The 72089-nt window shown below is 40.7% G+C and overlaps 3 protein-coding genes across 8 annotated transcripts; all 3 read right to left on the bottom strand.

Moving 5' to 3' along the window:
* Positions 1-39554: 39554 nt before the first annotated feature.
* On the bottom strand, positions 39555-46927 carry LOC110683251. Of its 2 annotated transcripts, none has more exons than XR_002503583.1 (7): positions 46511-46926; positions 42574-43197; positions 41405-41607; positions 41240-41332; positions 41039-41149; positions 40437-40950; positions 39555-39811 (listed from the first exon to the last, which is right to left on the bottom strand). XR_002503583.1 is itself a non-coding variant. In XM_021859595.1 (7 exons), the coding sequence occupies exons 5-7, from the start codon at positions 41255-41257 to the stop codon at positions 40516-40518; spliced, it is 564 nt and encodes a 187-aa protein (XP_021715287.1). In that variant the 5' UTR covers positions 41258-41332; positions 41405-41607; positions 42574-42799; positions 42894-43197; positions 46511-46927; the 3' UTR covers positions 39868-40515. The 2 variants fall into 2 exon arrangements, 1 of the variants encoding a protein (XP_021715287.1); XM_021859595.1 differs by lacking the exon at positions 39555-39811 and having other exon boundaries at positions 39868-40950; positions 42574-42799; positions 42894-43197; positions 46511-46927.
* Positions 46928-56501: 9574 nt separating this feature from the next.
* Positions 56502-65314, bottom strand: LOC110683250. Its single transcript, XM_021859594.1, has 4 exons — positions 65274-65314; positions 57887-58023; positions 57698-57803; positions 56502-56830 (listed from the first exon to the last, which is right to left on the bottom strand). The coding sequence occupies exons 2-4, from the start codon at positions 57975-57977 to the stop codon at positions 56683-56685; spliced, it is 345 nt and encodes a 114-aa protein (XP_021715286.1). The 5' UTR covers positions 57978-58023; positions 65274-65314; the 3' UTR covers positions 56502-56682.
* A 958-nt stretch (positions 65315-66272) lies between these two features.
* On the bottom strand, positions 66273-70662 carry LOC110683248. Of its 5 annotated transcripts, XM_021859593.1 has the most exons (3): positions 68294-70662; positions 68159-68212; positions 66273-68059 (listed from the first exon to the last, which is right to left on the bottom strand). In XM_021859593.1, exon 1 carries the CDS (start codon positions 70181-70183, stop codon positions 69026-69028), a length of 1158 nt encoding a protein of 385 aa, XP_021715285.1. In that variant the 5' UTR covers positions 70184-70662; the 3' UTR covers positions 66273-68059; positions 68159-68212; positions 68294-69025. The 5 variants fall into 5 exon arrangements, with proteins under 5 accessions (XP_021715285.1, XP_021715283.1, XP_021715280.1 ...); XM_021859591.1 differs by having other exon boundaries at positions 68159-70662; XM_021859588.1 differs by having other exon boundaries at positions 66273-68212.
* Between the last annotated feature and the right edge of the window lie 1427 nt (positions 70663-72089).

Here is a 72089-nt window from a genome sequence, read left to right as displayed (position 1 = left end):
ACAAGCAACACTTAAAGTTTCTGCCTCTGAGTGCATTCGAAGCTGTATACAATATTGGAATCAATATCGAAGATGAACTGATGAAGACTGTTGGTAGCAACAATAATAACAACAACACTTGGAAAAACAAGAAGAATGACACTCCTTCATCTTCATCTTCCAAGCCCAATAATGCTACCAACAATATCAATATCAATGATGTGTTGACCCTTAATGCTCCTCCTAAAAGATTCCAAAGGCAAAGGAGGGTTTACATGCCTTTAGGAATGACTTATGATGTTGCTTTTGATCGCTTGCAAAGTCAAGGACTGATTATGCCAATTGGACCGTTTCCAGAGCCTTGAACAGAGAACAGAATCGCTAGATATGACCCCAATGCTCATTGCAAGTTTCATCAAGGCAAGCGTCATTATACTGAGAAGTGTTGGAGGTTGAAGGAGGCGATCCAAGACCTGATTGATGCTAATCAACTTCCTGTCCCTCCAGGGGGAAAGAAGCCTAACATTCAAACAGGTCCTCTTTCTAATGCTTTGGCTATCACGGGAGATGAAGTATCCTTTGATCCGTCAATACTCATTCAACCTGTGAATGAACCTTTGCTAGAAGTTGTATTTGTCTTGAGCTATGAAGAAGTGAATGGAATTTTGGATAGTGATGATGAAGACGTCTATCTCAAGGATATAGCATGTTCGTCTCTTGGCACAACTGAAGATGTTTGGGGAGACCTTGAGGTCAAGGTTCTCACCAGAAGTGGAGGGTTGCAACAGCCTAGTCCACCTCCACCTCCATCTCCATCGCAATCACAACGAACAGTTGATCCCATCGACCTTGTGAACAACAATGTGGTCAAACAATTACAAAAGACTAAGGTAGAAATGAATGTATGGAAGATTTTGGCCACCTCTCAAGAGCATCGAAAGGCTGTGATGAATGCTCTGTTGAAAATAGGAGTTGATGATAATATGACTCCTCAAGGACTGGTCAACTTTCTCACTACTGAACTGCCGAGTACTAGCGATTTGATTTCCTTTTCTGATAAGGATCTACCCCCAAAAGGGGACCAACATAACAAGGCCTTACACCTCACTATGGTGTGTAGGAAGATGAATGTTCCTATAAGCCTGGTTGATAATGGCTCTGTAATCAATATATGCCTACTCTGCACTGCAAAGAATTTGGGCATAAAAAATGAAGAACTGACTCCCTCTACTCAAGGGATTCGCGCTTATGATAATACTCGCAGTCAAGACGTGGGTACTATCATGCTAAACATAACTAATTGAGCCATTGAACGTCGCACCAAGTTTCTGGTGGTGGACATTAAGGCTTCTTTCAATCTGTTGTTAGGACGTCCTTGGCTTCATCAGCTAAAGGCGATCCCATCGTTGTTGCACCAGAAAGTGAAAGCCATAGTTGGAGGGGTTCTAATTACCATTGATGCCTCCCCTATGCGCATTCAAGTTATCAACACTCCCATCGTCCATGTCGAACATGTCGAAGTAGATTAAGATCTATAGGGGTTTTCGCTCGATGATGTTCTCATGATCGAAGAAAAGGAGGAGTGTCATCTCGACTTCGATCCTTATTCAAATACAAGTGTTAATGCAATTATGAAGAAGCAAGGGCATTTCCTTGGAATGACCCTCGGACTTAAAAAGAAATTGGCTGAACTTTGGGGCCATCCTGGTGCATTTAAGAAAGATACCTTTGGCTTGGGATTCAAGCCAACAAAAGAAGATATGAAACAAGCTCTCTTGAAAATGAAGGCTCGCAATAATGCTCGAATCATGAAGACGGAAATGGCCATGGATCCATATCCATTCACACTCAATGGCAAATATACCAAAGAAGGGGAAAACTTCCCATGTTATGAATTCCCTAAGCATTTTGTCCACGGTGGGAGGCGCGAGCCAGGGTTCGAGATGTTCCTTGATTGTGACTTCGTCAATGAAAGAGAAGAACTCTTCACAATTGAGAAACCAACTAGTCCAAGCTCTTACGATCTGAACATTAACCTTCTTTTTGGACTAGAGAAGAATGAATCCAAGCATGTCTGCAATGATGATTCCGAGCTCATTCAAGATGCTAACCCCTCCGAGTTAATCGTCCACGCTGATAATATTTCAAAAGGATGGCGCAAGACAGTGAAGATCACTACGCCAAGTGGAGAGAAGTTAGAAATAACCACTGGCGAAGGTCCTATGTTTGATGAGTCTGAGTCGTCTGGGTTCGAGTCCGATTCTGAGTCTAAGTCTGTAGATGTGTCCTTAGGGTCTGAGGCCGACCCTCTTTCTGCTATAGAGTCCAATCCTGTGTCTCTTGTTGAGTCTTCTCTTCTTATCCCAAATTATTCCATCAAGGTCGTAGCTGACCTTGCCCCTCTTGATGTATCGACTAATGAATTCAATAAAATGAACACCATTGCTTACGATGCGTGTCCTTCCCCTAACCCTGATCAATATTGCTTTGCTAATGATAAAAATGACAAAAAAAAAATAATAAAAGCAATGGAAGAACACAAAAATAAAATAGCAGTTATTGAAGATATAGAAACAGTTAATATTTCCAATGATACGACTATCAAAGAAGTAAAAATTGGATTAACACTAAGTCAAGATGAACGCAAAGAGCTAATTAACTCGCTTAGTGAATTTGTTGATGTATTTTCTTGGTCATACCAAGATATGCCAGGAATTGACAGGGATATAGCTCAGCATACAATACCACTCATTCCAGGAATGAAGCCTGTCAAACAAAAGCTGCACCGAATGAAACCGGATGTCGTTTTCAAAATCAAAGAAGAAATCAGAAAGCAATTGGCTGCAGGTTTCATCAAAGTATCCAAGTATCCAGAGTGGATAGCAAATGTGGTTCCAGTTCCAAAGAAGGATGGAAGGGTCAGAATGTGTGTTGATTACAGGGACCTAAATAAGGCAAGCCCGAAAGATGGGTTCCCTCTACCTCACATTGACATTCTTGTCGATAACATAGCAAACCATGCACTCCTATCGTTCATGGACGGCTAGGCCGGATATAATCAAGTATTAATGGCCGAAAAAGATATGGAGAAAACCACATTCATCAGACAATGGGGTACATATTGATATATGGTTATGCCATTCGGGTTGAAAAACGCGGGTGCCACCTACCAAAGAGCAGCCACGACATTGTTACATGATATGATACACAAAGAGATGGAGGTCTATGTTGACGATATGATCGTCAAGTCAAAAGATCGCCCAAGCCACATCATTGCACTTCGCAAGTTCTTTGAAAGACTCCGCAAATACAACATGAGATTAAATCCGGCAAATTGTGCATTTGGGGTCACGTTAGATAAACTACTTGGTTATGTGATCATTTCTAGAGGAATTAAAATTGATCCAACAAAAGTCAAAGCAATCATGGCCATGCCACCGCCCAAGAATGAGAAAGAAATTCGAGGCTTCATTGGAAGGCTGCAATATATAAGTAGGTTCATATCAAAACTCACGGCGATATATGAACCGATATTCAAGAAGCTTAAGAAAAATGTCCCAGTCACATGGGATGACGATTTCTAAAAAGCTTTCGATAAAATCAAAGAGTACCTGGCAAACCCACCCGTGCTAGTGCCAGCAATACGTGACTTTCCTCTCCGATTCTACCTTACGGTCACAAGAGAAACGATGGGGGCAATGCTAGCACAAGATATCGAAAGCAAGGAGAATGAAATTTACTATTTAAGAAAGAAGCTTCAAGGATATGAGACACGATACACACCGCTTGAAAAGTTGTGTCTCGCACTTGTGTTGGCCGCACAGAAACTAAGACATTACATGCTCACTCATGTAGTGCATGTCGTGTCTAAGATGGATCCTCTCAAATACCTGTTCAAAAAAGCAACACTCAATGGTAGATTATCAAGGTGGATAGTCAACCTTGCTCAGTTTGACTTGAAATTTGGACCACAAAAAGCCATCAAAGGTTCTGCGGTTTCTGACTTCTTAGCAGATTTTCCGCTAGAAGAAGTTGAGGAGGAAGAAGATGAATACGATTTCCCTGACAGAGATCTACTCATGACCAAGGATGATAGTTGGACGCTCTACTTTGACGGATCTTCAAACCAAAAAGGTTGTGGTGTAGGAGTCTTGCTCGTGTCACCCAATGAAGAGCATATCCCAATTTCCATGAAGCTCGACTTTGATGTCACCAACAATGCCACAGAGTATGAGGCATGCATTTTGGGATTAGAAACAGCTGTGGCCTTGGGAAATAAGAAGCTCAGAATCTACGGTGATTCATCACTAATCATTAACCAAATCTCCAAGAGATGGAAGGTGAGAAGTGAAAGTCTTGCTACGTATCAAGCTCATCTGGAAACTCTCACGGAGCAACTAGATGAAGTTGAATATACGTACTTGCCTAGAGAAGAAAACCAGTTTACCGACGCACTAGCTAAATTAGCATCAATGGTTCGAATACCAACAGATACAATCAGAATGCCATTGACCATAGAAAGAAGATATGAGCCGGCTTATGTTCACGCACTTAATGATGAACAAGAATCACAAGAAGAAGATGAAGAGCCATGGTATACAGATACCCTTAACTACATGACAAAAGGAGAATACCCTCCTAATACTGATAAAAGGGCACGCCGTGCTTTGTGGCTCCTGGCCTCACAGTATGTGCTCATCAGGGGAGAACTCCGCAAAAGGACTGCACTAGGGAGAAATCTCTTATGCATAGCTAAAAAATAAGCACACAAGACCATGGAAAATCTTCATGCCGGCATATGTGGAACGCATATGAATGCTAAGATGTTAGTCTAGAAGATTCAACGACAAGGTTACTATTGGACTACCACGGAGAGAGATTGTCACGAATATGTCAAGAAATGTATGAAATGTCAAGTCTATGCAAATTTACAATAAACCCCTGATATGAAACAATTCCAACTCTCTTTTGTCAGCATTGGTCAAAGAATAAGACCAGCCGCGCAATGTGTTATCAAAATTCTGAGACATTATTATTAAAATATAAAATTCTAATTACTTTATGTTTCGTAATTATGCATATCACGAATATACTGGTCCTATTTTATAGTAAAAACGATCGAAATACTCATAATCTATCTTTCTATACGCGTACACCACACCGTTGTAGAATATGCGCACCTTGACACGAGATTTTCCACCGTGTCACGGGAATTTATGTCACGACACGACAGATTTTGCTGTGACATGGTATACAGTGCCGTGTCGCGGTGCCCACGCGTTTTCATTTTTTATCCTTTTCTTATATCTATCCGGATTTTTATTGTTTTATCTTCACCGTTTATTTTTTAATTATGTTTTTCGAGAGTTTCATTCCTAATAAAATTCTCAACTTTTTTTTAATTAACATTTTTATTTTTATCATTTTATTTTATTATTTTATTATTACTTTATTATTATTTCTATTCATCTTTATTAATTATTATTTTATTTTATTATTTACTCTTATTTCTATTATTATTATTTTATTTTTTCTTTCTTTGGGGAAGTTGTAAACCTTGTCCCATTTCCATACTTATTTATTTGGAGGAGTTGTAAAACTTATCCATTTTTTCTTTTCTTTTTATTTATTTTATCTTTAGGGGAAGGTCAGTACCCTCCACTTACGTTTCTTTTTCGCGTCATATGCAATCACACACAATGAGTCTCAAGCACACACTAATAAATACATAAACTGTAAATAATGACAAAATGATCATAAAAAATAAGTAGCGTCAAGTGTCATTACAGTATGTACAAATAAAGACCCTCGGTCAAAAATATGTAGAACTAGAAGAGTGAGGATCAGTGTCATCTCCAGCCTGTGAATATGGGAGCGGTGAGCCAAAGAGCCCCACCATCATCCGGGTATGAGGAGTAGTATCCCTACTAGTCCCTGTAACCCCAGTACCAGTCAAACTCAAAGCAGGATCCGTCCAACTGGAAAACGGTGTAGAATGACTCCAAGAGGTGGGAAGCGTCGGTTGAGGCATCGTCCCATACACTGGAACTGAAAACAAGCCTGGCATCGGTGGAGGAAGCCCCTAGACGATGGGGCTGAGTATAAGCCATGATCCACAGGATTGATAACTAACATGAACTCAAGCTGTGAAGACTGTGAAAACGACTGTCGCTGCCACTGACCCTGACCCTGAACGGCTGCTGCCACTGAGCCTCCTGAAACGACTGAGAAAGCGGAGGCTCCCGCTAAGACTGAGAATGCCGATGAACTTCAAAAGATTGTCTACCACAACTAGGCTCTCCCTCGTCCGAGCCTCTATGCCTCGAGCGAGAGCGAGACCTCCGTTGCTCCTGAAGGACACAAAATCGAAAGATGTTAAGAGTGCAAAATAGAACAAATGGTAAAAATGAGAAAAAGTGAACATACCTCAAGAACATCGCCAGAACCGCCCCGACAACTCGCACCACGCCGAAGCTTTATGATGTAGTACTTCAAAGCGTCAATCAGCTTCATGAATCCCATCATCTCTGGGAGGGTAGGCTAAGAGCAAAGCAAAGAAAAAAATCAGTAACAAGCGGCATTAAAAGGGATGAATAATGTATTAAAAGCTTACCGGCTCAAAAAATCAGGCAAAGACTTCTGCGCCTGTCTGAAACCCTCTAGCGCGTTAGCAATATGGTCCTCAGTAATACCAATCGGCCCCGGGTAGCGGACGGATTGAGGCGGGATCTCAATCCTTCCCACAGGGGAACAATCGTCTGAAAATACGATCAAATAATCAAGTTATTCGACGGTTTAAACAGAGACTAACAACAAAATTCTCAAAAGAAATCATACCTCAGGAAGGCGAGGTGGAGAAGCCAAGGAGGGAAGCAAGTCCTGCGCATAATCGCCCTCCATACGCAAAAGCTCCTGCCAAGGAAATGTGTAGCGCTCTCCCCTGTTTATCAACTCCATAAGCAAGCGTGAGTTTAGCATCGACTCCGGTGGAGACAAGGGCACCACAAAGCGATCACTACTATGCTAACGAACGACACGCTCCCTCAGATACCAGACAAATCGTCCATTTCCAACAAAAACAGTGCGGTGCGCCAAAAGCTTCAAGGCCTCAGGAAGATTAGTCATCCTAGCCCAAGCCAATACTGGATATCAATAGCAACCTGAAAATCATAGAAAGTTGCAATGAAACGCCAAAAATAATGTTAGGATAGAAAATAATAGGCTACAAAAGTAATTCTTACGCCAACAGAAGAGGTGCCTCGGCGTAGCAACCCGCGTAGCAAAGAGACAGACTCCACTCGTGACTCGCCTCGGTCACACCAGCTGGCTCCGACAGGGAAGTCATGGACGCTCCATGATGCCGTCGAGGGGCCAATCCCAGAAAGTACTCATAGAACCATAGCTGCAATGAAAAGTAATCTTTGAAAACTCGAGTCGAACAAAATTTTAAACCAAAACAAGAAGAGGAAAGATCGTCACCTCTTCGACTCTCCATAAACCGTAGACAACGATAGGGGCCTGGTCGTTCAGCTGCCTACAACCGTGACGTAACGACAAGAGAAGATTGACATATCTAAGGCTGGCCCTACTAAAGGATCCTATCTCACTGATCCTAAGCAAAGAAGGAAGGTAGCAAACGAGCGCACGTCAACTCCTATCAGGAGAAAGAGTCGTGGAAATGAGAATCCAAATGAAGATCCGCACTCGTTGCTCAAGTGATGTCTCGTCCATGTCAAAACCACGGGCCAGAACAGAAGCCAACTCTGATCGCCCGCTCCTAGGACCACCTCGAGACACCGGCTGAGTCCTGATGTGCTGAATGACCGGACCTAACAAATCGGCTACCTCGGCCGCCCCCCAAGAAAGATCAGACATCTCGGCGAAACTTAGACCACTGATCATGATAAAATCCAAAGGGGTCACTGTAATATTCCCCCAAGCAAAGTGAAAAGTGTTGGTAGTATCCCAAAAATACTCCAACAACGCACGAACGACTGTCGCGCCACAACCTCGGGGGCTGCGAAACCCCACGATCGCCGAATAAAAATCTACTAAACTAGCAAATTCCCACAAGGCGTTCATAACAGGATCCCTCGTGATAATCCCATGAAGTTGAGAAATCAAATCTCTAGCTCCAGAACCGTGATGGCGAAGCGTGCCATCGACTATACCGGCAAGTGAACGATGAGAAACGTGGTTCTCACGACAGAAAACCAACTGGTCTGGTGTCCACGGAGGTGGAGCCCACCTACTCCTACCTGTAGAGGGTTGAGACTTAGACTCTAAGACGTCGTCATCCATACCCTCGGGAATCGTGGGAGTCCTCCTGAAAAGCCTGACGTCGACCACGAGTGGAAAGATCGTGATCCCGTTGTCTAGGCATGCTTTTACAAAAATAAAAATCTAAATGCTTAGCATCAATTCATAAGTTATTTAGTTATTTATTCCAAACAGCTGAACGGTTATTTCAAGTTGCATTTTCTATTATACGCTAAATTTTTACCTCAAGGCTAAAAATTAGTAAAATAATGGAATTATTTCTAGTATTTAGTCTCTCCATGACGAACTAATACTATGTTCTCCTAATTGCATGATAATATGTTCTCCATGACGATGTAGTACATACACAAAACAAAACATGTTTCAAAATTGCACGAAAACAATAGATCGACACATCATGGCATATTTTACAAGATCTACAACTAATATATCATCATATCAAGTGCAAAAGAACAACATGAACAACAAGAACACCATTTCACAAAAGTAGTACCAAAAAATGGTGATTTGCTCAATTCTTCACCAAATAACGCAATTTTTGTCTCAAATCGCTCACAAACACGAATACATACATATACAAGCTAATTCATGCCAAAAAAATTCAACATAAAACCTCCAAATCAAAAATCCCCAAATTGATTTTTCAAGGGTTTTTAAATGAAATTACTCACTAAAAGCAAAATTCGAGACAAAAATCAAAGGAAACTTGCATGGATCCTTGTGGAGAATAAAAAATGAAGAACATAGAAAACAATTAGAGCAAAATTGATGAGGATTTGAGCTCCAAAGCTCGAGAAACCGTGAAGACAGCAGTACGGACCGCTGTGACACGGTTAGTCAAAGTCGTGACACGGAGTTCAGGTCCCGTGTAACAGTGAATCTGGGAAACGGCAGAGCTCCGGCCGGCAGCGACGAGCAACGGAACAGCAGCAGCAACGAGCAGTAAAAGAGGAAAAATAAAAAAAATAAAAAGAGAACAAAACGGCAGGAGGAGCGCCGTGTCACGGTGACAGATATCGTGGCACGGTGAAGACGGTTCGTGTGCCAGTGCAGCCTTGTCGTGGCTCGAAAATCTGAGCAATTTAAAATAAAAGAAAATGGAGAAGAGAAAGAGTAGAAGAAGTAAGAAAATGGCGAAAATGGTGAAGAGCAGCTCGAATTTAAAGACAAAAAGTGACTGTTACGTGACCCCGTTCCCGTTCCATGTTTTCCATTACCAAGTAACGGTGTTTACGCGCGTGTTATGGCGTTTTGCACGTGGCGCGTGGGAGTTTTGAGCAAGAACTAATTCCCGCGACACGGGAAACGCACCATCTGACTGGATGGATGTCCCGTGTCGCGGGACAACTCCACGTGGCGCGGCGCTGAATTTGCTGTCCTACATGCTCTTTGAAGCGGTCAGCGAATATTCCTGGCATTTTGACCAAAATTGCACAATTTTCCGCTCAAATTGGACAGTTAGTTTTTTAGTAAAATTACGCGGAAAATTCTAACTAACACTGAAAGGGTATCAAAATTACTATTTTGCCCCTAGCAAGCGTCAAAGCCAATTTGTCGACGTTTTAAACACCTAATATGGTCAGATAGTCGACTTGAAGGTGTGAATAATCTACAGCCCACGTTCGGGGATAATCGAACCATCATACACTTGCAAATTTCAGCGATTACATCAGTTGTCGGTTTTCCTCAAGCATGGAAAACGTTATCGGTGGATTTTTCTTCAAGTATAGAAAACCTCCAAGTCGGCTTTCCTCAAGCATGGAAAGCGTTATCGGTGGATTTTTCTTCAAGTATAAAAAACCGCCTAGTCGGCTTTCCTCAAGCATGGAAAGCGTTATCGGTGGATTTTTCTTCAAGTATAGAAAACTGCCAAGTCGGCTATCCTCAAGCATGAAAGGCATTATCAGTGGAATTCTTCAAGCGTAGAATGACATCAAATTCATACATCTGCTTTCATCAGGCATGGAAAGTATCATCCGGTAGATTTCTACAGGCTTAGAAAGCTAACAAATTCATCAGTCGGCTTTCCTCAAGCATCGAAAGCGTTTCAACGAATGTCATCCGGTGGATTCTTTCAAGCATATGAAGCTGCCAAACTCATTTGTCACCGATACACTGGTGCCAGATACGTATTCTATCCTTCTACTCTTGTATCTGTGGAATTAACATTTTTCTACAGGTATTGGCGTATACAGAGTGATTTAGGATTGCAGAACGTCTTAAATCATTCTCCGTCCCTATCGGCTACTTTGACTATCGTTTTCGAAACTGGAGTTTCTAAAAACTCAGTCAAAGTGGGGGCTTCTGTAGACACCTAAAAATGTCTCCCCAAAACCAAACCCGATGATAAACAACCTTTCACCGCCACTATTGGTCGGGTTCAGTATTGAATCCCGAGAGTGCTTAAAAATTCGTATTTGATTAAATTTAATTTTTGAATAGTCCATGGATCAGTTTTGATGTTTAGTCAAAGCATAGTTTTTAATTTCAGCCCAAACCTTTTTTTTATTTTATTGTTTTATTATTTATTTTGGCCCAACCCTTTTATTTATTTTATTTACTTATTTTCTTTTTTTAGCCCAAATAATAATAAATCCGAAATGACCCAAAATTACCAACCTGCACATAAAATGGTGAACGAAATTAGGGTTAAATAATGAATTTAGACGGAAAAACGGACTAAAAACTCCCGCGTCACGGCAATAGTCCACCGTGTCACGGGAAACTGTCCCGTCTAACGGTGGGGTTCCCCGTGACATGGGGGTTTCCGTGTCCTTTCCGCGTAAACCGTTAACGCATTTTCTCCCCCGTTCACTGAATATTTCCCGCGTCGCAAAACTGTACACCGTGTCACGGGAATGTTTCCCGTCTGACGGTGGGATTTCCCGTATCACGGTACATTTTGCCGTGTCGCGTTATACTTTCTTAGTGCTTTTATCTTTTTAGGGTTCTGCGTGTTTCCTCAGCACATTTTTTCTATAAATAACCCCTCATTTATGATGTACGGGGCTTGAATTAATTCTCTATTTTCTCTCCTCTATGCTCTAGCCTAAACACTAGCCTACCCTTCTTCTTTCAAAATTCCTTCTTCAAGCACTCCAAGGAGTCCATACTTTACTCATGGTTTTGTCCTTAAGCCAAGGCGTGAAAATTAGAACTGTTTGAGGGTTTGGCCCCAAATCAACTGTATTTTATTTAATTTTATTTAATTGTTGTTTTATTATTATTTTCTTGAAGTTACTAACTCGTTTATTATTTTATAGTTGCAAGCAAACATAATCAAAGTAAGAATTATGTTCCTTTTATTTCTATTACTTTTCTAACGATTTTTATTGTTGGAATTATTGTTAAATTGTTTCTAATATTAATGTTTATTCTATTTTATTTATTGATAACCATATTTCATGTTAAAGGGAATATGTAATTGAAAATCACGCCTAATAAGATAATTTGGACAACCGGTTTAGGTTCCTTTTTAATCTTGTTGTTTAATCAAGTGATCACAATATTTTAGAATTATGTGTTGCATTAATATTCAACCAATTTAGTTTAATAATAGTTTGGAGAAAATTGAATATTTTATTTTTATGCCTTTGAGATCGTAGGAATCACTTTTCACTATAAGAATCGTGTAGAGGCCAATACGGGCGAATGTGACTCCATGACTCACTTCGTGCCATCATCCCTGATCCTCCTTTCGTTGTTCCGAACCATATGGAGTTAGTATTCTCATGGATTATGAATGGGGTGTAACCTTCACGGGTCAACCATTGTTGCCTATCGTTGTCCCTTTTTGTGGTTGCCTTATAATGATCCGTGAACGGTTTACAAGTTCCTTAAAAACTTATTGGCGGCTCCCTACTTCCCTTGTCCCTAATCGTGTCCCTTATCGTATATGTCAATTTCCACTTCCTATGACTGCCAAGAATATTCACACATGCTTTAACATAGGCGCACTTCGAGCGACGCCTACACTTTTACAACTAGAATCAAAAATACTGCAAAAATTGGAAAATTCTTAGAACACATAAAGCTGCTGAGGCATGTAGGAACTAGCACTGAGAAAACAGAGTGTGTTGCCTGTGAAATGGCCTCATCGCCTAGTGATAACCTTGTCGTATGGCGACGGAGTTATTTTCTGGCGACAGACTCTGTTGTCTCATGCCGTGTTCTACCAATACCGAGCCAGAACTCTGCCTTCTTGTTTTGACTGTTCTAACACTTTTGGCTCGATTCTACTTCCTAATTGAGTTTTCTCTCTTTTCTGAAACTCGTATGTGTTCTACATATGGAAATAACCCTATGGGAATTCATGCTCTATCTACCTAATCAAACGCTATTGGCAACGAATAGTACATCCGAGATTGTTGAATTTACCAAACATGGAAGCGAGTTTAACTCGCAGGGTCCCATCCACATGCGCCAACCCTTCCAAAGATAAGGATTCCACGTGGTGCATCCAGACTCATAACCATTGACCCTCTTTGACTAACATATATCCTTGAACTTTAGATAACTAGGGCCAAGCTTGGGTTGCAAATTCATTGCATCAAGTTGTGACTACTTGACTACTTCTGCATACTCACATGTGATTAAACTAACCGTTTGGTTTGACTTGTAATTATTAATATGCTTAAATAAACTAACCAAGAACTAAAGGACTTTTCCTAATTAATTTATTAATTAATTTGAGCTAATACATATTTCTAAAATCGAGTAATAGTTCCTTTGAGTCAACCCAAATTTTTATTCATGTATACTGCACAAACGTCAACTTGTTTTGGTCATAGTCGGAGTTCTAGAAAACGTTACGAGTCATACAACTATGGATCTGTAGCCCCGAGTTTTATTTTTAATTTAGCGTTGGTTTCGTCCCAATCAGAGTCACAAATAAAAAGTTATGACTAAAATACTACAACCTGTCCAGTTTAATGCATATAAATGAAGTCTTAACTTAGTCTTTGTTCGAGTCTAGTCACATAGTCTTGCTGCATGATCATGACACAAGTCTTAACATGTCACCTACACTCACTATTCTTAGCACACACTTTGTATATGTTCACCATGACCATGTCTTAGGTTCATGCATGAGTCGTTTTTCCGTCATATGAGTTGAGGGTCCATTTCGATTTCCTGTAATGTTCTTTTCCCATCCATTGCATGTCGAATAGAGCTTGAGTCCAAATAATAATAATAATAATAAAAAAAAACTTATCCCTAATCTTCCCTTTCCACATTACTTGGTCAAGGAGAGAAGGGCGATTAATCAAGGATAACACCTTCATTCAAGTTCAACTTTTTGATAAACCGATTCGTCAAAAGAGAAAAGCCAAGAAGATAATGGCCACTCAAGAAGAAGTTAAGGAGATTAAGAAGGCAATGGCTAACGTGACTAAAGTGTTGAAGGCTGTAACCCTCCATATCAATGACCCTGTGAAACAACAACAAATGGAGCTCATGCAAGAAATCTTGAGCAAAATATCCAATAACTATATATTCCAGGGCATTAGCTCGCAAGTAATCTGTGCCATTTATGGCACCTTTAGGATATGTTTTATTTATATTTCTACACTCCTTTGTAGTCTTTTATGTCGTGTTTTTAAAGAATAATGCTCGATTCGCGTGTTTTTGTGTTAGTTTAGAGAAATGCATGCTTTTAATGGCTTTCTTATCATTTTATTCATTTCTCGGCTATTTCTCTTGCTTCTTCGTTTCTTTGTCTTGTTTTGTAGGTACGTCGTGGGCTATATGCATGGTAATTGAAAATAGCACCCACTAGGATCAACATGCACTTTTCGGAATTGAATTTAAGTTTGAAACAAAGGAAAACGAAGGATTGCAAAGTATCAAATAGGACCTTTGTGCATTGTTTTAGTCATATCTCAAGTTATACAGGTCAGATTAGGGTGATTCAAGTTGGGTTAGAAACTAGACTTGAAAATATTTCCAATGATAGGTCGCACACCTTCATACAATTCTTAGATCGGAAGTTACAGCCTTCTGAAGTTGGCCCTGGAAAACTGCCGCGGGCGCGGGGTTGCTGCAGCTCCAAAACTGCCGTATTTGGGCAGTAAGCACCCGCGGTTGTCCCGAGGGCTCCCCAAGGGCGCGGTCTTGGGCCGCGAGGGTGGGCTTGGGCCGCGGGCGCGGCTATCGGGGTGTCCGTTCCCCTCCGCGGGCACGGCCGATTTCTCCGCGGGCGCGGGTTTCTGGGTCCATTACGATTTTAAGCTTCTTTTCTCCTTTTGTTTATATAGTTTTTGGTTTCCTTTATTCTTCATTCATGTAATTCTTTAGTTTTAGAATAGTTTTCTCTCTCTTAGGTTGAGATCTTCTCTCTCTAGATTAGGCTAGATTAGGAGTAGTTTTAGAGAGAGAAAGTGAGGAATTTCAATGGTGATTGAGAGATTGAAGATGCAAGTGTGACAATTGTGTTGGAGATATTCTAAATTATCAATGAGAATTTGTAAACTCTATTTCATTCAATTGCTTTGTTTAATTTGATGTTTGTTTGGTTTGATTTTGATATTTGATGTTTGATTAGAGTAATTGTTCATGATATTTTGTTGATTCTTGTTCTCTATAGTTGATAGTTGATTTGATGATGTTGTTTGAGTAGTTGTTGGCTAGGAATTGGGTGAAACTTGTATGATAGATTAATTGTGCTTAATTTTGGAATTGTGTTGATTAATTGTTGTGATTAAAGTGATTAGTGAAGGTTTGCATGTGTGTAATTCAATTTGGCCTTGAGAATTATGCTAGATTGCATTGTAATTGCTAATGACATGAACAATTGATTTAGGAATTGCAATTATCGATTAATTTTGATTGTGATTCTCTTAGTTTGTTATTCATAGTGAACCCTAGCTTAACAATTAGAAGATAGCTCTTTGATTCCTTTTGATTGCTCTTATCACTTAGTCCTCACAACCTTTGATTGGCATGCTCTTCCCAAGTTGTTGCAATTGACATGATTACTTGTTGATCCCCGTTCCTAGTGTTTTATTTCCTTGGTTACTTGTTTTGTTAATTGTTAGTATTCTCTCTTACCTTCGTCTTCGACCTAGCTTAGGTGCATAATTGAAAGTTCTTGAACATTATCGTTCCTTTGGGTTCGACCCTTGACTTGCCTCTATACCCGTATATAGGTTTGTTAAGTGTTTATAAATTTAGTTTGACCGAGGGAATATTAGATAACGACCTAGTTTTCCACTCGTCAGCAAGGGATCTTAGTGGACAAGGAACTTCTTCTGCAGAAGTTCAATGTCACTGACATCCCTAAGTTCAAGACAACAGATAATCCTTTCTTCCACTTAAGGGCATTGGAGACCATAATGAACATTAAGGGGATTGATAGGAAAGTATTTCATTCCTTGTTTTTTTTTTATCTCTTGAAACTGTTTGCTAACGATGGTTCTTTTCCCTTGAGAAAGAGAAAACCTCTACTTGGGATGCCATTGTAAACGCTTTCATTGATAGATATAAGTGTAATATTCAAGTCGAAACCAACCATAGACAACTTGAGATGCTAAAGCAAAAAAGAAAACGAAGGGTTCACTTCTTTCTTCAACAAGTGGAGGGAAACTTCGACCAATATGATCGAAGTCCCTAATGAAAAAGAATTTGTGAGGATGTTCATCAAAAATTTACAAGAAAAGTATTCGAAGCACATAAATATCAACACAACTTGAATACATTCAAGGCCTTCTATGACATAGGCATCGAGATTGATGATGACCTTGCAAAGCAAAAAAATACTAACAATAGTAACCATAGTGGCTGGAAAGGAAAGAAGAACGACAATCCTTCTTCTTTCGAAAACGCCCACTCTAGTAACAATGTTAGTACCTTTGATCTCAGTGATGTCTGAGCCATGGATAACCAAGTATCTAGAAGAAACTAAGGAGAGACTTCACCCCATTAGGATGAGCTATGATGCTGCCTTCGATCGACTCCATATTAAGGGACTCATTACTCCCATTGGACCTATTCCAGATCCCGCGCCTGAAATGAGATTGCCTAGTTGGAATCCAGATAAACATTGCAAGTATCATCAAGGTAGGGGTCATACTACTGAGAGCTATTGGAAGCTAAAGGAGGCCAATCAATATTTGATCGACAATAACAAGCTTCCTATACCTCCAATTGGAAAGAAGACCGAGTGATGATAAAACACAACACACAAGGCGAGCTTCAATGAGAAGATTTGATGACATCTTTTTCTATTTCTTTCTCAATCTTCTTTTCCCCAATGACTCTAGCATAGGCACCTTTTATTTTCCTTAGATTTACTTTGGAGGTTTTTTCTTGTTATATTTTAATAAAATGAGCATTTCTTCCCTCGCATATGATCATTGCATTGAAAAAAAAAATAAAAAAAATTAAATCATGACAAACTAAGCATAAGGTATACCATGATTTGAGGCACCCCTTGTAGCCTATCATATCATCTTTACCCTTTCAAATATAAAATCCTTTCTTTATAAACCAGTTTGAGCCTCATCTAACGATTGACCTTTGTTTCTTCAACCCTTAGCTACCTAACCTTGGGATGGGATGGTATGCGGCTTATGCAAGTTCCAAATATGAAAGCTTGAGCAATTCAAAAGATTAAAATTGATAAAAATAAGCAAAAATAAAAGTATAACAAAGGCCAAGTGTTCCAATGTCTTTGATAGGAAAATATATTTGATAAGAACACGTTTTGGATTGCGTTTCTTATCGAGTGCTCGGTACCGTGCCAGATAAACATGAATGCCAAGTGAGTGATATACCACATGATCGGGATTTCCCACACTTATAAAAATAAAATAAATACAAAAGCAAAAGAGAGAGCAAAATATAAACGAGAAAAAAAGAAAAGAGAGCTAAAAAAGAGTTAAAAGCCTCAAGCATAAAAATATAAAGATTCAAAAGCAAGGTTGCACACCTTGGAGGCTTATTGAGGGTCTTGAGCCTTTACCCCTTCTTCTTCAAACCTTTAGCCTAACCATGTTAGAACCCTTCAAAAGACCTTTTAGAGGTATACACAGTTGTGCAAGGTTCGCCTAGATCTACGTTCGGCTTGATTCCTAACGGATACATAGGCAACCTCACAAAGGGGTGCGGCCGCAATAAAATGCATTCATATTCACATTCACACACTCAGCTCACACCATGATCATATCAAGGGATCTCCTATGCTATATCCTTATCTACTTAAAGCTAGACTTGGGGGCGTGATCCCTACATTGTTAGCTGACCTAGCCTAAGAGTCACCATCTTTTGACTCTTCTCAAAATACTTTTCCACCGTTAGCCTTACAGCATAACCTTAATGTCACTTTCACACACTACACAGATACATGATAAAATAGTCCTTCCCTTAGGAACCCTTTGTCATGATATCTATACACAATGTTGAAGCATACTTTGTCATAACAAAATCACTCATCACACATCATTGCATCACAAAGTATAAAGTGCTTAGATTCCGTGCCTAAGTTACCCAAATACTTTCATCATTGAGTTAACAATAGAGATAGCCTAGGATGAATTAATCCTTGCACCTTGAGAGATAGTATCAAACAACATTTGACGAAGATCATTAAACATGCAACATCAAAAACTTCTTCCTTTTTGTGTCTTTCTTTTTCGGGAGAAAGTCATTGCCCCCTCCACAAAAAAATAACGGAATTTTTTTTTGCTTTTTCGAGTCGCACGATCACACTATAATGCGCACACGAGTCATGAACATTGAGTCATGTCATGCCATATCATCTTGAATTGAATCTAACACATGTGTCAAGCACTTTGAGTCGAGTCATGACAAGTTGTATGTGCTAAAGACACACTAAGTCTTAAAAAAGCTTTAGGTCAACCCTAAGTTAACTAAAAAGATGAGCAAAGTCCTATAGTCCAAAAAATAAATGCAAGTACATCTCAGCAAGCAAGAACATTCCCGGATTTTTTCAAAAACCCGCGAATATGACCCATGAGATTCTTCCAAGATGAGAGGAGTTTGAGCAAAACTTACAGGGATTAGTAAATTAGAGATGAAGAGCTTTAATTTACAAAAGACTTGGTTGAAAGGAAACGACCAAGATCAAAGTTCGGAGCGAAACCGGACAAGGAATAGCAGCAACAAGGGAAAAATAGGGAAGACCCTACTCCAGCGGCAGACGACAAGGTTGTCGCCTAGCGACAACATCTGTCGCTTGGCAAAAGAAGCAAAGTGCAGCGACACATTTTTCAGCGGGCGCTGGTGCGGCGACACAATTTGTAGCCCCCATATTAGATTATGCGGACCTAATGCAGCAATTTTCGGGTTCCTTGGTATGCCAGTTATAAGCAATTTGTCATGATTAACTAGTCGGCTTGATTACAATCACAATAAGTGATCGACCAGACAAAAGATCGTCTCACTTAGCTTAAAGCGCCTAAGCAATTATGGAAATTTAAGCATCGAAGTATTGGTTCACAAAGAATTCTTAGGATGGGAGATTTCCGAAAATCAATTTGAAGCCTTTAAGAATATTAGATATGGTTGTTGAGAAGGATTTTCCAAAGATGGAAGGATCGATTTGAAGATTCAAGATGAAGAAGTCTTGAACAGGGGGACTTTAAGATTAAAGGGTCTCTCGCTTAAATTTGAGAAGATAGCACAAGATGGGCGTTCTTCGACAGCATTCGCTAAGACTATGGAGGTTGTCACCAAGATTTGAGAAGATAGCACGGGATGGGCGGTCTTCGACAGCATTCGCTAAGATGGTGGAGGTTGTCACCAAGATTTGAGAATATAGCACGAGATAGGTGGTCTTCGACAACATTTGCTAAGATTGTGGACGTTATTTAGGGTAATTTTACCCCGCCACGTGGTCCAACCAGAGGACGACACGTGTCAGCTTCAGGTTGGCCCAAATTGGACCAATCTCTGCCGGACACGTGTCACTCCAGAATTTAAGGGGAAAAGGGCGGCTTTTAGGCCCAAACCCCGAGAAAGCCGCAAAGCGGCGCAACCCACTAATGATTAGGGTTCAGTGACCTAATCAGGGGCACAAATCCCAAAGACCCTATAAATAGGGAGATGTCCCTCTTTTTGAGGGCACGTTTTACCATTTATTACAAACAGTCCCAGTGATAGAGACATCTGATCTTGGAACCCGAGCAGATACCCACCTAAATTTTCGCATTTTTTCCTTTCTCTACAAGTTACTAACTTGTGCGTCAGAGGCGGAACACCACCCAACAGGTGTCTCCGTTTTTTTTGCAGGTACAGCTCACGCCGGATCAGTCTTCATGTTGTAACTCTCCCGAGGGACAAAAACACCCAAAACATTTGGCGCCGTGTGTAGGAAGAGTACCTCGAGGATGGTTCAAGAGTATGTACCCCTTAACCATCTGGGCGAAGACCCAGAAGTCTTTACAGACCAGGAGGATGAAGATCCCCAGGTCGAAACCTTTACAGCCGATGACGGCTCTCTCAGAATCAAGCGCATCCGGCCAAGAGGGACTTTGGAGCAGGGTGCCTCCCAGGCGGGTGCAAGTTGACCCCCTGGGCAGCCGGAAGGGGAAACCCATACGGCCACAGGATCAACACCGGTCACTCGAGACGAGCTCATGAGGTTCATGACATGTTTCAAGGGTGAAATTAAAGAGCTGATCACCAAGAGTCGGGCCCAAGTAGAGGTCAGTCGACCAAGAAGGCTCCTCTTGAAAAGGGGAAGTCAGTCATAGATCGACAGCCATCTCCCCATCCAAAGGAGAAGGCAGCCGGGACCATTGATTGGTCCAAGATTCTTCTTCCTAAGAGGAATAACAATAATACCTGCCGGACTCAACAGTCGGTGGGAAGTATATAGTCGTCTCTTGATGCCCGGGAAATAATCAACTGGAAGAGAAATAAACAGCTGTCTGAGTCGGCTTCAACGTCGAACTTCCCTGACAGCTTCAACAATACATACTTTTGCAGGGAATGCTCTCTCCCTGCATGAGAGCCAGACAGGTGGTATTACATCCATTTGGGCCCACAGATGATTGGAACTGTGTCGTATGTACCTACTAAGGTTTACGGTCAGTATCCCCCTCACTTCATGCAGCCGGCCCTCTTCGGGGGTCAGGCGACATATCAAAATGTCCAGCCACTAGATTGGCAGCTCCGTCTGCTATGCCTGGGTGAACAACCTTCTGCGTTCACCCGGGTGATAACCGAGGCGGCACAGCCGGCCAAGGTTAAAAATGTATTGGTAGGTACCTATGATGGTACCACCAACCCGGAAGATCACCTTATGGCATACACCAACCTCATGTACCTACAAGGGTTGGATGACGCCACCTGGTGTCGATGCTTCCCGGCTACATTGAAGGGCATTGCCCAACAATGGTTTAGCAACTTGCCAGCCGGGTCCATTCACAATTTCAGGAAGCTTGCCTTCCTGTTTGCTTCCAACTTCTCAATGAACATCCCTGCTAAGAAAACAAGCCTTGATTTGAGCACTGTTAAGCAGGGGGAGAGAGAAGGGTTGCGCTCATATGTCAGGCGGTTCAATCTGATCAGAATTCAGATTCAAGGACTGTCTGATGAGGTAGCTTTTACAGACTTCTTTAAGGTTCTGAAAGACGGGTCCCCCTTTAAGTTCGACTTAGTCAGAAAAGGGGCTTTCACCTTACAGGCGGCCCTGACGGAGGCGGAAAGCTACATTCAAGCTACCAACCTCTGCTCACCTGGTAACCAGTCGGGCTCCAAGTCCGACAAGCAGAAAGTCAGCCAGTCTGCTCAGCCGGGCAAAAAAAAAAGAAGAGAGCAAGAAAAGAAAAGAAATCTGGGTGGTTAATGACGTACGTCCCTAAGTACGAGTTTAACAAAGACTGCAATTCCATCCTCATGGAAATTAAGGACCGGCTGTCCATTGAAAAGCCGAAACCAATGAAGAGTTCCATTCAGTCATGGAACAAAAATAAATTCTGCCAGTTCCATGAGGAGGTTGGCCATGACACCAACGATTGCTTTAGTCTTCAACGGGCGTTGGACCGTCTGGATGACAAGGGGATGCTGAAGTCCTACATTTCTAGGTCCCCAGCCGGGGCAAAGAAGAAGAACAAGGGTCAGTCATCCAAGACTCCCCCCAGCCTGCTAGTAGCTCGGATACCGACAAGGAGCCGGTCTACACAATAGCAGGCGGGTTCTCCTGTGGTGGCCCTACCATCCGGGGCACCAAGAGCCATCTTCGAAAGATGGACAAGGATGATGATGAACAGGCGTCCGCAAGCACCTCCTTCCCAGACGTCTTGATCACTGAGAAGGACAGGGGTAGCGTCCGCCATCCGCATGATGACCCGGTCGTCATTGAATGTAAGGTTGCCAACCAGCTAGTTGGAAGAATCCTTGTTGACACCGGAAGCTCATCAGACATCATCAGCCTCCGGTGCCTGCAAAAGCTGAAATACAACGTCAGCAGCATGCATCCGGTCACCCACCCCTTGGTTGGTTTTGGGGGTGGGATGGTCTACCTAGCCGGAAGAATTGACTTACCCATCCGGCTGGGAGAGAAGGGCCAAGGACGACATATTGTCATCATATTCTTGGTCGTTAAGGAGTTGATCGCCTACAACATTATCCTTGGCCGGCCAACCCTCAACGTAGCCAAGGCAGTAATCATCCCGTCTCTCATACTCATCAAGTATGAGATGGATGAAGGCACTGTTAGTTCCCTGAATGGGGATCAGAAGACGGCCCGAGAGTGCTATCTCTCAGCCATAAGAGACAATGTGGCCCTAGGCGGCCTGGAACCAATAGACCTTGACAATGTCAATGATGCCAACCCAGTACTTGCCCCACCAGCAGCCGGGAAGAAAAGAAAGGCACTTCTACTGGTGGAGGTGAAGAAAGAAAAAAAAATAACAATCACTGACTGGTGAACGGTCAGACGAGCTTCGTCCCCAACCGGCTGGTGAAAAATTGATCTCGTTCTGGATGATAGTCATCCAGAACGTACTGTAAAGGTTGGGACGGTTTCTCATGCTACCTTGGGTGCAAGCTTGCACCTTCTCCTGAAGGAATTCAAAAACATTTTTGCCTTTGAAGAGGAAAAGATGCCAGACGTCAGCCCTGATCTCGCTGTCCACAAACTCGTCGTGGACCCCAAAAAGAAGCCCATCCAGCAAAAGAAAATGAACCACGGCGAGGAAAGAAGTCAGGCGGCAGCTGCCGAAGTCAAAAAGCTACTAGACGCCAGGTTCATTCGACCTTGTAACTTTTTCGACTGGGTGGCCAATGTGGTCCTTGTTAAGAAACCGAATGGGACCTGGCGCATGTGTGTTGATTACACAGACCTCAACAAGGCGTGTCCAAAGGACAGTTACCCGCTTCCAAAGATCGATAGTCTGGTCGACTCTACAGCCGGTCACGCCTTGATCAGTTTTATGGATGCCTACTCTGGCTTCCATCAGACACCTCTGTGGAAAAAGGACCAAGAGAAGACGGCCTTCGTCACTGATCAGGGATTGTTCTGTTATACTGTGATGTCGTTTGGCTTGAAAAACGCGCCTGCCACTTTCCAACGAATGATTAATACGGTCTTCATTAATCAAATTGGGAGGAATGTGGAGGCGTACATTGATGACATGATATTCAAATCCAAGCTACAGAAAGATCACCTTGCTCATCTCCGAGAAACATTCACCACCCTCAGGCGGCATAAGGTCATGTTAAATCCAAAGAAATGTGTCTTTGGTGTTGAGTTTGGGAAATTTCTCGGATTCCTGATTGATCAAAGGGGGATAGAGGCTAACCCCGAAAAGATACAAGCGGTGATAGACATGAAGTCACCCCGTTCTGTCAAGGAAGTGTAGAGACTCACCAGTTGTTTGGCCGCCTTGGGGAGATTCCTCAGCCGGTCAGGCGACAAATGCCTTTACTTCTTCCAAGCAATCAGGAAGAAGGCCAGATTTGAATGGGGGGATGATGTTGAGGCGGCATTCCAGAGGTTGAAAGAGAATTTACATTCTCTACCTAGGTTGGTCAGTCCTTTTCCTAGGGAGACGTTGTACGTGTATTTAGCCGTCTCAAATCATGCCCTCAGTGCTGTTCTCCTTGCTGAGTGAGACGGCGTGCAGCTCCCGGTCTACTTCATTAGCCATGTTCTCAAAAATGCTGAACTCCGGTACCCCATGGTTGAAAAATTTGGCCTTCCTTTGTATATGGCATTCAAAAAGCTGAAGCCTTACTTTTTGGAACATCCAGTGGTGATTTACACCGACCAGCCACTCAAGCGGCCAATGTCTACCTTGGAGTCATCCGGGAGAATGTTGAAATGGGCTATTGAAATGCAAAGTCTTGAAATCACTTACGAACCAAGAAAGGCAGTGAAAGGTCAGGCGTTTGCCGACTTCATTGTTGAAATGACCCGTCCGGTGGCTCCGGATAATCTTGATCAGGTTTGGAAAATGTATGTAGACGGGAGCTCTACAAAGAACGGTTGTGGTGCAGGCGTAATCTACGAGTCTCCTGAAGGAGACAGATTTGAGTATGCACTACGCTTCAAGTTTCAGGCCACTAATAATGAGGCGGAATATGAAGCCCTGCTAGCAGGCATCCGTATGTGTAAAGCAGCAGGGGCCATGAAAATTGACGCCTACTCTGATTCACAATTGGTCGTTAGCCAGTATGAGGGAAAATATGAAGCAACTCATCCGGCCATGATCAAATATCTTCAGGCAGTCAAAGAAGAGGCTGGGGCACTTGAGGAATTCCTTCTGAATCAAGTGCCTAGGTCGGAAAATAACCAGGCGGATGCGTTGTCAAAACTGGCATCTTCCGCCAGCCATGATACGCCTCGGTCAGTCTTTTGGGAAGTTCTTGAAAAGAGAAGCATCTATGAAGATTCCATTGGAATTCTGGACTGAAGCTCTACCTGGATGGATGGCATCCGGGCCTATCTTTCAGACGGTACACTTCTTGATTTGCCACAGGAGGAAACCGTCCTGAAGAAGCGAGCTGCAACTTCGAGTTGAAAAATGGAGAACTCTTCAAGGCGGGGTTTCTTAAGCCCCTGTTGAAGTGTGTCACCCCAGAAAAGGGGAAGGAAGTTCTCGAAGACCTGCACTCGAGATTCTGCACCTCCCACATAGGCGGCAGGTCCCTAGCCGTCAGAGCTAGTCGACATTATTTTTGGCCTACTCTTGAGGCAAACGCCAAGGAGTTGGTAAAGAAATGTGACAAGTGCCAAAAATTTAGCAAACTTATTCACCGTCCGGCTACTGATCTGACGGCCATCCACAGCCCTATCCCGTTTGCAAAATAGGGCATGGACATTCTAGGTCCTTACACGCCTTCTCCAGGCGGAAAGCGCTACATCTTGGTGGCTGTGGATTATTTCACCAAGTGGGTGGAGGCTGAGGCGGTTAAAAACATCAAGACCTCAGACGTAATTTCCTTCATCTTGAAAAACATAATCACCCGGTATGGGGTACCTATGTCTATGGTGTTTGATATTGGTCCTCAGTTTGAGACGCCTCAGCTAAAAACTTGGTTGGGAGATCAGGGGATCTCAAGCTGTTTTGCATCTATCGGCCGGCCCCAAGCAAACAACCAAGTTGAAGCCTTCAACAAACTCATCTCAGACAGCATTAAGAAGAAAATTGAAAGAGCCGGTGGCTTGTGGGCAGAGGAGTTAATCCATGTCCTATGGGCCATCCGGACAACAGCAAAAGGGGAAACCGGTGAAACCCCATTTCTCATGGTTTACGGTGCTGAAGCCGTCTTGCCCATCGAACATTACAAGCCGACTCTCAGAGTCATGCTATATGATGAAGAGGCAAACTGGGAAGCAATGCGCCTGGCATTAGATTCACTCCTAGAACGTAGGGGCAATACTGCCTTGCGTCATGAGATTTACCGTCTGAGAATGACCATAGCCTACAACAAGAAAGTACACAAGCGTCCCTTGAAAGTTGACGACTTAGTGTTACGAAAAATGGAGGCAACCGGTAGGGCCAAGGAGCTGGGAAAGCTAACTCCAAATTGGGAAGGCCCCTACCGGATCTACGAAGAAGTAAGAGGCGGCACCACCGCCTGGAAACTCCAAACGGCAGGCGCCTGCCTAGAACTTGGAATGTAGACAATTTGAAAAAAATACTACTTCTGAGAACCAGTTTTTTTAAACAAAGTCAATTAATGAGAATTCAGACTTTGTTTGCAAAATCATTTTCGTTTCTCCGCTAGGGTAATAATCAGATGGATCCTTTGTTGATTTGACTAGGTTTGATACATGGTATGAATTGATAATTGTCTATCCGTCTGGGTAATACCCAGACGGGCTTATTTGTTTAAAATAACTAAGTTTGACACTTGGTGTAAATTTAATGTCGTAACAATCCGATTAAAAATTAAGCACAAAAACGCTCAGTGGCCATACAACCGGTCTTAAACAAGACCAAAGGCTTAAATGGCCAGATGGTTGCTTATTTTATAAAACCGCCTGTCCCAATCTGGACAAAGGCATCCGACAACACCCCTCCGGGTGCAATCGTCGCAGAGAACAGACTATCTGTTGGTTCTACGTACCTATGCAGACGACAAAAATTGAACGACCACATTGGTCAACTCATAGCCGTCTGACCAGAATGATCTGTAAAGAACGACCAAGTTACCGATTACCGGATGCCCCTAGGCATCAGTTGGTCACCGGCTGAAGTTCTCACAGGTTATTTATCCCAAAGCTGCACTTTCTATCCCAATTGGGGCAAAAGAGTTGTGCAATGGCTATGTAATCTCTACCAAGACGGACAAACTCTGTCTGGTTAGTAATTGGAACGCCTGTTGGTGTACGGCTGTGCACTTGGTTTGGGGTAATCACTACTGTGATTGATTGACTTACAAACGTATCATGCTCATTGCAGCATCAGACGTCCCCCAGTCAATCGACCAACTCCATCTGAAACCAACCACACAGCCGTCCAGGGGCAAGGACAGTCAGGATTTTGATAAGCTCGACAAAAAACCACCGCATGCTTTTGATAAGTTAGGCAAAAAATACAAAAATTTAAATTCAAATGCAAATGCAGAATGGTTAAAACCGACTCAGTCGGTGCATTCCATAAAAGTCCACCCAACCAAATGGTTGTAGTGGATCAAATGTTAACCGGACCCCGTCTTGGAGAAAAGAGATTTTTAATTAACCCGGCTCCACAGCCGGTAAATACAAACATACTCGGCACACTGCCGCTGAAATAAAGAAAAAATAAAAACAGAGATTGGCATACTGCCGCTGAAAAATCACTTCTGGCCTGCAGACGGTGCCTCCTGGTCCTCTTCCTCATCATCTGAGGGAATCTCTTCTGCTACACCCGGACCAGGTAGCTCAGGCGCGGGGGGGCTCATTGTTGGAGTTGACCCAGGCATCAAAGGACTCAGGCTCTGGCTCACCTCTATCTCTCAGGTACACCACATACTCGGCGTAACTATGAGCCAGTGCCCAGACGCTATAATCTGCATCTGGGTCAAGGCGGCCCAAGCGATCTTCATACGGGCGTCATTGTCAGCATCACTTTCAGCAACCAGGCGGTTTTGCTCCGCCTCCAAGTTTGCTGCAAAGTTTTTCTGAGCCTGAGCAGCCTCCTTCTCCAGCCTCTCAACCTTGGTCTTCATTTTGGTGTTCTCTTCAGAAACACCTTGAACTGTGCCAAGGTCCTTCTGGGCCTTCTTGAGGCTCTCATCCGCCTTCTTCTGGGCCTCCTCCGCTTTCTTCTGGGTCGTCTCACCATCGCCCGCCCGTTGGTTGGCCGTCTTCAGATCCGCCTCCAACTGCTGGATTTTTGACTCATGTGTCATTATGATTGCTTTAGTTTCAAGTTCATTTATGATAGTTGAGTATAAAGCAACATTATCAGCGTCTGTGGCGGAATTCTTGGCCCTTTTTACCTCTTCCCGTTTGCGGGAATAAGGACGCATGAGCCCGTCTACCCACAGCATAGCCTGCAAAAAAGCAAGTTGTATGAGTATCGCTGGCGGGGTAAATTACATGGAAAAAATAAAATTTTCAAGTCTCTTACCTCAGCCAGAAGGGATAGAATGCGTTCCAGATTGAACGTCTCTATCCCAGGGATGTTGTCTTTATCCCTCTTCCGCACGGCGTCAAGCATGGCCTTGGCATGCTTCTGGACGTCTGGCCAGCGGGGAGATTGATCTGCACCATAATCAATACGTGATGAGTGCGAAACTAAGGCAGCACCTATTTGTTGCCGACCATCTGAAGATGACGTCTTTTGAGTGTGGGATTTCACCCGTAAAGGCCACCCCAGCTCAAGCGGGGATTCAAAAGGGTTCTTACCTTCAGAGCCAGCCAAGCAAGAACCGCTTGCATGCGTGGTGAACCCCCCCGGTCGCTGATACGGGGTTGACGAGGTCGAGGCCTAGGCTGCCGCCTACCCTCTCGTTTCGCCCCGCTATCCGCATTTGTTGATTTCCGGCTGAGGCGCTAGGAGTTTAGGCGGAGGTGGATTTTTTGGTTTTGTTGAGAACGGTGGGGGTTTCCTCCCTAGCCCATTTGAGATTTTTCTCAAACGTCTTTCCAACCTCTCCCCCCTGCGAAAATAACCAAGTTTAAGTTAGCATCCAGAGAAAATAATCTTTGAGGACAATCTAAGAAAGGGTCAGGCGTCTTTTTACCATGGCCTTGAGTGCGGCCGCCGCTTTTTCCGCAAGTTCCTTGCGGATGACTGCAGAGGACCGCTTGGGTGTCTTTTCCGTCTGAAGCATGTTTAGAGCTTCTTCTGCAAAAAAGAGATTGGCTAATATCATAAATCAATTTCGATACAAAAGAACTACAGGAGAATATAAACTCAGGCGCATACGTTGGTAAACATATGTCCTAGCCCGCAGGCGGCTAGGAAACACTCATCCTTGAGCCAGGCGCGCTTGGGAATCTAGTTCTTGGGAACTTTTATTGTTTCCCCAGTTGACAAGGTCGCGTCTGTGAGGCCGAAGAAGTCTGCCTCAATGATCTTGTCAAAATCCTCCTCTAGGATCCGGGGAAGAGCGCACTTCCGGCCCATCAGGTCGGGCTTCTTATTGTACTGGCGGAATTCATAATTCTCCCGCCTGCTGGGAGCTGACGTCAGGTAGAACCTGTGCTTCCAGCCGTCGAATTTGGAGACCTTGTCCAAGGTCATCATGTATTGGGGATGCGTGGTTAGAGTATACCACGCCCTCCAGCCACTTAGGCTTCGGCTAAGATAGTGCATGCTAGCAAAAGCCTCCCAGCCGGGGTTGAGCCCCTGGAACTCGCAGGCGGCAAGATACCCCAAAATTTTTGTCCAAGAATTGGGGGTAAGTTTCCAGACTCCGAGGCCGTAGCCTCTCATTATTGCCTTCACCGCCTGGTGAAGGGGAAAGCGAAGACCAGCCTTGAACGCCACCTCATAACAGCCAAAGTAGTTGTTGTCGTTCTCTTGATCATCCTCCCAGGCGATGGTGCCATTCTCAGGCGGCACTCTTACTTTATACCCGTCTCCTAACGGGTGCATTTGCGTAAAGTTTTTTAAGTTCTCCTCCAATTGGATCCGGTCCTTGGCGGAGACGTGGATGTTGAAGGGATCGTCCTTCTCGTTCCACTTCTTCCTCTCCTCCTCCTCGCTATCCTCAAGCGGGGGTAAATCGTCGCTGCTCCCAGAGGTGGAGGCGGAGCTGTCGCTCTCCGTCTCCTCCTAATTTTGGGTCAACGGGGCTGAGACGGCCTCATCGCCGCCTTGGTTGCACTCTTCCAGAAAGGAATCTGCGGGGGTTGAAGGGGCGCGCAGAGGGGATCTCTCTAGAGCCTCTGGTCTCCCTGAGCCTTCGCCGCCTGAGCCTTCGCTTCCGTAGTTCGGATCAGTTGTCGTCTGCATAATCCGAGCCATTGTGTCCTGCACAGACACATAAATGGTCGGAATCTAAGGCAAAGGGTGGTCCCAACACCCCAAGACGGCATTCCTAGTCCTAGACTCAGCCGTCCCAGGTGACCGGCTGGACTCTAACCTAGGTTGTTCCGTGTGTGTTGGTGATGCATTCATTTATTGCAAGAAATATGTACAAGCGGTGAAACAAGAAAAAGAGCTGAGAGAGGCAGAGACGGTACCTTTGGATTTGATATCTGAAGACGAGCGGGTCCGGCTGGGTTGATAGAGTACGAGCTTTCTTGCTTGCGCCTGACTCAAACGGACGACTTCTGCTCTCAAAGTTCTTTCTCTAGAAAATTTTTGTAAACGTACAAAATGATGAGGGTGAACGGCTATTTATAGAGGGTAAATCCAGGGGCATTCCCGTAATTTACCCGGAAGGCGAACGGTTACTTCTTGATGGTAAAATTACCACCGATCGGAGCGTGACACATGTAACAGATGCCACGTGGCGTGCCACGTCACATCAGTGAGGGGCAAATGTTTAGGGTAATTTTACCCCGCCACGTGGTCCAACCAGAGGACGACACGTGTCAGCTTAAGGTTGGCCCAAAGTGGACAAATCTCTGCTGGACACGTGTCACTCCAGAATTTAAGGGGAAAAAGGGCGGCTTTCAGGCCCAAATCCTGAGAAAGCCGCAAAGCGGCGCAGCCCACCAACAATTAGGGTTCAGTGACCTAATCAGGGGCACAAATCCCAAAGACCCTATAAATAGGGAGATGTCCCTCTTTTTGAGGGCACGTTTTACCATTTATTTTAAACAGTCCCTGTGATAGAGACATCTGAGCTTGGAATCCGAGCAGATACCCACCTAAATTTCTGCATCTTTTCCTTTCTCTACAAGTTACTAACTTGTGCGTAGGAGGCGGAGCACCACCCAATAGAGGTCTTCGTTTGTTTTGCAGGTACAGCTCATGTCGGATTAGTCTTCGTGTTGTAACTCTCCCGAGGGACAAAAACACTAAAAATAGACGTTGTCACAAAAATTTGAGAAGATAGCACGAGATGGGAAGTCTTCGATAGCGTTTGCTAAGATTATGGAGATTGTCACCTAGATTTGAGAAGAACGGTTCGTGATGAGGCGATCTTCTACGACATTCGCTATGATTGGGAAAGTCGTCACCATGATTCAAGAAAAAAGCTCGAGATGTAGCAGCATTGATCGACAGCGTTCCCTAGCTTGTGGAGATTTGTCACAAACAACTAAAGATGGCTACAAGCAGAGTTATCTTCGGCGATGTTCCCTAGGATGTGGACGATTGTCCAAAAACTAGAAATGGATACAAGCAGAGTTATCTTCGATAGTGTTCCATAGCTTGTGGAAACTATCACAGCAGAAATTGGAGGCAGTTACGGGCGTAGCAGTCTTCAGGTGGTATCCCATAGCTTGAGGAAGATCATCAAACAAACAAAAAGCTCTTTCCTTAGAGACGGGTGAGCATATAATTCAAATCTCTTTGTTCAGAGACGCGTGGACATATCAAAAAAGCTCCATTGTTCAAAGACGTGTGAAAATCAAAATAGCAAGATGGTGTTCCCTAGCTTGTGGAAGGTTGTCACAACCACAAATGCAGCAACAAATAGGTTACTCAAGAGACGTGTGCTTGACGGTGCAAGATACGCATTCCTTAACTCTCTTATTGTTTTAACTTACACTAATTTGCAGGTATCGGTCTTACAAGAATGATTTAGGATCGCAGAACGTTCTGAATCATTCTCCGTCCCTATCGCTACTTTGACTTTTGTGGGGGCTTCGGTAGACTCCCATTTGTGTCTCCCTAAAACCAAACCCAGTGATGAGTAACTTTTGCGTCATTTTATTATCGAATAAAGTGAAAGTGTGGAAAGTCTAGTGATGAGGATGTTTTTATTAAAATATATCTTCTTTCTGTTTTTGAAAATATTTCTTTTCTTACCCTATTTATGAAAAACATGAATTCAATTTAGTTTGTTCCATCATATGGATCCAATAATAGTGTAGTTGGAAGAAGCTTGAAAAGACATTTCCAACAATATATTATAAGCCCAATTCCGATGAATAATGAGGAAGTTATGGCAAAAATACTAAATTGGGCCCAAACCGGATTTTACCTACGGCTCATTGATCATGTGGAGGGTCCAAAGATTTTATCATATTCGTAAACTAATAAGGATTTATTAGAAGGTTCTATGAGTTTCCAAAAGATCTTAATTATCCTTTTTGAAAAGATAAAATCAAAGAGTTTGAAATTGAATAAAACTTTCCTTTTTTTTAAATCCTAATTCTATTCGAATTTAAAGATATTCAAAGAAAATCTGATATTATTTTTGTGCCTCATAATCTTTATCCAAATCTTATATGGTTGTATATATCTTGAAATTATCTTTCCAATGACATATTATAAAATTAATCCCGAGCTATAACGAAAAAGATATGAATGGAATACGAAACTAAATCCAAAACTCACATCCTTCCACTATTTCGGTCGTATCTTTTTATCTAAAAAATATTTAAATCTGATTCTAATTGGGTTGAATAGAAGACTTCAAGAGCTTTCCAACGACATATTATATGACTTTTATGGACTTCTGGATCAAAAGATATGATAAAAACAAAATCCGCAAAAAAAATTGTCTTAGCACTGCCTGACGACAAGTTCGTCCCCTGGCGCTGCAATGCAACGCCTGGTGATGCACCTCATCGCCTGGCGATGAGCTCTGTCGTTGGCGACAAGATGAGTTTTATTTCGATTAGAATTCTAACTTTTTTCTATCGATTTTCGGACTATTTTCTTATAAATAGGGTTCCTGGACCTCCGTTTTCAAACATCAACTCTCATCAAGAATTTCTTGATTCTCTCTCTCTCTTTCTAAACCAACCCTTTTACAAACACAATTTCGCATTCACAAGATCTAGACACACCTAGCCAAGTTTTAAGTTGCCTTCACCCTAGACGTGAAAAGTTGAAAATTTCTGACGGTTTGGTCCCAAATCCAGTTTAAACTTTTTAACTCTTTCTTTCAATTCTTTAGTTATTTATTTAACTTTATTATTTTCCTTGAATTTAATAACGTGTATATTTTGTTATTAGAAAAAGATACGAGGCATCCAAGTAAGTAATTTAATTACTTGATTGATATTTTGATATAGAAATCATGCTTAGATTATTATTTTGATTCCTAGTATCATGTTATGATGCTTTATTGCTTTCTAATATCATGTTTAGAGTTAATTAAGTTTCTAATATCAATTATGATTTCTATGATGCTTCCTATTTACTTTCCTAACATCATGTTAGTATCATGTTAGGGCTAAAGCTTTGATTTTTATTATTTAGTGACATGCTAGATTTTGTTATTGATCTTGTTAGTATCATGCCTAGGATCTTGCTATTATTATGCTTTAGCGTTGATATGATTATGGTTATTATTATTGTTATTGCTAGATTACACCTTTTATGCATGTTTAAAGGAAATTTGTACTTGTAATCACGCTTAATAAGATAATTAATAATCTTGTTTAAGGATAATTTGATTATAATTCAAGTGATCGGCAATAATAGATTTGTTTGTGCATTAATATTCAACCAACATAGATTAAACAGGTTTAGGGTAAACCTACTGATTGCATGTTAGTCAGAAAGCAAACATGAATACGAGTAGAATAAAGTAGAGGCCTATTTCATAGGGCGAGTTCTTTCTCTTTTAGATTGGATTCGTACCCTCATCCTCGAACACCAGTCATGGTTCCAGACCTATTGGAGTTAATGATCTCCTTGATCATTAAGGGGTGTAACCTTCTGATAAGTGTCATTTATGTCGCTACTTTTAGGAGTTTTCTAGTTAGTTTTTCTATCTTTTTACTTGGTTTTAATAACGTTTTACTACATTTGTCATGTTTGTGTGTGAAATGTCGTTATTGCTCAATTTTTTCTTTTCTTGCATATTTTGGAGGCTTATGACATTAGATTAAAATTTTTTGGTTTACTCTTATGTGTAGGAACACTTGGATAAGTTCATTGCTCAAGATTGAAGAAATATAAAACATAAAAGAACAAGTAATGAAGAATTGTGCACTTGATTTGCAAAGATCATATTTCAAACGCCTTTATCTTTTGATCTACAAAACATTTTGGGGCGATTCCAATTGGAGATGAAATCTTATCTCGAGAGCTTTCCAACGACAGGTCATATGCCCAATTCCGATGTAAAACGTGGGAGATATGCTCATATGAAGCTGAGCATTTTGCCCAGTCCGAGAGGAGCGGGCGTGCACATGTGAGGAGCGACCGCTCCAAACATTCTATAATGATTCGGCCATATTTTGCTGCAGCTAGGAGCGCCTATGCACAAAATTGGAGCGCCCGCTCCTCTATGCGCTGCTCGCCTTTTTGCGGAGCTTCTAGGCAATTTAGTAAGGGCTATAAATAGAATTTTTGCTCATTTTAGAGGGGGGATTTTCATAATTTTAATAGTTTTTAGGTTAGTTTTAGGTTTTTAGAGAGATAAACTCTCAAATTTTGGAGAGAGAAAGTGAGAAATACAATGTTTTCATGGATTTTGGATAATCAAAGGAGGAATTTGATGATTTGAAGATCTCCATCTTATATCAATGAGCATTCTTACTCTCTTTTCTCTTTATGCTTTCTTTAATTGCTTTGTTAATCATGTTTGAGTAGATTTCCTTCTACTAGGTGTTGAGTGAAACTTTGTAATGGTTAATTGAGTTATTTGAGGTAAATTTGATGATAATTGTGTGATTAAATTGATTGAATTGATGATGGCATGTTATTTTTTTAGATTGGTTTGATCTCCCATGATAGCAAACTTGATTGCATATTAGTTCTAGTTTGACAAGGGATTGTGAATTAGAATTTATATATTTGATTGTATTTTGGGTAAATTTCTTCTATGCACCTAGTCAATGAGGGATCTAGGCTAGGAATTTGAGAGATTGTCCATGAGTGTAATTAATTCTCATTTTAATTCTTTCTTTGCATGATTTATTATCAATTGGATTCTCATTAACTTGTTAATTGTTCAAAGTGGATCTTTTCCCCTAGTAGACTTTATAATATCTTGGTCTTTATATGTGTGTTAGTGTAGTTGTAGTGTCCAATATCCATAAACCGAATTCGGCGTAGCTTAAGCATTAGATCGAGAACAATCTAACATTACCGTTCCTTGTGGTTCGACTCCGAACTTACCACTAGATTTGTTTAGGGGTTAGTTTAGGATTATAATAAATTTTGTTTTGTCGTGAGGAGGTTAGTCAACGACCTAATTTCCCCGCGCTCACCTTCACCCTGTGAACGGTATACAAGTTCCTAAAACTTGTTGACGACTCATTTACTCTATCTTCCTTCCCTTTGAACGCCACCATACTTAAGTGTATTATCATAGTGGAATTCAAGTTTGGGATAATACTTGAAATATTCCCTACAATATGAATGCTACTATATATATATATATATATATATATATATATATATATATATATATATATATATATATATATATATATATATATATATATATATATATATATATATATATATCATGTGAGAACCTAGGTCTAAAATAGGAACTAGGAATTCATTTGAGCCTTTGATTGTATTTGATCTAACGGTTGAGATGTCATCCGCGTTTTTGTATAGTAATGGAAGCTTGGTAATTCCCGATTTCTTATTTTTCTTTCTCTCTTCTCTACACTTTCTCTCTCTTCCTGCGTTTTCTCTCTCTTCAATGGGTTTCTTTGCTCTTGTATTATTGAATTTGTTCTTCAACGTTCATTGCTAGTGATTTAAAGATAAGTTAGTAATTTGATTTTGTTTTCCTTTGTTCTTTTTATTCAATTCGGGTTTTTGTTTTGACTTTTTATTATTTTTATTTTGAATTAGGGTTTCTTTCTAAGTTTTGTGGGATTAATTTGCGTTTCTCATTTATTTAATAAGATTAATGGTTTCGTTTGATATACATGTGTATTTTTAATTCAATACGTCCCTAATTCAATTCCTCCCTCATATTATTCGTTTGATTTATATATGATTCGATTTTCTTATTCTAAATTTGTTCGATTGAGTTTTCAGTTTGATATACCTGAATTTGAATTTTATGTTCTTTATATTGTTTGATTCTCTAAGTTAGTGTGTTGTAATTGTTAGGCATATGGATTGTGTTTGAGGCCTTCGAAAATCTTAGCTATCTGAGCAACTAAGAACCATCTAAAACCCCCAGTGAGTGTGCATATAAAGTTTATAGATGACTTTATTTACTTTTTATATGGTTTGGTTTACTTTTGAGTAATTTTATTTACTATGCAGGACAATGTACCTGCTTCTTCATATAACCGCATTCAAAGTTTTATATGCTGCTGCATAGTATCTGCATCTATATACTTACATTGGATTTTATTTCTTTGGTTGGGATTTTTTTCCTTTTTTTTTTTTGCTAGATGAGCCTTTTAATTAGATGTTTTTCTGTAAGTTTTTAGTTTTTTTTTTTATTTTTTTTTTTGTAGATTTTGATTGATTGAGCTTCAATGCACTGAGATTAAGATCTCGTAAGAACCATCTTTTGTATTATTGGGTTGTTGTTGGTTAGAAGAGTATACAGTGTGTGACGTTAGGGTGGTTGGGCTTGGTATTTGGTTATGTCTATGTGTGTTGCTGGCAGTTGCGTTATGGAACTTTTTGTGTGGGGCTGTTGTTGGATAGAAATAGTAAGGTATTACTGTGTTGAAACAAAATGATTCAGATTACCCTGCAGTTCCCTCCTTTCTTTTCCTTCCTGCCATGTTTGTAACCCTAGTCATGGAAAGCTTGTGTTGGGCTATGGGTCCCTTCCTATGTGGAGAAAGCCCATTTTGATGTTGTGTTAGCTTTTGGGGCAACTAGTTAAGTTTTAGTCCAAGTGATGTTAGAGCTTCTTTGAGAAGGTACTACTTGTTGACTTTGTGGTGCTTTTTCCGTGGGAATTGGATGAGCAAAAAAGCCTTAAAAATACATTTACTTGCTGCCAGCAATTGTGAGTAAATGTGAGAGGGAAGTAGTTGGGAAGAGGAGTGAAAAACACAGAGAGTTTCAAAGTTCAGCCATTTCACGTTCTTCGTTGCACAGCTCCAGAAATCAGCCCAGATCGAAGCTCATCCGTGGTACAATTTGGCTCAAATTTTGACAGCTTGTCCGGGACACCTAGGGCTTTGTTTACAATGGGCAGATTGTCTTTTGCTGCTACTGTTCGTGAGTTACAGCCTCTGGACAGAACTCTGTTTTTCTAGTGATATTCTTCCATTTTTTCCTTCATTACTTTGTTCTTATGATTGTTGTTGTTTAGGTAAATTGAGTACCCAACAATTAGACTTGGAATTGTGCTTGTGTAACATTTCTTTCATCAATAAGAACAATTTGGGTGGACTCCTAAAGTCCCGTGGTTTTTTACTCTTCACATCAAAGAGGTTTTCCACGAAAAAATCGTGTATCCTTGCTTGGTTGATTATGCTCGTTATTTGCCATATATTTCTGCCTTTGGTGTGTTAATATAGCAGGTTGTGTGTTGATCTTGGAGATATATCATATAGCTTGGTTTAAGTGTGACCTTTGAACAAACTAGTAGCTTGTGTGTGGTTGTGGTTTGTTTGTTTGGTCGATTGATTATTCCGCAAGAGGTATGTTTATCCTCAACAATCTGGTATCAGAGCCATGGCTTTATTATTGAGTTCTTGGGATGGAATCTCGCAATATTAACACTAATAGAATGGTTAGTTTGAATGGAACTAACTCTCATCTTTGGAAGAGAAAGATGAGAGATTTGTTCTATGTCAAGAGTTGGCATTTACCTGTGTTTAGTACTGAAAAACCAGAAGTTAAGAGTGATGAGAAATGGAAATTTGAACATGAGCAAGTTTGTGGGTTCATTCGTCAATGGGTTGATGATAATGTCTTAAATCACATAAATGATGATGTGCGTGCAAAGTCCCTTTGGGAGGAGCTTGAATCTTGTATGGTAGTAAGACTGGCAATAATAAATTGTACTTGATTAAGCAATTGATGGGCTTGAAGTACAGAGAAAGCAAGATACATTCAGATCACTTGAATGATTTTCATGGCATTCTCCAACAGTTGTAAGCCATGGGAATCAAGTTTGGTGATGAAATTCAGGGACTTATATTGCTTTGTACTCTTCCTGATTCATGGGACACTTTCAGAATGACACTTTGTAACTCTACACCACAAGGCAAAATCACGTTGGATCTTGCTAAGGTTGGTATCTTGAATGAGGAGATGAGAAAGAAATCTCATGGTGTGTCATTTCGTCCGATGAAGCATATGTTGATGATAACAGAAGAAGAAGCAAGATCAAGGCTCCGAGTGGCAGAGATAAATGCAGGAGAAAGTCCCGTGGAGATACAAAAACATGAAATGCAACTACTGTGATAAAATGGGTCACATTTAGAAATACTGCTACAAGTGGAAAAAGATAACAACAGGGGTGGTGATGGAAAGAAAGAAAAGAAGCATGATTAGAAAGATCAAGATGGTGATGATCGAGCTGCAACAGCAACAGATTATGATCTTATCATTGTACATGATGAGAGCTCGGTGAATCTTGCTAGATATGAGACAAGTTGGGTTATTGACAGTGGATCCTCCCTACATGTGACATCAAGGAAGGAATTCTTCACATCTTATACACCTGGTGACTTTGGAGTATTAAAGATCGGTAATGATGGCTTGGCTCTAGACATCCGTTTACACTTAATCTCGAAAGGAAAACTCGATGATCAGGCTATTGTAACACCTTTCATAGTGGCCAATGGAAGCTTACTAAGGGAAATTTTATGTTAGCTCGTGGGAAGAAGAACACAAGCCTGTATTTGCTGCAAGCCACAATTACCACAGATAGTGTAAATGTAGCAGATGATGATCCAACAATGTTGTGGCATAGAAGACTTGGCCATATGAGTGAAATAGGGCTAAGTTGTTTGATGAAGAAGAAAGCACTTTCAGATTTGAAGAGTGTAAAGTTGGACAAATGTCCACATTGTTTCGCAGGCAAGCAAAACAGAGTCTCTTTCAAGAGACACCCTTCTTCCAGAAAATGAGGTTTGCTTGACCTTGTTTATTCGAGTGTTTGTGGTCCTTTTAAAGTCAAAAGTTTTAGTGGTGAACTTTACTTTGTTACCTTTATTGATAATTGTTTAAGAAAGTTGTGGGTTTATGCTTTGAAAAACGAAGACCAAGTGCTTGATACTTTTAAGCAATTTCAAGCTTTGGTTGAAAGGCAAACAGGTAGAAAGTTGAAGTGCCTCCGTAATGACAATGGTGTGAATAAATTGGACCACTTGATGACTATTGTAAGTCACAGGGTATACGGCATCAGTTTACGCCAGAGAAGACCACAACTGAATGGTGTAGCAGAGAGAATGAACAAAACTTTGTTAGAGAGGATACGGTGCATGCTTTCAGAGGCAAAATTACCAAGACACTTTTGGGGTGAAGCTTTGTTTATAGCTACACATGTGATTAATTTGTCTCCTTGTTTTCCTTTAAATGGTGATGTTTAAGATAAAGTTTGGCTAGGCAAGGAGGTTTCCTATAATCATTTGCGTGTCTTCGGGTGCAAGGCATTTGTGCATGTTCCAAGTGATGAAAGACTAAAACTGGATTCAACGACTCGCCAATGCATCTTTTTGGGCTATGGTTTGAACCAGTTTGGTTACAGGTTTTATGATCTTGTAGAGAAGAAATTTATTCGAAGCAGGGATATGGTATTTGTCGAGGATCAAACAATTGAAGACATCCAGAAGGCTGAAGAATCTACATCTCACAGTAACGTTGATTTGGTTGATTTGGATCTACCTCCCGTGACTCTTGCACCTACTCCAGCTGAACAGGTGCAAGATAATGATAATGGGGATGATGTTCCCGAGGTAGACACTACTAGAAAAAAGACTTATGGCAACGACAATAATTTGTTACCATATGTCCTATTAATGTTGCCATATGCCTATAGCAACAGATTATAAACCGTTACCAATAGGTGCCGTTGCTAAAACTCTTTGGCAACAACTTTCATGCATTAGGCAACAATTATTGTAAACTGTTTCTGTAAATAATTATGGCAGCGCTTTTCTTCGGTAGCACTTTTTACTTTATGCCAACACTTATTCAACAACTTTAGGCAACATTTTAAAAGTTAAAGCAACAATTTTCGCTAATTTAAAGCAGCACTTGTTGGCTTGAAACTAGTTAATGTTTAAAATTAAGGCAACACTTTATTTTGTTTATAGCAATGCTTCCAATTGAAACTAAGGCGACACTTTTAAACCTGTTAATGGCAACGCTTTTAATTGGCATTTAAGCAATAGATTATATAATGCATATAATAAGTAAATTGCTTAAATAGCATATGATCGATAAACTTTTGCTTAGTATAAGTTCTCCATAAAAATTTATATGTAGTTAATTCAAATCAATTCTAAACGATAAGCTAAATATTTATTACAAACAAAAAAAACGTTCAACCTAAATATTTCATACATTAATCTAATAAAAAATTCCAAAACCAGATTCAAAAACCAATCTAATGTTTTTGCTAAAATTCCAATAGATCTTTAGATGTTTGATGGAGCACTTGATACTTGGATATGAATAGCCTCCTAAAAAACAATAACAATAATAATAAGACTCCTATATTAAATTTTAAAAAAATAAATCTCCAATGAATTATTTATGGAAAATTATTATCAAAACACTAGAAATTACTTTTGTAGTGAGCAAAAAATGAAAATAAAAAATATTTCATCTTAAAAAGGCAAGATGGAGGTACTGTAGCAACATCACAAGAGTATAAGTAACATCAAAAGATCATAAATTTGTATAATCGTAGATACTACATTATCAAAACACTAAAACAATTTGGCTTAGCAGAATCATTAGTTTTGATGCCTAGTTTCGAGAAGAGGAAAGAAATTGAGTTTTCAATCGTATAATCATCAAAAACAATAATGCCAGTAAGCACATATTTTATAACACAAAGCTCAAGTTTCTGGATTATCCATTATACCATATAAAGTAGTACTTGAACAATACTGAACAAATATGTAAACCATTGGCATGCATATATATTAGCTTTTTAACACCCTGCAAATTCCAACGCCTTTTTTAGCATATGCAAACACATAAAAATTATCGAATTTAAACCACCTAATTATGATCTTTGGTCTAACATCCAACTCGGCAACCAAAGGCATTCTAAGATAACATGTAAATGGAATAACATACCTGTTCATAATCTTAAATAATATAATTTATGGATCATTTGTAATCGTTGAAACGATAGCTTTTGCAATAATTTCTGGAGTTAAGCTAGGATCTTTTTGGCGTAGTTGTGCAATGCCGATATTACTGCATCAAGAGTTATATTTCCTTGTTGATTTGCAATATCCATGCGTATCTCTTGCAGTTTTAAGGTCTCAAATTCAAGCTCCTTTGTTTTCCTCTCTATTTCAGCTTCTTGTGGAGCATGAACTTCTTTTTCCTTGGAAAATTCTTCAATTTCATCATTTATATCCTTTTGAACATCAGCAGTTACAGCACTTTTGATAGACTCCATGACCTCTTCTGGTAGAATCAAAGAGGTACTAGGTCCTTTATCTTTTCGCTTCTTACGAGTGGCACCAAGTCCTTGTAATAATTCTGTACCTCGACGTGCATTTCCCATAACTTCATCAAATGGGTCCTTAATAGATTCACCACTCTGATCATCTTGAGAAGCTTCCAATTCCCTCATTGCTTGCTATAACAATTATTAAAAATTATAGGTGACAAAAGTATACGATTAATTTATTCATTAAATAAATTAATAGGAATAATATAGTATTTACTATCTTTTGTTGTGTATCATCATAAGGCCGATCATAAGTTCTTCCCTCCTTTCGTCGTCGAGTCTCTTCAATCATTCTTCTTTTTGATGGTGCCACAACAACTTTCCGTAGCTAATAAATAAACAAAAATAAATATATAAACAACATAGAATCCATGAAATAAAAAAAATAATCATAATAAATGTGGAATGTATTTCGCACCAACTGCTCATGTTTCATGGCAAAGGAAACAGGACCATTTGTATGTATGTTGTCTTGTTCACGCCGATTTTCAGAATTTTGCAAACTGGTTTTCTACATAAAATAAAAATGCATAAGCATAAAAGTTAAGACAAATTTTGAGAGTTCCTAATTATTCAATTATACCTTTGCTATTGTTGTCCCCCAATAAGCTAAAAGTGTTTTGTAATGTGCTTCGGGCACTCTTTCAGGAGGATGCTTCAATCTCTCTTCTAGGTGTCATACATATAATAATGATCTCTTTTGAGGCGACATTTGAATCCTCTCCAAGATTGATCAAGAGTCTCCATTACCCAATCCTTAGCTTCAACAGGAAGTATGTACTTGCTCTAAAATAATGGTTAGGTTTATGTTATAAAAAAAATATTAAAACACATGTAAAAGTAAAATTATGTTGTAGACTCAAAACATTACAAATGAGAGAAAAGAACACTTAATTCACAAATTCCCAAATTTTCTCCTTATTCGGAACTTTTTTCCAATTTGTGTATGTCAAGGGAGCCCAATTGTAATCATGAGCAATAGTTCCTAAGAATCTAGTTAGCTCTTTCCTTGCCTTTTCAGGCCCAATAGGTTGTCCTTTGTCACGACAATATATAGTTACGGGATCTTCCCACTTGCGAGCATGGACATCAAACAAAGTTGTTGGACCTCGCCCTTTCTTCTTAGGAACTTTTATCCAAGTTAGAACGGAATAATTAATTCATAAGAAATCTCTAGATAAAAATAAATATTACAATCACAACTTTATTAATGCAATTACATGAAATATAGAAGTTCAAAAATAAACATGTGACAAGCATTCAACTCAATTTAAAGAATTGCAATCTGTTTTTGTATTTTATAATTCTATAGAACTGTGAAGCCAAGCCTTATGCATCAGCAGGCCTTGCATCAAAAGTAGAAGGCCCTACAACAACAATAGCTGCAGACCCTGCATTAACAACAACAAACCTTGCACTAGCAGTGTCCCTTGATCAACACAAGCATTCACATATTTCCTCGTGCAGCAGCAGCACCTCCCAGAGCAAAAAACTCTCCTCAAATACCTCCGAAACTCCCCCACAAGCCTAATAAAATTAACTTCAACCCGTACATAACTATGTTTGATTGTATAATGGTAATTAGCTAGCAGTTTTTTCATAATTTGTTCATTGTTTACAGCTAATTACTTAAATAATAAGAGAAGAAGCAGATTATAGAAAGTTCTCTAACCTTGGATTGCATAACTAAAAATGTTACAAGACCATAAGATTTATCATGATTTTTAGAGGGGTGGAGTATTGAATACAAACCTTGTGCGGAAATAGATTCTCCTCGGCTTTCTAGTGGGACAATGATCGAAAGTGGACGCTTAGAATTTTGTCGAACTTACTCCAATTGTTGTACATCTTGCTCTATTTGTTGTACTTCAACTGGATCCATTTGATTTTGCGTAACAAGGAAATTGTCCATTGCCATAGATGGTCACAATGGCTGCTTCTTATTCTTCCTAGGTGGTTGCTCTCTAGTTCTTTCCTTCTAGCATCGGAACATCAAGGTAATTATTATCGAAGATTAACATGATCCCAAGAAGAAAATAAAAAATAAATAAGGAAAAAAGGAAAAAAGAAACCTTCTTAGGTATAGAGGTTGCTGCTTCAATTAAAACATCTCTCTCTCTAGACTTCTCAAACTCCTCAAGGTCACAATTTTCTTTATCAGGCACATAGTCTGGATCATCTACATTAGAATTCACATTCTCCTTTCCTTTTGCAAAATTCTTACTTTTTTCCAACAGTTGCTGAGCAATCTTGTCGAGCCCTAACTCTCTAAACTTCTGGGCATTTTTTTCTATTGTCATGGACCTAACTTTCTCATAAGATGTTAAAATGGACTTTGAGGCAATTTCAGGCTTCTTACTTCCATTCTTCATCATTCTGCAAACAAATATTATAAACAGTTAGTGGGGAAAAATAGTTTAGACATATCAAATAGCACTTACTACAAAAAAGTAAGACATATTTTTTTCAAATATAACACATATAGACATACTTAAACTTAAAAATTTATAAGTACTATATCTTATACCTGACCAAAGCAAATATATTCAAGTTTTGGGAAAAAATTAGAAAAAACAATCTGATTCACTAAAAAGATGACAATTTTGAGGAAGTCCAAATATGATAACTACTTACTACTAACAAAAGCTAAATCAAAAGGTTCAATCAACAAGTCTAATAACATAAGACAGATAATAATATGATAAAATCACTTCTTTTTTTTAAAAAATAAATACAATTGCTCAAGATTCATTAATAATCCTATGGGTCATGAGCTGGAAAATCATCAGTCGCATCCATCCAATCCCAATCTGTATCATCATAGTCAACGTCATCTTCAAGGTCATTAACATCTTCAGACTCTGATAAATCATCTATGTTCACATCACGCACTTCAACATCAGCTCCTACATGAATATGATTAGCATCAAAAGAAGGCATGTTATTAGAACTAGAATCAATAGGCTCCTCCCAATATGTTTCTTCACTTAGTGCTTCCTCAAACTCAAAAAGATCTCTTGGAACCCTTTTCATGACGTATTGAATATCTTTTTCTAATGGGTCTTGGGAATAGTATACTTGATGAACCTGAGAAGCCAATACAAATGGATCATCTTTGGAACATTTCTTCTTGAAATTGACATATGTAGGCCTAAATTCATCAATATCACTAAGAAAACAATCACACTTACATAACACAATGCTGAATTGAGACCAAAAGTCGAACTCAAAAATTTCTTCTATTACACCATAGTAGGTAACATCTCCGTCGACGGGATTTCGATCTCTTGAACTGGCAAAACTTGAAGTCAAAGCTATCAAAGTCACTCCGCTATTTTGAGTCTTTAATCGTGAATCACGTTCTCTAGTGTAAAACCTATAACCATTGATAAAATACCCAGTGTAGCTCCTGGCCTTAGGATTAGGACCCTTAGCCAACCAAAAAAGTTCCCCATTAACCTGCTCCCTTTATACTTTTTCAAAAAAACCAATCAATAAAATCTTTTCTATGACTTTGTGCACTATCCCATCTACGCTTTCGGCCTTGGCTATTCACCCAAATTCTTCACTATATTCCTAGATTCATTAAATGATTTAGGAAGTTCGGCCATTGGAAATGCCTCTCTTAATAGCTCTAAAAGATCACCAAAGGCTACATTGCTTAAGCCATTAAGGCACTTAAAGAGAAACAAACGAATTATGAAAGAAAATTTCGAGAAAGTTTTACAACCTGGATATAACTCTTTCTTTCCTTCTTCCACTAAATGAAAAAACTTTCTAGCCTCCTCATTTGGCTCACTTTCAACCTCGTGATCTCTATTTAGACCTTCACCGACTTCTCCAAAAGTATCACGTAGTAAGCCATCAATATCATCATGTATACTTTGATTATTTACTTCATGCACATTTTGCCAATCATTATTTGTAAAAGAATATCCCTCCCTTTGCAAGACCCACTCCTTGAATCCCTTCACAAACCCATTAACAATCAAATGATCATAGACGTCATCTCTAGAATGGAAAAAACGCCTCGAACACGTTTTACAGGGGCAAAATATTTAATCTCCAATGGAGTCCTTGGCAAAAGAATCATCAAGAAAAAAATTCAACGCAACTTTAAAGTCCTCCGAACTTCTAGGATAGTTCATCCAATTATAATCCATAACTTAATTTATGTCAATTCCTAAATTACACAAGCAAATAAATTTAGAGATCTATCTATACTATGAAATGAAATAATAGATTTGTTAGATATTAACTGGAAAAATATATAGTACAATAGTTGAAAATAGAAATCTCAAGAAAATACATATAAAGATCATCTATGATATCTAAATACGTACACATATTAGTTATAAACCAAAATCTAGTTCATATAAGTCATATGTAACATCTTAATTAAGGTCAAAAGTCATATATAACAAGAGAATAACTAGTTTTACACACTAGCTAGAAAGAAAATTACAAAGCCTAAATAAAACTTCAAATAAGAAACTACTAACTATGAAATAAAAGTTAGGTAGACATGATTCCATTAACTCATGATAATTCCCCACTAACTAGAACTACGCTACTGGCCACATAATTAAATTGGAGCATCTTTGATATTTGGGTTTTAAATAATGTTATGAAATTTTCTCTTATGGGTTTTTGATATTTAGTACTTAAAATTTGTCTTACTATCCTTTATTTATTAATTACCCCACAAAGCTGATGATGTACTAGCTTTCTTGACTCTAGCCTTATTGAGTTGGATGATTATAGGACTTACTAAACAATCAATTAAACTTAGATGTTATCTGAATTATTGAAAGCCAATTTATTTGTATGTATACAAATAATAAAACATAAGAACACAAATATTACTCAAGTATACAAAGTGCTATACATAATTGAAATAGAAAGTCTTTAGGTTCACATACGATTAATCTCATTAAAACAAAAGATTGACAAAGTAAAATTATCCTCGTACATTTTCAATTTTTGCTAGATATATGCTTGTAGTTACATACAAAAAACATTTGACCATAGTAGCAACTAGGATAGCATAACAGGGTATTATTATTCATCAGAGGAAGACAAAAATCCTCACCAACCATTAATTTTATATATCAATGGGTATCAATCTTAGCCTTGCCTATCACTGTAATTTTAACCCTTCATATTCTAAATTCAATTACCTTTTAAATTATTTACTCTCATCATAAAAAGTACATATTATAAAAGGATTTAGCTTTTGTGATGACTTAAACCCTATAATAATTCTACTAATAAACAATCTAACAGAAGCTTTTAGATCAATTAACTCTCCTACTCGCTGCGAGTATCTGAAAATATAATTAACCATCTAGCCCATAAATAATTTAGCTAATAAAACATATAATAATTCAATAGCTTTTGTGATTTAATTAAGCCATCTAATAAAACACACAAACACAATACGAAAATATCAAATGAATTCCCTGATAATACTAAATCACGCATGCAATTTTAACAGAAAGTGATAAACCACCTAATAAATCAATGTATACAAATTATTTATAATTATATCAAATCATTCAAATTCCCCAATTTTTATATCAATAAAATCCTATTTTCCCTTATCAACACTAATATACCCTTTTTACTACCTTAGAATTGTGATAATAGTATAGAATAGAAAAACTAAATACACCGAATTACTACTAACCTCGTATGTCGATCTTGAAAATAGCATAAATATTCCGCTAAACTGTGAATATTCAGCCCCCTTTTGCCCAATCTTTGAAATCTCAACTAAATTCACCAATTAATTGTAGTTTGAGAAGTGAAAGTGAGGAGAGAGAAACGAATTTAGGTTTAATTTGGGGATTTTATTTTTTTTTTGACGAGAATTTGGGGATTTTATAGAACACTAAGAAAAGATGAAAAGAGAGTGGGAAAGCAAAATATTGAACCTCCTACTGAAATTTTACCAATTGACGACCCGCCTACAGATTTTTTTCAACACCCATTCTTTTTTTTTTTTAAATAGGATAGTAACTGTTGCCACGTAGCATCTTTGACTTAGTCATTGAAAAGTGTCGCCATATTTTTTGTATAGCAACAGTTTTTAATAGACTGAGAGTAATCACATTAATAAATTAAAAAGTGTTGCAATATGTCTAGTTAAAGCAACACTAATCAAACTGTTGCAAAAATTGACGTTGCTATAGCCCTATTTTTTTGTAGTGAGATGATGATTTTGATAATGATGATTGTGATGCAATTGAGCTTGATAACCAGGATTCAACTGAAGAGCAACCAGATCCTGTGAGACGATCTATCAGAGACCGACGACCTTCCATAAGGTATCCTTCTTCTGATTATGTTCTCCTAACTGACGGGGGAGAACCTGAGTCCTTTGAGGAAGCCATGGATAGTGATGACAAGCAGCATTGGTTAGATGCAATGAAAGATGAAATGAAATCATTGCATGATAACCACACTTTTGATCTTGTGAAGCTACCGAAGGGTAAGAGAGCCTTGAGGAATCGGTTGGTTTACAAGCAAAAACAAGATGAGAATGCTAAGAAACCATGATACAAAGCAAGACTTGTTGTCAAAGGCTGCAACCAGAAGTAGGGAATAGACTTTGAAGAGATTTTTGCACCGGTTGTCAAGATGTCCTCCATTAGAGTTGTTTTGGGTCTTGCTGCTAGCTTGAATTTGGAGATTGAGCAGTTGGATGTGAAGACCGCGTTTCTTCTCGGTGACCTTGAGGAAGACATATACATGGAACAACCAGAGGGCTTCAAAGTCAAGGGGAAGGAAGTGTATGTGTGCAAATTGAAGAAGAGCTTGTATGGCCTAAAACAAGCTCCAAGGCAATGGTATTGCAAGTTTGACTCCTTTATAGGGGAGAAAGGCTACAAGAAGACTTCTTGTGATCATTGTGTCTTCTTGAAGAAATTTTCTGACAATGATTTTATCATTTTTCTACTTTATGTTGATGACATGCTTATTATAGGGCAAAATGTGGATAGAATTGTCAGCTTGAAACAACAGTTGAGTAAGACTTTCTCTATGAAGGAACTCAGGCCAGCCAAGAACATTTTAGGCATGAGGATCATCCGTGATCGTAAGGCTTGAAAGGTTGTGGTTGTCACAAGAAGAACATATTCAAAAGGTGCTTCAGAGGTTCAACATGGAGAAAGAAAAACCAGTGAGTACTCCTCTTGCTTTGCATTTTAAATTGAGTTCTCAATAGTGTCCTTCTACATCTGAAGAGAAGGAAAGTATGATTCATATTCCATATGCTTCAGCAGTGGGTAGCTTGATGTATGCAATGGTTTGTACTAGGCCCGATTTAGCTCATGCAGTTAGTTTGGTTAGTCGTTTTCTCTCTGATCTAGGAAAGGAGCATTGGAATGCTGTGAAATGGATTATGAGATATCTACGAGGTACTGCAGATATGAAGCTATGCTTTGGGAGTGATAAGCCTATTCTTGTTGGCTACTTAGATTCTGATATGGCAGGTGATATAGACTCGAGGAAGTCTACTTCAGGCTATTTGATCACTTTTGCAGGGGGGGCAGTTTCTTTGCAATCTAGGTTACAGAAATGTGTGGCATTTACCACAACTGAGTCAGAGTTCATCGCAGCGACAGAGGCATGTAAGGAGTTGTTATGGATTAAACGGTTTGTTCGTCAACTAGGATTTACACAAAAGAGGTATGTGTTGTATTGTGACACTCAAAGTGCTATTCATCTTGCTAAGAATTCTACCTTTCATGCAAAGTCAAAACACATTGATGTGAGGTATCATTGGATACAAGATGTTCTTGACGCTAAGTTCCTTGAGCTTGAGAAAATTCATACCGATGACAATGGCTCCGACATGATGACTAAGGCATTGCAAAGGGGCAAGTTTGAAACTTTTCATTCGATTTCCGGAATGGAAACCACCTCCACATAGTCGGGAGGGGGAGATTTGTTAGGCTATGGGTCCCTTCCTATGTGGAGAAAGCCCATTTTGATGTTGTGTTAGCTTTTGGGGGAACTAGTTAAGTTTTAGCCCAAGTGATGTTAGAGCTTCTTTGAGAAGCTACTACTTGTTGACTTTGTGGTGCTTTTGTCATGGGAATTGGATGAGCAACAAAGCCTTAAAAATACATTTACTTGCTGCCAGCCGTTGTGAGTAAATGTCAGAAGGAAGTAGTTGGGAAGAGGAGTGAAAAATACAGAGTTTCAAAGTTCAACCATTTCACGTCCTTCATTGCACAGCTCCAAATATCATCCCCGATCGAAGCTCATCCGTAGTCTGATTTGGCTCAAATTTTGACAGCTTGTCCGAGACATCTAGGGATTTGTTTTTAACAGTCAGATTCTCTTTTGCTGCTACTGTTCGTGAGTTACGGCCTCTGGACAAAACTCTGTTTTTTTTGGGATATTCTTCCATTTTTTCCTTCATTACTTTGTTCTTAAGATTGTTGTTGTTTGGTTAAATTGAGTACCCAATTTTAGACTTGGAATTGTGTTTGTGTAACATACCTTTCATCAATAAGAACAATTTGGGTGGACTCCTAAAGTCCCGTGGTTTTTTACTCTTCACATCGAAGAGGTTTTCCACGTAAAAATCGTGTGTCCTTGCTTGGTTGATTATGCTCGTTATTTGCCATATATTTCTGCCTTTGGTGTGTTAATATTTCTGGTTGTGTGTTGATCTTGGAGATATATCATATAGCTTGGTTTAAGTGTGACCTTTGAACAAACTAGTAGCTTGTGTGTGGTTGTGGTTTGTTTGTTTGGTCGATTGATTATTCCGCAAGAGGTGTGTTTATCCTCAACAATCTGGTATCAGATCCACGGCTTTATTATTGAGTTCTCGGGATGGAATACGGCAATATTAACACTAGTAGAATGGTTAGTTTGAATGGAACTAACTGTCATCTTTAGAAGAGAAAGATGAGAGATTTGTCGTATGTCAAGAGTTGGCATTTACCTGTGTTTAGTGCTAAAAAATCAGAAGGTAAAAGTGATGAGAAATGGCAATCTGAACATGAGCAAGTTTGTGGGTTCATTCGTTAATGGGTTGATGATAATGTCTTAAATCACATAAATGATGATGTGCATGCAAAGTCTCTTTGGGAGAAGCTTGAATCCTTGTATGCTAGTAAGTGTGGCAATAATAAATTGTACTTGATTAAGTAATTGATGGGCTTGAAGTACAGAGAAAGCAAGACACTTTCAGATCACTTGAATGATTTTCATGGCATTCTCCAACAATTGTTAGACATGGGAATCAAGTTTGATGATGAAATTCAGGGACTTATATTGGTTGGTACTCATCCTGATTCATGGGACACTTTCAGAATGACACTTTGTAACTCTGCACCACAAGGCAAAATCACGTTGGATCTTGATAAGGTTGGTATCTTGAATGAGGAGATGAGAAATAAATCTCATGGTGTGTCATCTTCGTCCGATGAAGCATATGTTGCTAATAACAGGAGAAGAAGCAAGATCAAGGCTCCGAGTGGCAGAGATAAAAGCAGGAGCAAGTCCCGTGGGAGATACAAAAACATGAAATGCAACTAATGTGATAAAATGGGTAACATCCGAAATACTGCTACAAGTGGAAGAAAGATAAAAACAGGGGTGGTAAAGGCAAGCAAGAAAAGAAGCATGATTAGAAAGATCAAGATGGTGATGATCGAGCTGCAACAGCAACAGATGATGATCTTATCATTATACATGATGAGAGCTCGGTGAATCTTGCTAGATATGAGACAAGTTGGGTTATTGTCAGTGGAGCCTCACTACATGTGACATCAAGGAAGGAATTCTTCACATTTAATACACCTGGTGACTTCGGGGTATTGAAAATGGGTAATGATGGCTTGGCTCAAGTTGTTGGTGTTGGTGATATCTGCTTGATAACTGATATTGGAGAAAAGTTAGTGCTCAAGAATGTTAGACATGTTCTAGACATCCGTTTACACTTAATCTCGAAAGGAAAACTAGATGATGAAGGCTATTGTAACACCTTTCATAGTGGCCAGTGGATGCTTACTAAAGGAAATTTGGTGTTAGATCGTGGGAAGAAGCACACAAGCCTGTATTTGCTTCAAGCCACAATTTTCACAAATAGTGTAAATGTAGCAGATGATGATCCATCAAAGTTGTGGCATAGAAGACTTGGCCATATGAGTGAAAAAGGGCTAAGTTGTTTGATGAAGAAGAATGCACTTTTAGATTTGAAGAGTGTAAATTTGGACAAATGTCCACATTGTTTCGCATGCAAGCAAAACAAAGTCTCTTTCAAGAGACACCCTTCTTCCAGAAAATCAGGTTTGCTTGACCTTATTCATTCTGATGTTTGTGGTCCTTTTAAAGTCAAAAGTTTTAGTGGTGCACTTTACTTTGTTACCTTTATTGATGATTGTTCAAGAAAGTTGTGGGTTTATGCTTTGAAAAACAAAGACCAGGTGCTTGATACTTTTTAGCAATTTCAAGCTTTGGTTGAAAGGCAAACAGGTAGAAAGTTGAAGTGCCTCTGTAATGACAATGGTGGTGAATACATTGGACCACTTGATGACTATTGTAAGTCACGGGGTATACGACATCAGTTCACACCAAAGAAGACTCCACAACTGAATGTCGTAGCAGAGAGAATGAACAAAACTTTGTTAGAGAGGATAGGTGCATGCTTTCAGAGGCAAAATTACCGAGACAATTTTGGGGTGAAGCTTTGTTTACAGCTACACATGTGAGTAATTAGTCTCCTTTTGTTCCTTTAAATGGGTATGTTCCAGATAAAGTTTGGCTAGGCAAGGAGGTTTCCTATAATCATTTCCGTGTCTTCGGGTGCAAGGCATTTGTGCATGTTCAAAGTGATGAAAGATCAAAACTGGATTCAACGACTCGCCAATGCATCTTTGTGGGCTATGGTTTGGACCAGTTTGGTTACAGGTTTTATGATCCTGTAGAGAAGAAATTGATTTGAAGCAGGGATGTGGTATTTGTCGAGGATCAGACAACTGAAGACATCTAGAAGGCTAAACAATCTATATCTCACAATAACGATGATTTGGGTGATTTGGATCTACCTCCTTTGACTCCTGCACCTACTCCAGCTGAACAGCTGCAAGATAATGATAATGGGGATGATGTTCCCGAGGTAGATGATGATGTTGATAATGATGATGTTGATAATGATGATGGTGATACAATTGAGCTTGATAACCAGGGTTCAATTGAAGAGCAACCAGATCCTGTGAGACGGTCTATCAGAGACCGACGACCTTCCATTAGGTATCCTTCTTTTAATTATGTTCTCCTAACTGACGGGGGAGAACATGAGTCCTTTGAGGAAGCCATGGATAGTGATGACAAGCAGCATTAGTTAGATGCAATGAAAGATGAAATGAAATCATTGCATGGTAACCATACTTTTGATCTTTTGAAGCTACCGAAGGGTAAGAGAGCCTTGAGGAATCGTTGGGTTTACAAGCAAAAACAAGATGAGAATGCTAAGTAACCACGATACAAAGCAAGACTTGTTGTCAAAGGCTGCAACCAGAAGTAGGGAATAGACTTTGAAGAGATTTTTGCACCGGTTTTCAAGATGTCCTCCATTAGAGTTGTTTTGGGTCGTGCTTCTAGCTTGAATTTGGAGATTAAGCAGTTGGACGTGAAGACCGCGTTTCTTCACGATGACCTTGAGGAAGACATATACATGGAACAACAGAGGGCTTCAAAGTCAAGGGGAAGGAAGAGTATGTGTGCAAATTGAAGAAGAGCTTGTATGGCCTAAAACAAGCTCCAAGGCAATGGTATCGTAAGTTTGACTCCTTTATGGGGGAACAAGGCTACAAGAAGACTTCTTGGGATCATTGTGTCTTCTTGAAGAAATTTTCTGACAATGATTTTATCATTTTGCTACTTTATGTTGATGACATGCTTATTGTAGGGCAAAATGTGGATAGAAATGTCAGCTTGAAGCAACAGTTGAGTAAGACTTTCTCTATGAAGGAACTCGGGCCAGCCAAGAACATTTTAGGCATGAGGATCATCCGTGATCGTAAAAATCGTAGGTTATGGTTGTCACAAGAAGCATATATTCAAAAGGTGCTTCAGAGGTTCAACATGGAGAAAGCAAAACCAATGAGTACTCCTCTTACTTTGAATTTTAAGTTGATTTCTCAACAGTGTCCTTCTAAATCTGAAGAGAAGGAAAGTATGACGCATATTCAATATGCTTCAGTAGTGGGTAGCTTGATGTATGCGATGGTTTGTATTAGGCCCGATTTAGCTCATGCAGTTGGTTTGGTTAGTTGTTTTCTCTCTAATCCAGGAAAGGAGCATTGCAATGCTATGAAATGGATTATGAGATATCTACGAGGTACTGCAGATATGAAGCTATGCTTTGGGAGTTATAAGCCTATTCTTGTTGGCTACTTAGATTCTGATATGGCAGGTGATATAGACTCGAGGAAGTCTACTTCGGGCTATATGATCACTTTTGCAGGGGGAGCAGTTTTTTGGCAATCTAGATTACAAAAATGTGTCGCATTGTCCATAACTGAGTCAGAGTTCATCGCAGCGACAGAGGCATGTAAGGAATTGTTATGGATGAAACGGTTTGTTCGTCAACTTGGATTTACACAAAAGAGGTATGTGTTGTATTGTGACAATCTAATTTCTATTTGTCTTGCTAAGAATTCTACCTTTCATGCAAATTTGAAACACATTGATGTCAGGTATCATTGGATACGGGATGTTCTTGATGCTAAGTTCCTTGAGCTTGAGAAAATTCATACCGATGACAATGGCTCTGACATGATGACTAAGGCATTGCCAAGGGGCAAGTTTGAGACTTGTCGTTCGATTGCTGGAATGGAAACCACCTCCACATAGTCGGGAGGGGGAGATTTGTTAGTCTATGGGTCCCTTCCTATGTGGAGAAAGCCCATTTTGATGTTGTGTTAGCTTTTGGGGCAACTAGTTAAGTTTAAGCCCAAGTGATGTTAGAGCTTCTTTGAGAAGCTACTACTTGTTTACTTTGTTGTGCTTTTGCCGTGGGAATTGGATGAGCAACAAAGCCTTAAAAATACATTTACTTGCTGCCAGCCATTGTGAGTAAATGTGAAAGGGAAGTAGTTGGGAAGAGGAGTGAAAAATATAGAGAGTTTCAAAGTTCAGCCATTTCACGTTCTTCATTGCACAGCTGCAGAAATCTGCCCTGATCGAAGATCATCCCTAGTGCGATTTAACTCAAATTTTGATAGCTTGTCTGGGACATTTAGGGCTTCGTTTTCAACAGTCGGATTGTCTTTTTCTGCTACTGTTCGTGAGTTACTCCCCTGGACAGAACTCTTTTTTCTGGTGATATTTTCATTTTTTCCTTCATTACTTTGTTCTTATGATTGTTGTTGTTTGGGTTAATTGAGTACCCAACTTTTAGACTAGGAATTGTGTTTGTGTAACATTCCTTTCATCAATAAGAAAAATTAGGGTGGACACCTAAAGTCCCGTTGTTTTTTACTCTTTACATCGAAGAGGTTTTCCAAGTAAAAATCGTGTGTTCTTGCTTGGTTTATTATGCTCGTTATTTGCCATATATTTCTGCCTTTGGTGTTTTAATATTTCTGGTTGTGTGTTGATCTTGGAGATGTATCATATAGCTTGGTTTAAGTGTGACCTTTGAACAAACTAGTAGCTTGTGTGTGCTTGTGGTTTGTTTGTTTGGTCGATTGATTATTCCTGAAGAGGTGTGTTTATCCTCAATAGCTTGCTGCTTCTATGCTATGCTACTTCTGATCTACTGTGCTATTGTAAATGTTGCTATAAATGTTTTGTATTTCTCTCTAATTATTCTTATTTTATTGTTGAGTTTGTTTATGAATTTTGACTCTACTGCTGGATGTTTATGTGGCTATGCCTTTGAATGATGGGTTTAGTTGTTTGATATCACTAGTTTTCGAGCTCCACGCGCGCGATGCGCAAGCTTCTTATGGTGAATCGAAAAAAGTTTAGTTTGGCACTTAACGTTAATGCGTAATTAATTTGTTGTATATTGACATATTGTGTGTTGAATTCACAAATATAATGTTATAATTATAAATAGATTAATAATGTTGTAGTTTTTTATTTAGCAATAATTTATAATGTGTATTATAATTATAGTGCATTCTTGTTGATCGTTTATGGTATTAGGCCAATTGCCTGATAAAAAAGACGATGTGCACGTACGGGTTTTTCAATTCGAATGGGTAGAAATATAATATAAGTACATAGGTGTAAAAAATATGGTAATTTGTTAAATAATTTTCCCTCATTTTAATCACTCTCTTTATTTCTCTTCCAACCCCCTTGCATTTCTGCAATCCATATATCTGTTTTTTAGCCTCTCTCTATCTCATCCTCCTTCCTTCATAACCCATATTTCTATCCCTCCCATGTTTTCGAACTTTTTTTACTCCTGGCCTTTATCCCTTCTTCTAGCCTACCCCTTATCTCTTTTGAACTGGTATCTCTATCTTTCAGCCTGCCCTATCTTTTAGCCTCTCTTTGTCTCTTTCTTCAAACCCTTCGCTTTCCTAGTTCCCTTTCTCTCTCTCAATGATTCTCTATATTTGGCCCTTGTTTCTCTACCTCCTTATCCCTTTCTCTTCTCCCCTTCCTCTCCTCCTCTATATTAAGTAACCCCTGACCGACTAACCCCGTACTAAGTAATTCTTCAAGTAACCTGTGAATTAACCCTCAAGTAACTTGACCAAGTAACCCCTGACTGAAATCCTTAAATAACCCCTTACCATGTAACTTGAGTAACCCCTGACCGAATAACTCGAGTAACCCAAACCCTTCGCTTTCCTATTTCCCTTTCTCTCTTTCGATGATTTTTTTGATTTTGGCCCTTGTTTCTCTACCTCCCTTTCCCTTTCCCTTTCTCTCCATCTCCCCTTCCTCTCCTTCTCTATCTTAAGTAATCTCTTACCAACTAACCCTAGACTGAGTAATTCTTCAAGTGACCTCTGAATGAACCCTCAAGTAACCACTGACCGAGTAACCCCTGACCAAACTCTTTAAGTAACCCTTACCGAATTACTCAAATAACCCCTGACCGAACTCCTATTCTCTATTCATCACTCTCTTTATTTCTCTTTCAACTCCCTTGCATTTCTCTTGTCCCTATATGAGTAAAATATGATTAATGTACATCATTGCATTTCTCTATTCATCACTCTCTTTATTCATCACTCTCTTTATTTCTCTATTCATCACTCTCTTTATTCATCACTCTCTTACATCATTGCATTTCTCTTTACATCTTTGAACTCCCTTGCATTTCTCTATTCATCACTCTCTTTATTTCTCTTGACCGAACTCCTATTCTCTATTCATCACTCTTCTTGCATTTCTCTTCCAAAAAGATAGAATACAAATATGAGTAAAATCATGAGATTAAATCTCATGTACATCATTGAACTTCGTAGCTCTTTCTACATACAAAAATAATAAAATACATGATTAATGTAAGGATTGCCAGCTATACACTTAAGTTTGCTATCATAGAATATAAACCTTTATCGGCAATGAAAACTGACAAATAGTTTAATTTTAAGGGGGTGTTTGGTTAGGAGCTTTTTGTAGTAAAAAAGAGCATTATTCACAATAGTACAGTAATAATAATCAGGAAAAAAACACATACTAACCAGTTTGCAGTAAACTAATCCAAAAGATTTATCATTGCATTGCAACTATTATTTAAGAATCTTTTATTTAAATGATACATAAATGGAATATACAATTGGATAGTTCAACAATATAAAACTCTGCAATGTCTTCTACTTTAAATTTGATGTATACATCGCCGTAGGTTCCTGAGTTTCTCTCTAATTAAGCTGGTAACTGTATTAATATGTTCATTGCACTTACGAGTAAAAATTGGAGCAGAACTAAAATGGAATCACAAAGATATTTCGCCCCAGGAAGAAAATAGGCTTCAACAAAATAATTCAGCTCACGGGCTTCATACTTCCTCGACCTGCAATAAACACAGTAATTACAGACAATTGATAACGAAGATAAACTGCAATCACTAAAACAAGCCCAAGTAGATCATTATTGTTGCTATTTTTGGTGCACAATCCATATATAATGGAAAGTGAGGAGACATGTTTAAATGTTTTCAAAACCAATTCGAGAGACTCGCTGACATTCTGGCAAGTTCAAATGAGAAACGTTGCAAGCAATGAACAAGGTGTCCTGTTGTCCCAAGACTCCCAACCCCTCAATATTATGATCATAATTTTACAAAAGGACCCAATATAAGCATTGTGTTGTTGAGTCTAATTTTTCTGTCGCTTGAATTGAAGTAGTGGCATAAAATTACTAAAAACGGAAAATCTGACTATATATAACGGACAACTCAAAAATCTAAAATAGTATGTGTATTAGTTCTGAACGAAGGGAGTACAATTTAGGGTGACCGGTTTTTTTAGATGATTTTATGAGCATGGTACTGCTAAAACCTTTACTAATTCTCACTGAATTATTTCCTTGAGAGGCAATATACACAAAACTTGATCTTCACCCAACACCACACCCTCGAGGATAATAAATAAATAACTAAGGCTCAATATTACTAAGTCAAGCATCAGAATCATAAATAATTTTTTATTTCAAAAACATGGATTTTTACTGATCAACTTTGGTGGCTGATTTATATTTCATTAATGCTTTCCTAGTTTCCTGTATTGGAACTTGTATGATTGAAACACAAAAGCCGATTAGGCCACATGTGCACAGCAGAAATAAAACCATGTATTCTCACTCTTCAATCAAACACAACTGCACGCGACATACAAGTTTACTAAGAAAATAACAAACTAATGGATATAAGATTGGAAACCTGCACTGGCACAGCATGAAGGCAGAAATCAGCACCTTGCAGAGCAGATTTGGCATCAGTTGTGGCAACAAAATTTTCTGGTAGCTTATGATTTGGAAAGTATTTACTGCAATGAAACCATGAAAAGGTTAAATACAAAATATTCCTGTGGAGAGCCAAGTCTTTGAGCGAATCAAGCCAAGGCTTTACCAATTGAGATGGTTTCGATTAAAAGATTGACAAACATGAGGATCACGCACGAGCATACTGACTTCCATTTTTTCTTTTCTATTTGCAACATGAGCGGCCATAGCTGTACCAAATGAGCCACCTCCAAGCACCACTACCTATTAATAAGGCAATACTAAATTATAAGTTAAAAAGTATTCAAAAAAAATAAAATAAGTTAAAAAGGAATTACAACATAGATTGCAGGTGAGACCAAACAAATGAACATAGTTGACAAGAATCAACCACATATACGTAGTATAATTTTTTACATAATTTATAATTACCTCAGAAGCTACTTCAATGGAGCAGTGAAAACCCAGAAGCCGCTCCAATGCGAGTAATGTTGAAAAGTTATTTGTAGGCTTCCTCAACTCAAGAGAGATGGAGATGGCCTTCCTTAAAAGACCGAGAGTGATAAGTGATTTGGGTATTTTATACCCTGCCAAGTGGCCCAATCAGAGCATGACACCTATCACTGGAAGGGACCTTCCAGATGGTGACACATGTCACGCAGATATTGCCCCCTGGGAATGGCGGCTTTCAAGGCCCAAATCCCAAGGGGCCCTTAAAAAATGACGTGCCCTAATCCCTAGGTCACCAGATCCTAGGGAGGGCACACTTTCCAAAAGGACCCTATAAATAGGGACATTCTTACATTTATGACAAGACAGAGAAATACATACACAGAAAAAGAGAGAGAATATTCACGCACTACGAGACTATACGTCACTTACTACATAGTTGTCATTTTCAAAGAACAGACAACACTTTACCTGAGCTTGGAATCCAAGCAGATAACTTTACTTCCGCACGTTTTATTACCGAACGTTTACTAACTTAATCTTCGGAGGTAGACCACCGACCATTCGGCGGTTCATTTGCTTTGCAGGTACAGGCGTTCATTGTTGAATCCAGTTTCAGTGTTGTAACTCTCCTGAGAGACAAAAACCCCCGAAACATTTGGCGCCATCTGTGGGGAGAGTGCCTCTGAAATGGCTTCACAAGTACCTGTACCGAACCCAGAGGCCAATCGGCCTCCAGAAGACATAGTGGTCCAAACGGACCATGACTCAGGTGACGACGCTGACGTCGAAACCTATGTGGATCCAAATGGGTCCCTCATCTCTAAACGCATCCGTAGTAAGGAGAGGCGGGAGCGTCACCATGACCAAGCAGGGCCAAGCAGAACTGCTGGCCAGCCAAAGAAGCCCTCGGGGCGGCCAGTTGATCCTTCCCAGGCGGCAGGATCAACTCCCGTCACTCGAGATGAACTAATGACACTCCTGAGCAGCCTCGGGGGAGAAATCAAACAACTCGCCTCGAAGAAGTCGCCTACTCCTAGGAAGGAGCAATCGGCCAAGAAGCCAGCCCAGGCTAGCAAACAGAAGTCGGTCAGGGACCGTAAGCCGACTCCTCATCCTACCCCTACGGAGAAGGCCCGGCCCCAATTTGACCTTACTCGGCTCCGTTTCCCGGAAGCGAGCACAAGAAAAGCCATCCGGCACATACAGCCAAATGGTAGCAAGAAAACATCTCTGATGCTCGGCAATACAATGAGCAGAAGAGGACCCAGCTATCAGAGTCGGCTTCAACATCAACTTATCATGATAACTACCGGAACACCTCTGTGAGGTGTTCCCAGTATGTACATGAGACACCAGCTAGCAGCCCACGGGTTCAGTCTGGTCCTCATATGAATCAGTCGGCCTAGTACATGGCACAGCCAATGTACCAGGCGCCGATCTTACCTTACATGCAGCCTGCCCTCTTTGGAGGACAGGCGGCATACAGCTATCAGCCGATGGACTGGTAGCTTAGGCTGTAACACCTTGGGGATCAACCCTCTGCTTTCTCTAAGGAAATAACTGAAGCCGTACAGCCGGCTAAAGTTAAAAATGTTCTGGTTGGAGCCTATGACGGGACCTCCAACCCAGAAGACCACCTGCTAGCATACACCCACCTCATGTATCTACAGGGGTTGGATGATGCCGCATGGTGTCGTTGCTTTCCAGCCGCTGGGCTATGCCGGCTGGTTACATAAATAGCTTCAAGACGCTTGCGTTCTTGTTTGCTTCAAACTTCTCTATGAATATCCCTGCCAAAAAGACAAGTCTTGATTTAGGCAATGTTCAGCAGGGAGATAGAGAAGGTTTGTGTTCCTATGTCAGGCGGTTCAATCTGGTCCGAATCCAGATTCATAGGCTGTCTGATGAGGTCGCCTTCAAGACTTCTTCAAGGGTCTGAAGGATGGGTCTACTTTTAAGTATGAACTCGTCAGCAAACAAATCTTTACTCTGCAAGGAGCCTTGCGAGAGGCGGAAGCCTATATACAGGCGACCGAACACTGCTCCTCTTATAAGTAGACGGACCATAAGAAGTCTGACCGGCAGAAAGAGAGTCGGCCTGCTCAGCCGGCTCCTAAGCCAGAAGAGAGAAAAAAGAAAAAGCAAGTCTGGGCCATTGATAACTCTGATCAACCGGCCCACAAGAAGAAAAAAGAGTGCAAACCGTATGTCCCAAGGTACGAATTCCACAAGGACTGCTGCTCCATCCTCTTGGAAATTAAGGATCGGCTGACTCTTGAGAAGCCGACTCCTATGAAAGGTTCCCCTGAAAATCGGAACAAGAACAAGCATTGTCATTTCCATGAGGATGTTGGCCATGACACGAACGACTGCTTCAGTCTCAAGCAGGAGCTCGACCGTTTGGCCGACAAAGGACACCTGAAGTCCTATGTGAAGTCCAAAGTGACTTCAAAAGAAAATCCAGGGCAGTCCAAGAAAAAGACTCCCCAGCCTACTGTGAGTGCCGAAACTGATGAAGAACCGATATACACCATAGCAGGCGGCTTTGCAGGTGGTGGCCCGACCATTTGGGGCACCAAGGACCATCTAAGGAAGATGGTCAACTCTGTTGAGGAAGGGGATGCGCCAGGCACATCCGCCTTCCCTAAAGTTGTCATCACCGAGCGGGACAAAGGGAAAGTCCGTCGGCCGCATGATGATCCTGTTGTCATTGAATGCAAGGTTGCCAACCAGTTGACACGGGAAGCTCCTCTAACCTCATCAGCCCCAAATGCTTATCCAATCTCAAGTATAAACCGGATAGCATGATGGAGGTCTCCCACACCCTTGTTGGGTTTGGGGGACGACTTGTGCACCCAGTCGGACGCATTGACTTACCAGTCTGCCTGGGAAGCAGGGGAGACGGTCGGCACATGACCATCCGTTTCCTCGTGGTTGAAGAGCTCACAGCTTACAACCTCATCTTTGGCCGTCACACTCTTAACGAGTGTAAAGCCGTCATCATCCCTGTACTCATGCTACTCAAGTATGAGAAGGATGATGGAACAGTCGGTTCCCTTAATGGGGACCAAAAGACGGCTCGAGAGTGTTACCTCTCGGACGTCAAGCCTACGGCCGTAGCATCCGGTCGGGGCAAGCAAACAATCGACCTCGACGATGTCGAGGAAGAACAGTCGGCCCCACCAGCCGGAAAGAAAAGAAAAACTGATCCGCTGGTGGTGGTCAAAAAAGAAAAACAATAGCAATCACTGACCGGGGAACGGTCAGATGATCTCCGTCCCCAGCTTCTGGTGAGCACATCGATATCCCTCTGGACGACAGCCGCCCAGAGCGGACGGTTAAGGTGGGGACGGTTGCACTTGCAAGGCTGGGTGAAAGCCTTCATCAACTACTCAGAGAATTCAAAGACATCTTTGCCTTTGATGTGGAGGAGATGCCAGGCATCAGCCCGGATTTTGCTGTCCACAAACTCGTCGTGGATCCTAAAAAGAAGCCCATCCGGCAAAAGAAAAGAAACCATAGCGAGGAAAGAAGTCAGGCGGCAGCTGCCGAAGTAAAAAAGTTGCTGGATGCCAAGTTCATTCGGCCGTGCAATTTCCCTGAATGGGTAGCTAACGTTGTGTTAGTAAAAAAGCCGAATGGAACTTGGGGGATGTGTGTTGACTACACAGACCTCAACAAGGCATGTCCAAAGGATAGTTATCCATTGCCCAAGATCGACAGTCTGGTCAACTCAACAGCCGGACATGCCTTGATGAGCTTTATGGACGCCTATTCAGGTTTCCATCAGATCCCCCTGTGGAAAAAAGATCAAGAAAAGACGACATTCGTCACTGATCAGGGGTTGTTCTGTTATGCGGTGATGTCGTTTGGTTTGAAGAATGCGCCTGCAACTTTCCAACGAATGATTAATACGGTCTTCATTAATCAAATCGGAAGGAATGTAGAGGCGTACATTGATGACATGATAGTCAAATCCAAACAAAAGGCGGTTGCTGATCTCTGAGAAACATTCGCCACACTCAGGCGGCATAAGGTCATGCTAAACCCAAAAAAGTGTGTCTTTGGTGTTGAGTCTAGGAAGTTTCTCGGATTTTTGATTGACCAAAGGGGAATAGAGGCCAACCCTGAGAAAATACAGGCGGTAATCGACATGCAGTCGCCCCGTACTGTGAAGGAAGTGCAAAAGCTAACAGGTTGTCTGGCGGCCTTGGGGAGATTCCTCAGTCGGTAAGGCGAAAAGTGTCTCTACTTCTTCCAGGCAATAAAAAAGAAGACCAACTTTGAATGGGGGGATGATGCAGAGGCGGCCTTTCAAAGCTGAAAACTCATTTGCACTCTTTGCCAAGGCTTGTCAGCCCCTTGCCCAAAGAGAAGCTCTTCATGTACTTAGCCGTCTTTGACCATGCCCTTAGTGTGTCGTTCTCTTAGCTGAAAGAGACGGCACTCAGCTCCCGGTGTATTTCATTAGCCATGTTCTGAGGAACGCAGAGCTTCGGTACCCCATGGTTGAGAAATTCGGCTTTGCCCTATATATGGCCATCAAGAAGCTAAAACCCTACTTCTTGGCGTATGCGGTAGAAGTCTATACTGACCAACTGATCAAACGACCACTCACAACCATGGAGTCTTCTGGACGAATGATTAAATGGGCTATTGAAATGCAAGGATTAGAAATCACTTTCGAACCAAGGAAGGCAATAAAGGGGCAAGCATTCGCCGACTTTATTGTCGAAATGACAAGGCCGGCTGTACCGGACAATAAAGACCAGGTTTGGAAAGTGTATGTGGATGGGAGCTCCACTGTGAACGGATGTGGTACAGGGATTATCTGTCAATCTCCTGAGGGAGATAAGTACGAATACGCACTACGGTTTAAGTTCCAGGTCTCTAACAATAAGGCCGAGTATGAGGCCCTGCTGGCCGGCATTCGGTACTGCAAGGCGGTAGGCGGCAGGTCTTTAGCTGCCAAGGCTAGGCGGCTCTATTTCTGGCCAACTCTGGAGTCGGACGCTATGGAAATGGTTAAAAAATGTGACAAGTGTCAAAATTTTGGCAAGCTCATCCATCGTCCGGCCACGGACCTGACGACCATCCACAGCCCAATTCCCTTTGCCAAATAGGGCATGGACATACTTGGGCCTTACACCGCGGCCCCAGATGGCAAGCGCTACATATTGGTAGCTATGGATTACTTTACCAAGTGGGTAGAGGCGGAGGCGGTCAAAAACATTAAGACAAAAGATGTCATTTCCTTCATCTGGAGGAATATTATCACTCGTTTCGGGGTGCCCATGTCTATGGTTTTTGATAATGGTCCTCAATTTGAGACGCCTCAACTCAAGACTTGGCTGGGAGAGCAAGGGGTCTCAAGCCTCTTTGTATCAGTCGGCCGCCCTCAAGCAAACGGCCAGGTTGAAGCCTTCAATAAGCTAATCTCAGACGGGATTAAAAAGAAAATTGAACGGGCTGGTGGCCTTTGGGAGGATGAACTACCACACGTCCTCTGGTCCATCAGAACGACTGCTAAAGGGGCGACTGGAGAAACCCTGTTCCTCATGGTGTATGTTGCAGAAGCTGTCCTGCCCATTGAACACTATGAGCCGACTCTTCGAGTCATGTTATATGACGAAGAAGCTAACTGGGAGGCCATGCGGCTAGCATTGGACTCACTTCCAGAGCGAAGGGGCAATGCCACCTTCCGCCATGAGATTTACCGTCTGAGAATGACACGGGCTTACAACAAAAGAGTACACAAGCGTCTTCTCAAAGTGGGGGACTTTGTGCTACGGAAAATGGAGGCAATCGGTAGGGCGAATGAGCAGGGAAAGTTGACCCCAAATTAGGAAGGTCCCTACCGAATATATGAGGAAGTAAGAGACGGCACCTACCGTCTGGAAGAACCAGACGGCAGGCAGCTGCCTAGAACTTGGAATGTGGACAACTTGAAAAAGTATCATTTCTAAGTACAAATGTAAATACCTCAAATTTTGTCACTTCAAACTTTGCTAATGAGAATATGCCTTCATTTTTCAACTTGTCTTTTTATTTTTAATATCGCCTGTACAAAGTACAGACGGCCAATGTATTTGGGTAAAGTCTGTCCCAATAACAGACGCCCCAACCTTTATGAAGGAACCGACTACTCTAGAGCAGTCGTTCCTACGAAATTCTTACTGCATTATGTTAAACACTTAATTGTAGGGAATAGTTTCAAGCCTTTAAAATCCCACTAGCTTGAACCCCACTGTGATCATACACTAAAGTACGGTGGCGTCGGAAGAAGATAGAGCAAAAGAGTCGCCAACAAGTTTTTTAGGAACTTGTAAACCGTTCATAGGATGAAGGTTACACCCCTTAACGATCCAAGAGATCGTCAACTCCATAAGGTCATGAACCAAATAAGGGTCCGGGGATGAAGGTACAAATCCAACCTAAAAAAGATTGAACCTGCCCTAACAATAGGCCTTTACTTTATTCTTATCGTATTCATGTGCGCTTTCTGATTAACATGCAATCAATAGGTTAACCCTAAACCTGTTTAATCTATGTTGGTTGAATTTAATGCACAAATAAACTATTATTGGCGATCACTTGAATTGTAATCATAATTAACCCTAACAAGATTATTAATTATCTTATTAAGCGTGATTACAAGTACCAATTCCCTTTAAACATACAATAAAGGTGATCAAACAATAAAGAATAAAATAATACACATATCAAGCAACATAAATAAATAATCAACATCATTAATAATAATAATATCAATCATAATTATAATCATCATATTAATAATAATCATGTTAAAGCATAGCAAGATCCTAGGCATGATACTAACAAGATTAATAACAAACCCTAGCATGTCACTAAGCAATAAAAATCAAATCTTTAACCCTAACATGATACTAACAATCATAAATATTAGGAAGAATATAGGAAGCATCGTACTTTTAAATACTTAATATTAAAGTTACCCTAGACATGATACTAGGAATCAAAATAACAATCTAAGCATGATTTCTACATCATAATATCAATTAAACCATTAAAGTACTTACTTGGATGCCTCGTACCTCTTTTTAATAACAAAATACACACGTTAGTAACTTCAAGGAAAATAATAATCAAAACAATTAAATTAAATAATTGAAATAGAGATTTGGGACCAAACCCTCAGAAATTAAAACATTTCACGTCTAGGGAGAAGGCAACTTCGAATATGGCTAGGTGTATCTAGATCTTGTGAATGCGGAATTTTGTATGAAAAGGCAAGAAAGAATTGAATGCTAAAGAATTAATGTTTGTTGATGAAAGCTAATTAAAACTAACTGTTGATGAGAATTTGTGAATGAAGATGATGAATTGGTCCATGAAAACGGAGTTTTTAATACGATATTTATAGAGAAAATCAGCCAAAAAAGATAATTTAACAAAACAGAGTCTGAAGATCACAAAACTGCATTGGCGCCAACCCTGGCTAACTGGCGCCAGGCACCAGTGGCTAGCGCCAGGCGCCAATGGCTAGCGTCTGGCGCCAAGCCTGGTTCCAGGCACCAAGGCCTGGGGTTGGACGCCAGTCTTAATTCCAACGCGTTTTCGAAAATCTGATAAGTTTACCGTACTGGAAGATAAAATAATATAATTTCTTCGAAAATGCTATTTGATCTGAATTAAAACTCTGAAAAGTCCTACTCGAATTAGGAATGAAAAGAACCTTCTAGAAGATTCTAGAAGACTAAAACCATTCCTAATTGCATTAGGAATGATAAATCATATTAGGCCCTCCCCTAGATCATTGGGCCATACATAAAGCTCAAACCGGGCCCAGTTTAGTAAATTGGCCATAACTTCCTCAATATTCATCGGAATTGGGCTTATAATATATCGTTGGAAAGGTCTTTGCAAGCCCCATCCAACTACACCATTATTGGACCCATATCATGGACCAACCAAACTGGATTAGCTGTTTTCTTAAAATAAAGTTTTCAAAATCAGGGAGAAGAGAAAAGAAATAAAACTTTCCGCAACACCAGACTTTTCCACACTTTCGTTTCATTCGATTATGATTCGACGTGAAAGGTACTCATCACTGGGTTTGGTTTTGGGGAGACACAAATGGGTGTCTACATTAACGAATATTTGCTTAAATCATTTTGAGGCCAATGACCGGATATTAAGAAAAACGCATAGAAGCCGAATGGTCACAGTCTACTCCAATATGAGTATGACCGTCTGCTCCAACATGAGTCAGATAACCGGCAACGCCCATTCGGGCGAATTCGTCGAGGAGAAGCATCTCCCATTTGGGTGGCACTTGCTCTACAAATACATCAAGCGGCCCTACCAAATGCTAAGGCAGCATTTGAAGTCGTTTGTTTTAATCGAAAGTGAAATCCAAGAGGCCAAGAATTTTCTAACTGTTCTAGCACAGTCGGAATAGGGATCACTATTTCACAAGTAGAAACTATTGAGGCATTAGGTCAGATGCGCCTGTTTTTGCTCTAAGGCAGGACAGGCGGAAAACTTTTACTGACCTACAAGTCACCTAATGAGGCCTTTGGCCAGATACGCCTGTTTCTGTCCGGACGCAGAATAGGCGGACTATTACTTACGAGAAAACGAGCTAAAACACTTAGCATATTAAAACAGAGACTTGTGGGTCGAATGCGCCTGTTCTTTGCTCTTGGGGAAAGACAGACGGATTATTCTAAAGAAAAATCAAGACTAAGTTAAAACATAGCACCTTATCTCGTCAAGGCCTAAGGCCGAATGCGCCTGCTTTTAGTTCTTGGAACAAAACAGGCGAGGGATTTCTTTTTAGCCAAATTTTCTAAGTCAAAAATATTATATTTCGCCTGAGCCAATGGCTGAATGAAAATAATTATTCGTTCGCTCCTGATGGCTGTCTGTCGCATGGTTAGGGGCAATCACCATAGTGATTGATTGACTTAGAAACCATGTATACTCTTCTAAGTATCAATAATTTCTAAGCCAATCAATACACTCAACCGAAACCACTCGACATCCGTCCAGGGCAAGAACATTCGCATGCTATACAGGTTATAATACTTAGCCAAAAAACATGCAATGAAAAAATTTAAAGAACAGCAATATGAATAACTTCAGCCAATGGCCGAATGATTTAAAATTAAAAAGGCCCAATCGCCATCAGACGATTGGGTAAGATTGTTAGTTGGCAAAGCCAGGGGAATTGTCAAAATCACCCGACCCCTCGGTCGGTAAAGATACATGGATACTCAGCACGCAGGCCGGAAGATGAAATTAATGGCCATTCGGCTGCAGACATAACTACTAAAAAGCTTCAAGGGGCAGAGCGATTGCCAGCATTGGCAGCCGCATCATCAGTTGCCGGCTGCTCTTCATTGTCATCACCATCCTCTTCCCCGTCTTCATCCCCGGAGGAGCCTGAAGAGGAGTCGGCCTCTTCACCATCCGCATCCTCCTCGTCAGCCCGGCGAAGGAGTTCAGCATTGTAATCCTCGTTTGCCTGATCAAACTTGGATTTCCAGATGCCAAAATCAGCACCCGGCTGTACCGCCTCCAATATCGCCCGCATGATGGATTCGTAGTCTTCCATCATTTGTTGGACAAGGGCCTGTTTCTCCTCCTCAGCCTGGGACCCGAACTTGGCCTTCAGCTGCTGCTCCTGGTTCGCCAGGAGCCCCTCCAGGCGGCTCACCCGCTCCTTGGCCCTCTCGGCCTCATTCTTGGCCTCTTGAAGAGGCTCAAGTTTTTCCTTAAGGCCTTTAACTTCGGCCTTAAGTTCATTGACTTTGGAGCGGGCCGAATCCAGGTCCTTCTTCACCTGCAGGTTGGCGTCCACCTGGGAATACATCATATCAAGGGTCAGAAGCTCATTGTGAGCAATTTCAAATTAAGCTCGGTCTAAGGCGGAATCGGCTCGAGCTTTAGCGGCTGTTACCTCTTTTGATTTTTCCTAGATTGGTCGTTTGAGCCCTTGGACGCGCAGCATGGCCTGGAAATAAGAAAAGACCGAATGGTCAAAACCAATTGGATATGTGTTAAATATTATGGAAAATTTAGCTAACTCTTTTACCTCGCAGAGGTTCTTCAAGATGGCATCCAAGTTAAGGGTGCCGACTCCTCTTACGGACGCCCTGTCCTTAGGATCAAGCGACCGTAGCATCTCCTTGGCCATCTGGACAACGGTCAGCCTTTATGGGGGGGCTGCAAAATTATAAGTTAGTCAAGTTCAAAGAAGCAACATTAAGCATTGAAGTTTAATAAAAATGCGGCCCATACCGTCCGGTTGGGCCTCCTCCTCCTTCTCCTTCCCCTGACGTCTCTTTTCTCCTGCTGAGCCGACATCAGTGCTGGGTTGCTTAAAGCCACCCTTTGATGCCTGAATAGCATCCGGTTTGCTGACCTCCCTGCCAGCTTCGAGAGTAGAGTCGTCCCCTCTCTTGGACTTTTGAGTAATGTGTTTCCGGTGTTTGCTGACATCACCCTCTCTTGAATTTTGGGTTGGGATTGTTTGGAGGAAGAAGGCCTGACATAACCACTCTTTTTGGACGAAAAGAAAGGCGTCAGAAAAGCAGGCGGACAAAATTTAACCTTTGTTGAAAAATATTCCAAGTATCATAAACAGCTACCTTGGGAGTTCCGGCTGCTTTCTGCTGGTCATTCGCCCTGTTAAGGACGTTGGTGCGGTACTTTGCTACAGAGACGGCAGACGGCTTCTTTGTTGCCGAGAGTTTTTCCATTGCTTTGTCTGCACCAAAAAGAGGGAGTTAGGCTTATTAAGCATACACTGAAAACAATTTTAAGTTTACTTAAAGACAGACGACCGACTACCTCTCGGCATCTCAGAACTTAGACCACAAGCGGCCAAGAACACCCCATCTTCTAGCCATTTGTAAAGGGGAATGTAGCTCTGGGGGACGACTATTTTCTCCCCATGCTCGTTTGTCTGAACAGACACTGCAAACAGACCCCGGTCAAAAATTTCCTCCTGGGCCCGCCTAGGGAGAGGGGGCAAGGCACTCTTGCCAGCCAGAAGGGGCGGATCCTTGTTCCACCGATTGTATTTTTGGTTCAGTCGGCTTTCAGGGGAATGGACAATGTAGAACTTAGTTCTCCAGTCCTTCCATTTGTTCTCTTTGCCGACTGCCATCATGTACCCCTTGCAAGTGGTCAAGGTGTACCAGCCTTCGCCGCCCTTGGCAGGCGCTCGGCTGAGATAGTGCATGTGGGTGAATGTCTCAAAGCTGGGATCCATCTCCAGCATTTCACATGCGGCAACGTACCCGATGATATTTATCCATGAATTCAGGACAAGTTGCCAGATACCCAGTTGGTATCCATCCAGTATCCTCTCCACGACCGGATGGAGAGGGAAGCGTAAGCCGAAGGCTTTGTCCTTATAACTGGCCAGAGAGGGCCAGGTTATTGTATCCTCCTTGTTGGGGACGGATAAGAAGAAGCCATGTCCCATTACGACCTTGCGCCTGTAATTGGCAAGGCCGGATGTCATGGAGGCCCGCTTGCGCTGTGGGACATGGTGAAAATAGGGGGCGCGCTCCAAGCGCCTGGAAGCACTCGGCTCCGCCCAGCCTTCCCCCTTTTCTACTAACAAGGACTCCCTTGTAGTATCTATTTTTGCTCGGACCTCCTCTGACTCAACAGAGGCGCTATTAGAGGATGACGAGGCCAAATCGTCATCAGAACCTTCCCCAGAGCTAAGGGACTGCCGGCTAGGGCCAGCAGGGTCCTCCCCTAGACTCTCCTCAGGCGCCTGTTCTGAAGGCTCGGCCTGGTACTGACTGTCGGCTTCCCGCAGTATAGTATCATTGGGGGTGCCGCTTGAAGAAGAGGGAGAGTAATAGGTTGGAGTAGGGGGAAGGTCAGAAGAGGGGTTTGGGGACTGGCACCCTAATGGAGCCGCCTGAAGTTGGAGTCTCACTGTCCGAATGGTAAAAGGAACCATCCGGCCTATATCTCCTTGTTGTTTGCTTTATTCGAGCCATTGTGTCCTACAAATGCACAGACACTATCGGATTCGGAGATGCACTTAAAGGAAAGTTATCGAACGAGCATTCGGCACTCCTAGTTCTAGATTCAGCCGTCCCCGGTGACTGGCTGATCGCTAACCTAGGTCGTGCCGTGTACGTTTGGGAAACCATTTGAATAAACAAAAAACACAAGAAAAAAAAAGAAAAGAGCATGCGATTACCTTAGAAGAAGGTACTTGAGACGCCTGGTTGGCTGAAGCAGTCGGCAGGAAAGGCCGAGTGTCGGATGCTTGACAAAAGTCAAAGTTTTAAAAGTCTTTTAGAGTCAAAAGTCCAGAGATTCTCCAAGATTCGCAACGGTGTGAAAGCAAAAATGAAGTCAAACCTTCCTATTTATAGAAAGGGGAAACCCTAATTTTTCCCCCAAAATACAATTTGAAAATCCAGCCAGTCAGATGAAGACACCTGTCACAGGTGCCACGTGCAATACCGTGACCCCTGTGAGGGGCAAATAATTTGGGTATTTTATACCCTGCCAAGTGGCCCAATCAGAGCATGACACCTGTCACTGGAAGGGGCACCAATTGGACCTTCCAGATGGTGACACATGTCACGCAGATATTGCCCCCTGTGAATGGCGGCTTCAAGGCCCAAATCCCAAGGGGCGCTTAAAAAACGGCGTGCCCTAACCCCCAGGTCACCAGATCCTAGGGAGGGCACACTTTCCAAAAGGACCCTATAAATAGGGATATTCTTACATTTATGACAAGACAGAGAAATACATACACAGAAAAAGAGAGAGTATTCACGCACTACGAGACAATACGTCACTTACTATAGAGTTGTCATTTTCAAAGAACATACAGCACTTTACCTGTGCTTGGAATCCAAGCAGATAACTTTACTTCCGCACGTTTTATTACCGAACGTTTACTAGCTTAATCTTCGGAGGCGGACCACCGACCATTCGGCGGTCCGTTTGCTTTGCAGGTACAGGCGTCCATTGTTGAATCCGGTTTCAGTGTTGTAACTCTCCCGAGGGACAAAAACCCTCGAAACAATAAGGGTCTTCCGTACTGCTAAAAGGTTCAGGTTTCCTGAACTTGAGGGGTGAATTAGCATGGGTGCATGGATGTAGAGGTCATATTTGCAGCTACCTTATATTGCCCAGAAATCTGTCCATAAAAACAAAACTCAAGCCAATTACCAAATTCAAAGCTATCTAATTTCAACTAAAAACAAACAATAAAAACACAGAATTCAACATTATAACCCAAAAAAATCGAGAGTAAATCATTCAGATGCAAACGAAAAGATCAAAAACCACATTTCATCAGACTCTCCCAAAACATCAGATCCTAAAACATAAAAACTAATAATCTCAAGATCAAATTCCGATCCAAACAATTTAACCAGCTCCAAATTCAATCAATTAGAATCAATTTTAAACAATGAAAACAGAAGCGAAAACCCAAAATTGACTATACATAATTCAACAGTATAACCCAAATAACCGAGTATAAACCAATCAATCAAAAGAAAATGCGAAAATCAAAAGCCACATTTCACCAAAAACTCTCAAATCATCAAACCCTAAAACATAAAACCCAATAATTTCAAGATCAAATTCCCGATCCAACCAACATAACCATCTCCAAATCCAATAAAAATAAAATCAACAAAATTTAGAATCAATTTGAAACAGTCCAAACCTAAATTTAAAAATTAATATTCGATGATTAATTACAAAAAAAAAAAAGAAAATCTTACCTCTGAATTTGCTTCACTGGAGGAGAGAAAGGCCGAAAACCGCAATTAAAATCACCTCTGAATTTGCTTCAATGGAGGAGAAAGAACATTAGCCGCTTGGGAAACTGAGAG

The sequence above is a fragment of the Chenopodium quinoa genome, unplaced genomic scaffold (assembly GCF_001683475.1).
Source record: "Chenopodium quinoa cultivar QQ74 unplaced genomic scaffold, ASM168347v1, whole genome shotgun sequence".
NCBI lineage: Eukaryota > Viridiplantae > Streptophyta > Magnoliopsida > Caryophyllales > Amaranthaceae > Chenopodium > Chenopodium quinoa.
This window is presented reverse-complemented; position numbering and strand designations above follow the sequence as displayed.

Bases quoted from the DNA above. Each gene is read 5' to 3' on its own strand.
- LOC110683248 (XM_021859591.1), bottom strand. From the start codon at position 70,183: ATGGTTCCTTTTACCATTCGGACAGTGAGACTCCAACTTCAGGCGGCT.
- LOC110683251 (XM_021859595.1), bottom strand. The intron at 40,951-41,038 runs GTAAATACTATA...TAATTGTTATAG, and splicing joins ATGATACACAACAAAAGATA to CAAGCAATGAGGGAATTGGA.
- LOC110683250 (XM_021859594.1), bottom strand. From the start codon at position 57,977: ATGTTGCAAATAGAAAAGAAAAAATGGAAGTCAGTATGCTCGTGCGTG. The intron at 57,804-57,886 runs GTAAAGCCTTGG...GTTTCATTGCAG, and splicing joins AATCGAAACCATCTCAATTG to TAAATACTTTCCAAATCATA. The intron at 56,831-57,697 runs GTTTCCAATCTT...TGTTTATTGCAG, and splicing joins TTCATGCTGTGCCAGTGCAG to GTCGAGGAAGTATGAAGCCC.